The sequence below is a fragment of the Ornithodoros turicata genome, chromosome 2, assembly GCF_037126465.1.
Source record: "Ornithodoros turicata isolate Travis chromosome 2, ASM3712646v1, whole genome shotgun sequence".
NCBI classification, from domain to species: domain Eukaryota; kingdom Metazoa; phylum Arthropoda; class Arachnida; order Ixodida; family Argasidae; genus Ornithodoros; species Ornithodoros turicata.
Window position 1 is genome coordinate 74,674,683 of NC_088202.1, and position 64,680 is coordinate 74,739,362.

General features: G+C 46.8%; 3 protein-coding genes across 3 annotated transcripts; all 3 read left to right on the top strand.

The window, feature by feature from the left end:
* The first annotated feature begins 38,416 nt into the window (after positions 1-38,416).
* On the top strand, positions 38,417-39,244 carry LOC135384772 (uncharacterized). Its single transcript, XM_064613958.1, has one exon. The coding sequence runs from the start codon at positions 38,417-38,419 to the stop codon at positions 39,242-39,244; it is 828 nt and encodes a 275-aa protein (XP_064470028.1).
* On the top strand, positions 39,244-39,975 carry LOC135384773 (uncharacterized). Its single transcript, XM_064613959.1, has one exon. The coding sequence runs from the start codon at positions 39,244-39,246 to the stop codon at positions 39,973-39,975; it is 732 nt and encodes a 243-aa protein (XP_064470029.1).
* A 1,753-nt stretch (positions 39,976-41,728) lies between these two features.
* LOC135384775 (uncharacterized) lies at positions 41,729-42,367 on the top strand. The gene has a single exon (XM_064613960.1). It carries the CDS (start codon positions 41,729-41,731, stop codon positions 42,365-42,367), a length of 639 nt encoding a protein of 212 aa, XP_064470030.1.
* The last annotated feature ends 22,313 nt before the right edge of the window (positions 42,368-64,680 follow it).

A 64,680-nucleotide genomic window follows, 5' to 3' on the forward strand; every position in this document is an offset into this window, starting at 1 on the left:
GTCCCAAACGTCACCACACCAGCGTTGGACAGCTGTTTCGGCCTTATTGGGCCTTCATCAGCAATGCGTAGGTGGGCGACGTTTGAGCGAGTGGCGTCGGAAGGTCACGTGGAACGTGATGTCCTCCCGTCAGGGTGAGAAACTCACCTCTGAAAGCCCAGTGCGAAGCCAGTAAAGTATTCAAGGTCAAATATATATAACTGGTCAACAGTAAAACCGTGCATGCAGAGTGAATACTACTGCGGTGCTACAATTTCGTTTTTTATGGCCGATACCATGTTCCTTTATAGTTACATAGGGAGCAAAATAATTACATAACTAAGATGTGCGGCGAGGTACACTGTATAGAAAGCGCCATAGTTTAGCTAAATGACAATTTAGTTGAACGATCTACCATCGGCCTATGTTCCGTGACAAAGTGTTCCCACCTTCCTGTACACAGCAACTCGATAATCTAGGCTGAAAAGAAAGAGTGAAGAGCAAGAAACCATCGAGGAGGCGAGCCCTGGGACGCAGTAGCCGCTCTTTATTTTGTTTTTCGACCCGTCTGTCATCATCCAACGAAGATAAGACATGCGGTCACGTGCTTCGCAACATTCCGATATCTTTCGCTTGCAGGGATCGTCGGCTAGGCAGACGTGACGGTAGCAAATGTCACGTGGTTTAGTTACGAAGAACTGCGGATGCTAGTAAACAGTCAGTGCGGCAAACCAACGTAGTGCTGGTCCAAATATATTCACTATAAAAATAGTCAAGCACACGTACACCGTCACACACGGCACATGTTGGACTAGTTCAACGAGAACCCGCTTGGTTCGCAGCGAGCGCATAGCGCCGGAGCTCAGGAGCGTGGCTTCAAAACAGGGTCATCGCGCATTCCATGTATTGAATATGGCGGTAAACACACCAGTCTTTCTAGCCCACCATAGTGCTCGTCTGCCTGTTGCTTGAAGGTGCGGGAGGTGAGGGAGAGAGAAAACCGAAACCGTTTGCGCTCTTCTGCTTCTTCTCTGACTCATGAAAACTAAATCCCAAGGTGCAGCGGGGCTTTCGCAACACGGCGCTCTCTGGTGGGCCATCCGTGCAATTTCTGAAATCGTCTATTGGTGGCATGCATTGGAGTCCCGAAAAAAGTTCGGCCCGAATTCTGTTCGTGTAAAATCCGGCTAGGTTTCCAGTCCATGCGGTTCACGCTTAACAAGAATTTGTATTTCCTCCTAACCACTTTCTTTGTCCCCTTTCCTCAAGTACATCAGTATAAATATCTGTACCAAGTGTGTGTGCGCGTGTGTCTGTATCATACCTGATGAAGGACGAACTCCGTCCGAAAGCTTGTTTTAGTAATAGAAATTGTTTGGGTGTTTTAGTCTCTTGAAATACTTATCTAATTCACTTGCGAGTGCTACACTTTTCCCATTTTTGTCTGTTGGTTTCCATTCTGCTCTGCAACACGGCCGTGAGTTCTGACAATCCTACCTGTGTCGCGAGAGGGAGGCTGCAACCTTTCTGGTAGGTGTTGTGTGATTATTTGAATATTAATCGGCACGAGTAACCAGAGAACCAGATCAGCAGCAAATACTACAAGGTGTCATTTGAATTTGTGCAAACATAACAGGCTATGAATTCACACCTTGTCTGCACTGGTCCCACTGAAAATGATTGTGCCAGGCAGCAAGATGTTCCCTGCAGGTATCTTGTTCACCTGTGGCTAACGTTTCCAAGATAAATTGTGTTCACTTGGCCACTCAGCTTTTGCGGTGAGAAGCGTGACGCGAATATCTGTGCCCACTTTGTGTGATGCATCGTAAGTCTTATATTTCTCAAGCAGTTCTAATACTAGAATTCTGAATTTATTGTACTTCTTCTGGTCTGGTGAAGCAGAGGGTACAAGACTACAAATTAGAAGAGTAATCAGTATCTGCGAACATGTATCAGCAGGCTATGTACCATTCAAAAGTGTTGTCTTCAGATTCCCAGAATGACTCAACAGCTGGTTCCACCAGTGGTGAAGATATTGTCATATCATAAACCTGCAAGGAATGTAAAAGTTAAAATTTTAACAAAACAAGCGCTTGTCCCACCTGTGAGCATGAGGGTGTATGGACAATAGGTGTTCATATCATTACTGGAGAAAGGTTGAGAGATGTTGATGGGTATATCATCCGTTTGCATGCTTTTACTTTCGATTTTCACTTTCTTGTCAGTGATGATGGAAGCCTGTGTCGCTGATATAAATGAAGAATACGGTCAGTATCTAGCACACAATTCATCTCATGCTTACATTCTCCTGCGAGAGCTCAAGGCTCCCCAGGGGAAGGGGGATGTTCCGTTTGGTACATTACGTAGCGTAGGCATCACAAAAATCAATCTTAATTTGAAATGAACTACCACTATTCAGGGTGTCCCAAAAAACATGTCATTGAATTATAATAAAAAAACTACGCCACCTAGAATCATGCGGTCAGCAGCATTTGCTCTTATTAGGTTTTTGCAACCTCCTAATGTGAATGTCATGTACTCCAAGTTTAATTATGTAAATATTTACCAACTCAACTCGGAAATTTGCCAAGTAAAGGTCACTTTTTTACCCCACCATTATGTAGAGCGTGCCGAATTAACTGAAATTCATGATAATTCACAGTGATACTCACGAGCTATCCCATCGGAAAAAATAGCCGAATATCATGCTTTTCGGAGCACCGGACCATAGCGCGCGATTACTTTTTGAGCGCAATCGCTGGCAGTGCGACGAAAGGAGGTTCCGAAGCCAGCCCACAGAGTGATAGTACAAAAAGTAACGTTCCTAAAATTGGGAAAGGGAAAGCATTATCCCAGCGAAAGTCGGACGTGATAAGCCGTGCCTGTTTTATCTCTTTCTGTGATGTCGGGGAGGGCTGGGTTTCCAACCTCCTTTCGTCGGACTGACAAAGATTGCGCTGCAAAGTTCATCGCGCGCTATTCTGTGCGACCTCCGTAGAGCATGATGTTCGGCTATTTTTTCCGATGGGATAGCTTTTGAATATCCCTGTCAATTATCATTAATTTGACTAAATTAGAAACGCTCTTCACATTGGTGGGGTAAAAAAGTGACCTTTACTAGGCAAATTTCCGACTTAAGCTCGCAAAAATTTACATAATTAAATTTACGTTACACGACATTCACACGAGGAAGTGGCAAAAACCCAGTAAGAACAAATGCCATTGACCGCATGACTCTAGGTGGTGTAGTTTTTTTATTATAATTCAATACACGTTTTCTGGGACACCCTGTATATGTGCTATCCCTGTGTATCGGTAAATACATACCTCGTGTGCGCTGGTGTTCGCATCGTCAGTCGTCGCTAGGAGAAACAATAGTGTCGGGACTGCGGTCCGCTTGAGACGTTTTCGACCGTCCACTGCTACCATTTCGTACGACTCATCAGAGAAATGAGTTGAGCAAATACGACATGGATCACGAATGACCACGCACCTGCAACCATTTTCGTTTCCGCGCATTATCTGTTGGAATCTTGTGGTACATAACGTCCTTTGTCGAAAAAGCACACTTGGTGTATCCCCGAACATGACAGTAGATACCTGGCAGTCAGGTGAAGTTCTCTTCAATTTCGGCAGGAAATGAACTTTTTGCATACACAAACCACAAGAGACGCAATTTACACTGTGCATGACGCTGTGTGATATGGTTGGGAGGAGAAGAAACAGAGGGCGCTGATAGCGCTGATTGTATTTTGGGATACTGTTTCCTTGGTATTTTGAAGAATTGTCCCAGTAATTCTTGTGATTCTTGAAGTACTGTTTATTGGTAAATAGTTGCCGGTCATTAGTTCATCGTGTATTAGGTATCACGTGACGGGAGTACTCTGCTCATGACTTTTTTAGCTGTTGCGGGGCGCAACCTACCATCCGATTTAATTTTTCTAATTTATACTGATTTATAATTTATATATAATTTATATAATTTATAATAATTGAAATAAGGGTGAGCAGGCAAGCGAGCTGGTAAAGGTTCGACGAAGGCATACCTTGAGCTTGAGGGAACGATAAAATATGAAGAAGTAGACAAGTTTGAGCCTCGTCTTGTCTACTTCTTCATATTTTATAGTTCCCTCAAGCTCAAGTTGGTAGGTAGAGGTAGTCTCATACTATCACATTGTAGTGCATTGAGCAGTGATAGTCACAAAAGAAAGTCAGTGCATGGCTGTAAACAAGGAAATAGTCAAAACAGGTTATAAATCATGCAGTTAGTCCCTCACTGTCACACTGTAGTGAAAAGAGTAATGAAAAGGTAACCTGAGAATTTAGGATTAAATTCCACGGCATAAGGATTAAAATTGGTAGCACGAGGATTAAATTTAACAGAAGAAGGATTAAATCCCACGGTATAAGGATTAAAAGTGGCGGCATAAGGATTAAATACGACGGGAAAACCTGTAGAAAAATTGTTCAGCTAAAGTAAAACACACGGTAGTCAGGTACAAACTTCACAATACAACAGCACCAAGGCAATACAAAGCACTAACATAGTGGTCAGGTATAAAGTTAATAATACTGAGGCACCAAACCAGTACAAAGCACTACATTGAAACTGTCGGTGGCATGGTAAAGAAAAGGTTGGTTACGGCACTTTTAAATTCCCGTGGATCTCGGATACTGATGATGCTTTGTGGAAGCTCGTTCCAACACTTGGCCGTACGGCAAGAAAACGAGTAAAGAAATTCTTAAAATAAAGTAATAATCCTTATAATAATAGTGTAATAATAGTAATCCTTATTCCGCGGAATTTAATCCTCATGCCGCCACTTTTAATCCTTGTTTCGCTGGATTTTATCCTTGTGCTACTAGTTTTAATCCTTATGCCATGGAATTTAATCCTAAATTTTTTGGGTATCTTTGCATTACTCTTTTCACTACAATGCGACAGAGACTACCTCTATAGTAGTGCATAGAGTAGGCAGTCAGACAAAGTCGATTTATAGCCGTAGACAAGAAATAGTTATAACATAACAGGTCATAAATTATGCACGTAGTCCCATACTATCACATAGTAGTGCTTTGAGCAGGGATAGCCACAAAAATGTCAGTGTATGGCTATAAGCGAGGGAATAGTCAAAATAGGTCATAAATCATACAGGTATTCCCACACTGTCGCATTGTAGTAAAAAGAGTAATGCAAAGATAACCAGAGAATTTAGCCCGATTAACCCGATTAAATTTCACGGCATAAGGATTAAAATTGGTAGCAGAAGGATTAAATTTAACAGAAGAAGGATTAAATCCCACGGTATAAGGATTAAAAGTGGTGGCATAAGGATTAAATCCAGCGAAACAAGGATTAAAAGTGGCGACATGAGGATTAAATTCCACGGTATAAGGATTAAAAGTGGCGACATGAGGATTAAATTCCGCAGTATGAGGATTAAATACGGCGGGAAAACCTGTAGTCTCGGAGAAATAAATGCGGCTCCGCTAAACATATCTGTGCTAATCTCTGTGTTATAAAAAAAAATAGTTGGAAGAGGCAGAGACCGGATATCTTTCTTCGCACAGCTAAGGTGGGGAGGTGGGGGAGGGATCCGCATTTCCGGCCGCTAAAGGTCGTCTCTCGCATGGCAGCGCTTCGGCTGCTGATTTGTCCTCCAAGTACACTTTTTCCGGTGTTGCTGGCATGACATTCCTTCGGACGGACAGTCCGGTCGTCCAAGTATCCAGCAAAAAAAAAAGATAATAATAATAATAAATAAAAAAATGCGCGCGAGGCGAGTTGAGAAAACAGCAATCGGAATTCGTACTGCGCGCGTACTGCGGAGCGCCACGTGTTACTTCCCATGATGCAACGCGCGCAGAAACCGGTAGAGCGCCACCTATTGGGGATGCAATAGGAGCGCTCCGACGGGTTTACATGGGTTCTCCAAGCGAACCGTACCGACTCCATCCACCCCTCGGAAGCGGTCCAGGGTGGGCCGCATTTGGGAGCGCTCCGAGGCGTTTACATGAGCGCACCGGGACCGCTAACCCAGTTAGGTATTTGTAAGATGAAAGAAGGAATTCACTGAAAAGGTTAGCCAGCTGTAGGACACGAACCCGCATCTTCTGAGTTACCGGTTCAGGGCTTCAGAACATCAGTTCCCCTCACGTACTTGTAAGAGGTGACGTGCAGGAGATATGAGTCATCAAGGGGGTAGGGGCAACCAAAGGGATGAGTGCGTGTGAAGGACAAGACCTTGCTCTTATGAATGGTAACTGCCACATCGAACACCAAGCTGAAATTTTATCTAAGTCGGACTGCAAAGCCTTTTGAATATGACTCATCACCAGTCTACGACATGCTATCTCGATCCACAAGGCGTACACGGGAGCAACGGTTTCACCTTGACTGTGTCTCCCGAAACGGAATTAACGCCGCAATGGTCTACATCACCGCATCATCCTATATCAACGGCTGTGCTCGCCGCACCTTCAGTGGGCTTGGCGAAAGGCTGCCGAACGTGATGTCGCCTAACATACTGCTGTTTGTCATACAGGTTGGTACAAAGGATTCGTATTACATGAGATCAAATGATCTTATGTTGTTAGTTGTGCCAAGCCCACACACTCTGACTGTCTTATCATTTAAAATTATGAATGTAGTGCGTATCTTATTGTTGTGTGCTGGGGACATGGAGTCATACCCACGCCCTAGTGATATATTGAAACAAATAGGTGAAGACATTCGTGCTATGAAGACAGACAGGGACTCGTCCGACAAAGTACTGAACATTATCCAAGGAGGCTTTCGGTCATTGAACCCAAGCTTAATGACACTGGTAATGTTGCTAAGGCGGTTGACGAATGTAACAGGGAAATATCATCTTTAAGAACGACTGTTAGCTATCTATAGAAGGTAAGATAGATGACCTAGGGAATCGATCTCGCCGAAACAACCTTATTATCTACGGAATGGAAGAAGAAGCAAATGAGTCTTCAGATACTCTAAGGGAAAAAGTCACAGATAAAATTTCCAAAAGTTTGCGTGTGACTCTGTCATCCATTGAACGGATACATCGACTGGGCAGAAGGGGAGGACCTAAGCAACGTCCAATTCTTCTCAAACTCATTAATTACGATGAGAAAGTATGCGTGCTTAGAAATTGTTCGAAGCTAAAAGGCTCAACTATCTCTGTATCAGAAGACTTCTCGAAACAAGTGCGGTTGATTAGGAAGAAACTTTGGGATAGTGCAGTGGAAAACAGGATGAACGGCGATAAGTTAAAACTTCACTTCACCAAGCTGAAGATAAATAATGACTTTTTTGTCTGGGATCCTGTTCTAAATGCAAAAGCTCCGGAGAAGTCAAACACTCGGAAGAGGGGACTGACGTGATGTAATCAGGCTTAGGGTGAACTTTAGGTTATTGAACATAAACGCAAAGAGTATACTAAATAAAGCAACACAGTTGGAAAATGTTCTGTTGACTTACAACCCTGACATTACTGTAGTTAGAGAGACGTGGCTTTCTAACTCAATCTACGACTCTGAGGTTGTACCGCCGGGCTATAATGCAGAGCGCTGTGATCGAGAAACTAGAGGGGGTGGCACTGCTATAATACTAAAAACTATTATTCACTATATAAGGTTACCTGATATAAATGGTGTTGAATGTGTCTGGGTAAAGCTGCTCTCATTTTGTCCCCCTATTATCATAGGAGCAGTCTATCGACCACCGCAAAGTGAACCAAAAATCCTAAATATGTTGCTTCATTATGTTGCTCCTTTAACGATGAAATATCAGTTGATCATGGCAGGTGATTTTAATCTTCCTAATATAGATCGGTGTAATCTTATACCGGGATCTCTAACCTGCCCAAACTCGGTCTTGTTGACTCAGTTTCCATTCCAATTAAACTTATGTCAAAATGTCACGGAATTTACAAGGCTAAAAGGGTTGCACGGTTCGATACTTGATCTTATTTTCTCTTCCGGGACTATATGTGAAGTAAGGTCTGTGATTGCGCTGTTGTTGAAGGAATTTCTGACCACAAAATTGTTGTGTGTGATGTTGAATTGCGTGGTCAAACATATAAATGTGAACTTAGTAGTGTGTATGACTTTAATAATGCACAAGATGTGAGCACTCTAGACTTTTTGGAGTTACACTTACAGAGTTTTACGGACAATTTTAATGACCCTATGTGTTGTGCTGATGATATATGGACTCTTTTTGTCCAAGTAGCGCATAGGTGTCTGTCATTATATGTACCAAAGAAATAAAAAAAAAGTCAAGAGAGAAAATCCGTGGATCACTCGCAACATCCTGCGCCTGAAGAGAAGGGCAAATAAGTTATGGTAAAAGAGTAGATGTTGTCAACAATTTAAAGCCCAATTTCAATATGTAGCTAAGACACTGAATGATGAAATTCGTGCGGCCAGATTTGGTTTTTATAATGCTAGTTTACATAACTTTATTAAGGAAGACCCTGCAAAGTTTTGGAGATCCCTAACTCCATCACGAAAAAAGATTGACAGGCTCCAGGTGGGAGAATCAGTTACCTTTGATGGCAGAGCAATTTGTGAGCACATGAATCACTATTTTTGTTCCCAATTTACGACGGGTGATGGGCTCCGCCCTACTGACACTCATGGCATTCAAACTCCAATTGCTGATATTACTCTATCTGTCCAAGGTACCTGCTAACTGCTATTCAAGGTTAATCGTAAAAAAGCTATGGGAGCGCATGAAGTTCCTAATTAATTTCTGATAAGATACGCGGAATGGTGTAGCGAGTACCTCTACCTCGTATACAAAAAGTCTCTTAAAACCCCAGAACAGATTTTCTCTTCAGGAGGTAAGGAAGATTTGATTGGCTCCCAAATGGGAGAGGATGATCAGTGACGAAACCAAAATAACAAGAAAATGAGCGCGCTGTTCCAGCCCGCCTTTGGTCTCGCATCCGCGCTTATCACAGGCAGCTAATCTATCGCGGAATGATAGAGCACAGTCTTCTCCTCGTCTGGAAAGATAAAAATGTGGAAGCGACGTGCTGGAACGACTGAGAACATTCAGGAAAGGTCCTTTTGCAGCATGTGTCCACCGCGAGCTTCCTCCTATCATTATTTCGAATGGGACGTGTTGTATTAGTCGTACCGGTACAGGCGGTGAGTGTAACATGCTCGAAAAATAAAATGAATGAGAAAGAGCCACACTGGATGACACACTTGAGCGATATTATAAATGTTTCGATAACGTAACCACTGGGCTCATTTAAAGTGTGCCCTTGAGCATTCCTTGTGATGGCTAAAATTATGCTCCTGGTTTATCTCAATAAATATCCTATTTCTCATGAATTTGTTACCTCGGAATGACTGTTTCGGACCATAAAGTATGAAGTCGGGGACAGCAAGCACGTGACACAAGCAGCACGAGTAAAATATGTGCAACGCAGAGATGAAGGCTGAGGAAGGGGTTGCGTCCCCTTGTCTTCTTGTCCCGGGCACCTCCCTTCTTGGGATCCTCAGCTTCCTTGTCGACACGTGCGCTTGGCGTCCTGTGTTGAAATCTACACCTTCCCAAGCAGCACAATGTACTGAAAGTCGAGTGCAATTGGGGTGGACGGGTAGGTGGAAGGCCTTGAACAGGTTCGTGCAACTAAAGAAAATTGATAAGACACATACCGCCCACCGCTATTGCACTCGACTTTCAGTGCCCATTGTGCTGCTTGGGTTTACTTATTTCTACATTCCAGCTCAGCTTCAACCTTCACCAGGAACAGCTAAAACGCATTCATTTCACGTGTGCGAACTTGGAACGGTATCTCGAATGATAAACACAATGACAAAGCGACAACACTGAATGTTCATCTGTGGACAGTAATATCCGACCAAAATACTGAGGTATTCTTTTAGAAAGCGGTCATATTTCTGCGCCTTTTTCACTTTGGTGCCGAACGTAGGCGAGAATGCCGTCTCGGATTGCCTTAGGAGTATACCCAAAAGGAACAAAAGAAGAAAGAAAAAAAAAAAAAGACAGACATAGGCCGCACTATTGCGCCCGGTCACTCCGCGACACTTGAGTTGGTAACCACTTTTGAATGCCGTTGCAAAGCCACCTCTTGTGTATCTCGCGATGTATACGTAAACCCAGCATCATTATCATTATCTATCTGGGGGATATTGGACATATAGTGTTCGCTGAGTGCCTACGTTGTGACGTTGTTGTGACGTGCCTACGTTGTGCCTACGTTGAGGACAATTACTCTGTCCGAAATTGATCTATGCATCCGTGGGTGCAGAACGAACTTCCTACATGTGCGGAATAGAGTATCGCCCCTGCCTAATAAATCCCTCATTCAGCATCATAAAATAAAATTGTTTTTTTTTCTACATGTGTATATGTACACATCAGGTGTAAACATCGGGTTGAATCAGGTGTGGATCGTACGACCCAAGCCGCGGTTACATGAACCCGACAGAAACTGGTCGCACCTCCTCACATCAATCCTCCCTAGAAGATTGGTTGACACGGCCTGATGGGAGAGGATTTATAAAGCCGCGATAAACCAACTCGACCCGCTTTTGTCGAGTTCATGTAAACGCGGGTCCACGTGTACAACCTGTGTCAAACCTGATTCCATACCTAAAGCACACGTGTGCGGTTCCAGTGCCGGTTATGATTCGAAGCAAGCACACGTGAAATTAATACGTTTTCGTTGTTCCCGATCAAGGTTGAAGCTCAGCTGGAGTGTAGAAATAAGTGAATATGTCTATTTTCCAACAAGGGTCACCAACTGCACATGGCGACAAGGAAGTTGAGGACCTTACGAAACGATTTGGCGGGGACTAACACAAGGGGACGCATCCCCTCCTAAGCCTTCATCTCTGAGTTGCGCATATTTTACTCATGCTGAGGGTGTGTTGGAAAAAATTGGGCGGGGGTAGGGAGTGCACGGGTAAAAAGTTAGGGATGTGTCGCCAAACATTTGGGGGTATTGAGGGTGCAGGGGGTTCTGGATAAATCACTGGTCCTCGACTTCTCATACTTTATGGTCCGAAAGAGTCATTATGGGGCAACAGAAATTCATGGGAAATAGCATACCTGTTGGGATTGGCGTCCTCAGGAGCTTCATTATTCTAGCCGTCATAGGGAATGCTCAAGGGCCCACTGTAAATCAAACCACAGATCCCCTTACAATACATTTATTCTCTTGCTCAAGTGCCTCATCCAGTGGCGCTCTTTCTGATTCAGGACCTCTCCTGAATTGAAATGCTTTCAGTCGTTCGAGCACGTCGCTTCCACATTTTTATCTTTGCAGACGAGAAGAAGACTCTGCTCTATCATTCCGCGATAGATTACCAGACTATGATAAGCGCGGACGCGAGACCGAAGGCAGGCTGGAACAGCGGACTCATTTTCTTGTTATTTTGGTTTCATCACTGATCATCCTCTCCCATTTCGAAGCCAATCAAATCGTCCTTACCTCCTGAAGAGAAAAATCTGACCTGGGGCTTTAAGACAGGAGCGGTCCCAAAACAATGGAAAGTGGCAAGGGTCCTACCTATACACAAGACGGGTAGTACGACTGATCCTTGCAATTACCGACCAGTATACCAACATGTGCCAAAGTACTTGAACATATGGTGAGTACTTGAACATATCTTGTACTTGTACTTGAACATATCGTATCATGTGGTTACCTTCCTTGAAGAACACGATTTCTTTACACCTTTCCAATATGGATTTCGGACGGGTGTGTCAACAGTAACACAACTAATCGAGACTACACGATTTCTCCATCATACTTAACGACTGCGGCCAAACAGATGTTATTTTCCTAGATTTGTTCAAGGCTTTCGACTGTGTGTCACACGGAAAATTATTACAGAAGCTTAATTCGGTACTAGGTAATCCTAACTTAATTAAATGGTTTGCCGATTACCTTACTAGCAGGCAACAATTCGTACAGGTTAACTCATCACACTCGCCGTGCACAGCCATTCAGTCTGGGGTTCCTTAGGGCTCAGTTTTGGGACCAATGCTGTTTTTAATTTTCATTAATGACATTTTAAGAAATATTCCTGTCCAATGTCGAATTTTCTTCGACGACTGTATTCTTTATACTCAGGTTCGTTCTGATAAGGACCAACTTTTGCTGAACAACTGCCTGCAGAAAATTGTTACCTCGTGTGATTCCTGGCAAATGATGTTAAATGTCAAAAAATGCGTTTGTATGTGTATAACTAGGACAAAGGAAGTCATTTGTTATGATTATAAGATTAACTCCCATGTCTTGTCGTACGTGAATAGTTTTAAATATCTGAGTGTTACAATCTCGCATGATTTATCTTGGAATTTGCATATATATAGATCACATCGTCCAAAAGGCTTCCGGTAAATTATGGTTTTCACAGCGCAATGTAAAACACGCTACTTGGGAAACCAAACTAACTGCTTGTAATACATATATCAGACCTATCTTAGAATATGCTAACGTAGTATGGGATGTGTCTACCTCCAGGAACGTTTCTCGAATTGAGGCAGTTCAAAAGCGTTCACTGCGATTTGTATTTAGCAGGTGTAGGCAACTCAGCTCTGTTTCAGACCTTTGCGGTAACGCAGGACTAGAAACACTGGATCGCAGACGCAAGGTAGCTAGATTAAAAATTCTATATCACATATGATCAATGGAAAAATCAACATTGACACGGGTAGATACATAGAGTTACCTGCAGGGCGGCCAACACGTAGTATGCACAGCTATTACATCAAGCCATACAGTTGCAGAATTGATGCTTTTAAGTTTTCGTTTTTCCCACGCACTATTACAGAGTGGAATAGCTTACCGGATGATGTGGTCTCATCTGAATCAGTGAATCAATTTGTATCTAAACTTGTTTCTTGAATGCTGAATTCTTTTTGAATGAACTTGAATTCTTCTGTTTCTTAAATTGTACTGCTCCTACTTTGGCCTCTAGACGGAAGCCAGTAGTATTTCTAAATAAATAAAATATCGCATACTTTTTTTTCTTGGACATACATTTACCAACCTCTGAAAGTATTTATTGTTTCCTACAATCAGGACGCTATGTATCCAAGCATTTGAAAGGAAGCAGCTCGTAGACGTGATAATTTTGGGGTGGACGTTTGAAGAGCTGAGGTGATTCTTTACCGAGAGAAGAAGTCGATTGAATCCGTGTTGTTGAATCGCACGTTACACGGGAGAGCAAATGCGAAACGCAAGTATCAGGCATATTCTAATAAAATTCCAGGGTGCTCAAACGTCACGTATTCCTCAGCAATCCACACAGTCCTCTTTCTTGTATCCTTGCTGCTCCTACCTCAGCAGATTCCCATCACGTCATGACGGACAAAATCAGTGAAGAGGGAATTGTGTTTGTTTGCAGGAAGCAGGGGGTCTTAAAAGTGTGGGAGTCAGAGGCCTTTTTCCTCAAGAGGAAGCAAAGCCCGCTGCATGTAAAGTGTTTTGCTTTCTGCTGCCTCCGACTGAATTTGAACAACGACGCATTAGAACGACAAAGAAGATTTAAGAGAAAAAGCAAAACGAAAACTGCGCTCCCATGTTTTGAACAGGAAAGCGTTAAGATCCTTTCCCCACGTACGTAATTCAAATCTTGTTCTTGCAGTTGTGCGACAGCCGCGGGTGAATTCGCTGTGATGCCTTGTAGTAATCTTTTGGGCAAAAAACTTCAGTTTTATTGCTTTCGCTGCCTTTTATAACGAAGTTGATCCTGACGATGACCGGCCTGCTGAAGTAGCATGTGAGGCTCTTTTGCATGTGTTCTCTTGCGTTATATTACTTACTATTACCTTACTTTCTTTTCCCTATTTAATTAAAGCGGTGAAAGGTAACCGACAGCTTTCGGTTACAATTTGTGTATTCATTGTGCGAGGGGTGTTCAAGTCAAACCGGGACTTTCTGTCTCCTGAGTGTACAAATGGCTCGCGCTACTTCTTTTTCGTCATTTTCACACGCGACAGGTCTCCGCGTTAAAGTGCAGCTCCGCTGCTGTTCCGAAAGTATGAAGGCGTTGTGATATTCAGAACCGTGGTCCCAACTTCATTCATAAACGCACATCGCTTTCTAAATTTCCATACTCCTTCGTGAGAAATTTGAGAAAAACTACCGGGCGGCGGTTCCACTTGTGACGTCATACTTGGAACTGCGCGGATTGGATAGCCACACCTAGCCAGCTCTGCCTGGCAACCAGTTTGTGTTTACACTCCGTCATGGCCGCTGTATCGTGCTGAAATAGCTGTCACGAGCTATCGGGGACCACCGCACCGTTTTATCACGTTTCTTATAAGAAATACTTCGTCTTCGAGCACGTACTCGTTCTCTTCTCAATAGCTTTGGTAGTGCTTTCTGCACGCGCAGCAAGTCCGCGCATAGTGCGCTGCCAAAGCTATTGAGAATGCGTACGAGTACGTCACACGTTAGGTGTTAGGTCTTGTTGGTAGCATGAAGCACAGTGCGGGCACAGAATGTCCGCTCACGACGGCTGTCGTTGCACAACGAGGCCATCCTGTAAGGCTTGTTAAAGAAGACCGGCAAAACTATCTTTGACGCTATTAATGACAGCAATTATCACGCAACACACCCCAAACATTCACCTTCGCCCATAGATCTCCGCCATCGCATCGACGATTTGGCGTTAGCCAAGCCACGAGCGCGACTAAGCCAGGACGAAGCCGGGATTGGCCAGGGTTTGCCGACCACAGGACTGCCGTGCCAGGGAAATTTAAAAAATTGTTTTCTTAAAAACTACAAACAAATGGGTGAAAATTTTTCACATGTATGCTCCCTCTGCGGAAACGAACGCACAGCCCAAGCATGGCTCCATTCTGTCGCAGTCGAAAATCGGCGGAGCTGAGCTTTAACCACGTGGTGGTCCAAAGTTTGTCCAAAACCGGAGACACGTGCTAGACAAGATGGTCGACAACGAGGTGAGCGCGCACATCGAACAGCGAATTGTCATGAAGTTTCTCGTGAATGAAGGCGTAAAGTCATCTGAAATTCACAGAAGACTTCACGCTCATTATGGTCACAATACACTTAGCCGCAGCGAAGCGTTTGAGAAGTGCTAACGGTTCCGAGACGGCCGTACGTCAGTGCAGGACGATCCCGGCCGGGGCGACTCAGAGCCCAGTGTCAGAGTTCCAGAGAACATCCAACTTGTGGAGCGGCTGATCCACAAGGACCGACGGATAACATGTCTCGAACTGGCTCGGAAGACGGACCTTTCTGTGGGAGCGTTGAACACTATCATTCATGAACACCTCCACTTTCGGAAAGCCGGGCGTCATCACCAAAGGAGTCCTTCTCCTACAGGACAATGCACGCCCGCATACTGCGCATCTCACGAAACGCACCTTACAGGAACTTGGCTGGGAGTTGCTGCCACATCCCCCTTACAGTCCAGACCTCGCCCCCAGCGATTTCCATCCCTTCGGGTCACTGAAGGTGTTCCTAGGGGGCCGCCACTTCAGCTGCGACGACGAGATCAAGAATGCGGTCCGATCATGGCTGCTACGCGTCGGTACGGATTTCTACGCTGCTGGCATCCAAGCCCTCGTGAAACGCTGGGACAAGTGCATTAGTGCAGCTGGAGATTACGCTGAAAAATAAAACTAATTTCTTGCATGTAAGTCCATTTTACTTTTGCGAAAAATTAAAAGTCCCGGTTTGACTTGAACGCCCCACGTATTTGCAAACTCAACTCGGAAATTTGCCACGTAAAGGTCACTTTTTTACCATACTAATATGAAGAGCGCTCCGAATGTACTCAAATTCATGATAATGGACAGTGATGTTCAGGAGCTATCCCATCGGAAAAAATAGCCGAACATCATGCTCTTCGGAGCAGCCGAGCATAACGCGCGACAATTTTTTGAGCGCAATCGCTGCCAGTCCGACGAAAGGCGGTCGCAAACCCAGCCCACAAAGTGATAGTAGAAAAAGTGACAGTTCCTGAAATTGGGAGTGGGGGCATGATCCCAGCGGAACCTGATGTGATAGGCCATGCATGTGTTATCTCTTTCTACGACGCCGGAGTGGACTGGGCTTCCAACCTCTTTTCGTCGGAATGACAACGATTGCGCTGAAAAATTTGTCTCGCGCTATCCTCTGGGACCTCCCCTCAATATCCCTGTCAATTATCATTAATTTGAGTAAATTTCGCACGCTCTTCACACTGGTGGAGTGAAAAGTGACCTTTTCTTGGCAAATTTCCGAGTTCAGTTCCCAAAAAGTTACATAATTGAACTTACATTGCATGACATTCACATCAGTGGGTAGCAAAAACCTAATGAGAGCAAATGCAGTTGACCGCATGATTCTAGGTGGTGTAGTTTTTATTATTATTATTATTATTATTATTATAATTCAATGACACGTTCTCTGCACTCTAAACATTGAACTTCACCGCATAGCACGCTCTGCGCCAACCATTGCCGCGAACGATAGAGGTATCGCTTCTAATTCGAAGAGAGAGAGGGGGCGTACGCCTTTTTGTGTCAATTTGGATATACGATAATTCGTGGCAATGGTTGGTGTAGAGCGTGCTATGCGGTGAAGTTCAGCTTTTACAGTGTGGGACACCCTGTATATGAATGACCTGCCTAAATGTGTTTCATCTCGCATACGTCTGTTCGCAGATGATTGCGTAGTTTATCGAGAGCTAAGTTGTCAGTCGGATAGTCCAATCTCCAGTCAGATCTTGATAGGATATCATCTTTGTGTAAAACCTTGTCTATTGAACTAACTTTAATAAATGTAAACATATGAAAGTAACCCGAAAAGATAACCAGTCAGAGTTGTACTGCATTGAAATGTCCGCTCTTGAAGGAGTTCTTATAAATATTTAGGGGACATCTTACTAATAATTTGTCTTAGAAATCGTACTCTCGGCTGCGTTAGACGCAATTATCAGCTGGCTCCAGTAGAACTTTGCATACTTTATATAATACATTCGTCCGGCCTAAACTGGAATATGCAGCAGCGGTCTTGTATCCTACAGAGGAGTCACTGAAACAGATTTTAGAAAGTGTTCAAAATAGATTCAGTCGTTTCATTTTTGGTAATTACAACAGCACAGCAAGCGTCAGCGAAATGAAACGCAATTTGAAATTAGCATCATTCGATTTCCGGCGGAGGGTCTCACGAGCACGTCTCGCACTTTCTCTTTTTTTTTTTAATAGAACCGGTCATTTAGAATCATTGCTATTGTAGCCTTCATCGTATTTATCATTACGCATTGATTATCAACTTAAAGTCGCCATTTACAACTGTAACACCTCGTCGTTCCGCTCATTATTCGTAACTCGTACATCGGTAGAATTGAATCATCTTCAGGGCTCTATTATGTTCATTGTTGATACCAACAGGTTCATCGAAGCTGTATATGACCATCTCTTTTACTCACCATTAATAAGCGTTAGTGTTTGATTCAGGTAATAATCTGAATCTTTTGTGATTTGATTTTGCCTTTCTTCTATATTTTCCTGTACCTACTCTCCTCTGTGACGCCTCTGACGCCTTGAGGATAAAATAAATAAAAACGAGTAAATAAATAAATCTGTTCTGCACTAAGAAGCTTCCTTGGCGGAGCCTCGCGTCTGACAGTCTGGCGTATTGTGCTTTCCACTCGCGCCACCTGCATCACCACACCTCACGTGATACCCAACGTCTCATGACGCCACCTTCGCACTTCACTCACCGCACCGCGATATCTGCTTACGCAAGGGCACGACGCACGCACGTTATCCGGTTACAAGCTCAACAATCTCATATACAGGGTGCCCCAGAAAACGTGTCATTGAATTATAATAAAAAAACTACACCACCTAGAGTCATGTGGTCAATGGTATTTGTTCTTACTCGGTTTTTGCCACCTCCTGATGTGAATGTCGTGTAACGCAAGTTAAATTATGTAAATTTTCGCGAGCTTAAGTCGGAAATTTGCCTAGTAAATGTCACTTTTTTACCCCACCAATGTGAAGAGCGTGTCTAATTTAGTCAAATTAATGATAATTGACAGGGATATTCAGGAGCTATCCCATCGGAAAAAATAGCAGAACATCATGCTGTACGGAGGTCGCACAGAATAGCGCACGATGAATTTTTCAGCGCAATCTTTGTCAGTCCGACGAAAGGAGGTTCGAAACTCCGCCCTCCCCGACATCGCAGAAAGAGATAAAACAGGCACGGCTTATCACGTCCGACTTTCGCTGGGATAATGCTTTCCCTCTCCCAGTTTTAGGAACTGTTACTTTTTCTACTATCACTTTGTGGGCTGGCTTCGGAACCTCCTTTCGTCGCACTGAGGGCGATTGCGCTCAAAAAGTCATCGCGCGCTATGGTCGGGTGCTCCGAAAAGCATGGTATTCGGCTATTTTTCCGATGGGATACCTCGTGAATATCACCGTGAATTATCATGAATTTGAGTGAATTCGGCACGCTCTTCATATTGGTGGGGTAAAAAAGTGACCTTTACTTGGCAAATTTCCGAGTTGAGTTCGCAAATATTTACATAATTAAACTTGGAGTACATGATATTCACATTAGGAGGTGGCAAAAACCTAATTAGAACAAATGCTCTTGACCGCATGATTCTAGGTGGCGTAGTTTTTTTATTATAATTCAATGACACGTTTTCTGGGACACCCAGTATGTGGGTGTTTCGCCTGCTTGAGGGAGAACTCAAGAAATGAACAATTATAAAATTTCGACAAGCGAGCACTTCCGTATGACCGATAAAACCGGACGCTCTAGGCAGCTTGTCAATAGTCCTTGAATTACTTTCCACTCCATTTTCACTGCGCGTGACTTTTGTTCGTTTGCTTATTCCTTCTGTACATACGTGAACAGACAGAGAACATACAAAACGACAAGGGAGACACCTCTACGGGCTCCTTGTATGCAAGATTTTTGTTGACTTGCGACGACAAAACGCACATCTTCTTGTAGGTGACACAACGAATCTCTTTCAATGACATGCTGTTCGTTTCAACGACGAACACCGCCGAGCGCCATCGACCTCGCGCTATCGGATATTTCCTGGGCATGTGTGCGATATTCTTCGTCTTCTTTTTCCTCTTCTAGCTGGATGGTGTCTGGAGCTATGTGGTCTCTCTGGTGGGCACCTGCATCTCCATTTCTTTTAAGCTTCAGCGTAATTGCGAAGGCGTGTCCTGAACGTGCGACGCTCTGAGATGAGCGTCACTGTTTCTTTCATTCTCTCATTTTCACATCAACGTGAGAACGGCTTAATAGCGGTTGACGATACCGCTGTCTTTTAAAAATGCGCAGAGGGCTTTCTTTACTTTCACTTGTTGCTGTTTGCAGCGCCAGTAACCAAATAGTTTGCAGAAGCTGTAAGGTCGGGAGTCAAGCTTATCAAGCACTGTCTGAAGTCGTTCTCTGTGAGTTTCGTAAAATGGGCACTGCATGATTATGTCAAGTGTGTCTTCCAGAGTGTTGCATGTGCGGCATAACGAAGTCGATGTGAGTTTCATTCTGTAGAGTGTTGTCTGTGAATAAAGCTGACCTAGGCGGATTCTGTGGCTGGCTGTTTACAGAGGCCTCTCCAGGCTTCTTGGTACACTAGCTGTCAAATTGGGATGGGTGAAAGAGCAGCAAGAACGCATCCCTCCGACAATCAGCAGGTCGGAGGGATGCCTTCCATAGTTCTGTGGATTTTTGGGTCGTCGTTTTCCTTAGATAGCTGTGGTGTCAGCTTTCGAGAAAGGTATGGCGCTGAGCTTGGGTCTTGCTTAGAGTTTCCTTGGCTGTTTTGTCTGCTGCTTCATTCCCTGATATACCACAGTGGGATAGAATCCACTGCAATGTTACACTGTTACCTGACCGTATGGTATCGCTGAGGGTGCTGAGGATTTTGTACACCATATAATTCAAATCACTTCTTTTGATGATGGCTTCTAAGGAGGACTTTTGTGTCTGTGTAGATGAGCCAAGTTTTCGGGTGAGATTTTTTTATGTGGCATAGTGCTTTGAATATACCGTGTAGTTCAGCAGCGGTAGATGAGGTGCCATGTGAGAGCCTGCATCCCTTCCGTATGGTTCCACTGATAAAAGCATATGCAGATCTGTCTTCTGAACAGGAACCATCTGTATAGACGACTGTTCTTGATGCGAAGCTGCCCTGAAGGTATATGCTGGGGACAGTGTTTTCAGCACGGAGGCATTCGTTTCTGATTTATTATTCATTCCGGGAATTTCTGTGTGTACTTCCGAGTGCGGTAGGATCCAAAAGGGCTGTTGAAGAGTGTGAGCCCTTTCCTTAGGCAGATTTCTTTTGACTTTCCGTACTGTCTGTGCAGTATTACTTTCGTAGCGATTTTCCAGTTTTCTGATGAGCTGATGATTGAAGTGCTCGGTTAGTTGGAGTGCGATCTTGATGCATGATGACGGTGCTCGTCATGAAATTTGGGATGACAGAAGACCGAATTGTACACCGGACTGAGGTGTTCGTTGTCACACACTCTTAAAACTGAACTTCACCGCATAGCACGCTCCTAGCCACAGTTGTACGTAACTGGTTACAAGTAACTCGGTACCCAGTAACCAGTTACTTTTTTCGCTAACGAAGTAACGACCTAGTTACTTTTCTAAAAATTGTAACTAATAACGTATTTAGTTACAAAAATCGGTAACGCGTTACTCACGTTACTCGTTCCTTTCCTTCGTTTACGCTCCGCTTCAACATGGAACGACATGGTCAATTACTATGTGGAAATTGCCGAAATCACGTACGCTTCTAACTCGAGGTGACCTGACCTGGATGCTCAGCTCGTGGGAGCCTCTGGTCAACAGTCATTCTTTTGTTGATTCCTAAGGTGACCGGCATGATGAATGCCGCAACACTTCCCGGTCGTGTCATTGACCATGAAAGCATTATTGGTAAAGTACCCTGGATTTGTTTGTGGGTGTTATCTTCCAGCAGCTGCCAATGGATATATTAGAGTAACTAAGCTCCCCGAAACTCGGATCCTGAGATGGCATTGTCATTCTCTGCTGATTCGCCGTGTTGTTGTAAAGTGGGTCCACCCGACGTGGACCACGAAATCCCGAGTTTATTATATGCAGCTCGCGCGTGTCATTGGCCTAGCAGAGTATACCGGGAGGAAACCTTAGTCCCTGTATTTTCGCTCCCACCTCCACACTTGTGGACTCCAGTGAGGATCACTCGTTGGATTATAAGATGGCACAGACGATAACCACGTCAGTGTGGCCTGGGTTGGACGACATGTTCAGTGTGAAGGCGGAAAAAGGTGACGGGAATGTAATATTTTGGTGTTTTCCTTGCCTTCCCAAACTAAAGTGACCTAGTGCATCCCACTCGTCGCATTCGAATTTGGAAAAGTGTGCTCATGTAAGCGTCTTCAATATCTTACCGCTGTAGCAGTTACCGTATCGAGGATTATACGTTAAAGGCACTGTTTTCCAGGCATCAATCGAATACATCGTGGAGCCGGTGCCGTGTTGTGATGAGGTAGCCCGATAACCTGAGAACCCTGGCTGGTTTTGATGGTCTACAACGGGGGGGGGGGGGGGGTGCGGTTATGTTTACTAAAAGAAAAGAAAGGTTAGCCATGCCAAGAGCCAGCTTATACAACGGCTTGTAGACGTTGGTGTAGCATTTATCAGTTTGCATAAACGCACAATATCGCGCTGACGTCGTGTAGCCTCCTAACAGTGGTGCCAAAATATGGGAATAAAAGCAGCTGTTGTCCTTGAATTCAAAGAACAAAAAAAGAAGGAAAGTAAGCCTCGCTACTGATCAGGCGCATCCAACACATGTGTTTGTGGTATCAAACAAAGTGGCTGTATTTGATGCAACCATGCCTTTCCACAGCAATTCTTCAGTCTTGTCACAGAGGCTTTCTCGAGCAAACGCACCAAAAATAACCGATGCCCATTTCGGGTACCAACTATTCTTCAAAGCGAATTCCATGGAAATTGTCGGACAAAATGAAGCACGTGTCAATTTTGACATGGTTGTGGCTCTAATAGCGTGGTAACGTAAAAGTAACTCGTTACTATCGAGTAACAAGAACGCGTTCCTTTCGTTACTTTGGTAACGAGTAACGTATCTAGTTCCTTTTTTTTCGTGGTAGCGAGTAACGGTATTTAATTCCTTTTTTTCGGTAACTTGTACAAGTCTGCTCCTAGCCAATCATCATCTCTAATGATATCGTTATCTGCCCTGATTTGCTGAAAACGGGAGGCGTACGCCTTTTTTGTGACAATTATGAACAGCATAAGAGGCACAGAAAAGGCGTACGCCTCCCGTTTTCTACAAATCAGGGCAGATAACGATGTCATTCGAGATGATGGTTGGCTAAGAGCGTGCTATGCGGTGAAGTTCAGTTTTAAGAGTGCACCCCCGGAAGCCCCCTGGTCTCTGCCTGTACCACCCACCTTCGTAAGTCTTCCGAACCTTCTGGAAAGAAGAGATCAGGTTTCCCCTCAAGTCATCCGAGCCCATTTTTATGCTCTGGTAGAAGAGAAGTTTGACGGTTCCGCAGCAGTATACACGCATGACTCTTCAAGAAATGGCAAGTCTGCGTTGGCCTTTATAGTACCATCCGAAGGCGTAGCACAAGGACGACGCCTTTCGCATCCAACCTCATCTGCATTTGCAGAACTTTATGCAGTTCTATTCTTTGTGCAGCACATAGTTGATTTGAGCCCGCGAGAACGAACAGTGTTCACCGACTCCAAATCTGCACAGCAAGCTATTGAGAACACACGCATTCTAGGCTGGTCCACACCCTTAAAGGGACTCTGACCAGAAACTCTGGGAGCTCTTTCGTACTTGCACTCGATAAAGTGCCCAACAAGGACTCTCCATGCGAAAATTCATACATGAAAACCCCACGGTTTCTCTAAACTCGAATTTTAAACATTCGACTTCATCCGAGTGCAGCACGCCTAGCGTCAAACCAAGAAAACATACGTTTATATAGAATATCCACCCCGGCCCACCATCAAGATGACGTCAACACGAGGGCCACTGCCAACACCGTAATTAGCTCAAACGCGTCACGTGGTCACGCCATACCTGTCGCCATGCCTGTCAATCTCCTTCATGAAATGGCATTTATGTGTTAATGTTTTTGTTACAGAGCCTCAAAAAGAAAAATATACCCTACATTTATCACCTACAATAGGTTCTACGATTTTCTTTTCAATCTGTGCACGGCGTTCCACATGCTTCCGTATCCGATCATCTGTAATGGATGCCGTATGACAACGAGCTTGTGAACTGCGAACTTGTATGACTCCCGGCTCATCCTGCTTTTTTCGTGTCATTGGGTTGGTGTTGGAGTTGTTCGCCATATTCTGAACGTTTCACCTATCATTGCGGTGTACTGTTCTTGATCTGCTGCGAAGCAACGAACCGCAACAGCAGTCACTCGCCTCAGCGAAATTCTGAATCGAAAAATCTGAAGCGAAAAAATCTCAAAGGAGCATCGGGAACTCATTATGCCGTCACATGAACCTTCATCTAAAGAAACCAAGTGTGCTCTCGGGTGGTCCTGACAGAAAAGTAGTTTCAACAAGGTTAGCACATTTATTTTTCAGTTCCAAGTCAACGCACTGAAAACCATGCAAGTGCAGCCGATCATTCTCGTAGCTGTTGTGTAACGCGTATGCTTTCTTACGCATCCCACAGGACCCTCCGCTTTTTCAACCCAGTTATCTTTACGTGATCCTTCTGATGGCTTCTTACTAGGCTATGCCGCTCTGAAGCATTGAGATGACGAAGCGTCGTGGTGGCTGCACCTCTGCTTTCGAAAGAACAGTCATTCCACACTGTGCTTACTGGCTTTGTATCGAGTCTGACAAATCCGACAGACTTGGACTGCCTTTTTTAAGAAAGTTTGAAATGTAAGTATGTGTATATTGGTTTCACATATCCACCACATATTGAGTGTGTGTATCATTGTACTTTATATGCTACAACATATTAGCTAACGTTATTATACAACACCTAGTGTGGCAAACTCGACATCAGTCACACATGCCAACAATTGTTTCTGCCTTTTCTTCAATTGCTTATTTTTATCATATTATGTTTTTGCATGTATCTCAATTTACCAACCAACCAAGTACAATATTTTAGTATAGTAGCCTGATTTTTAACTAGTCAGTTTTACACACGTAACATGAAAAACGGTTAGGAGCATTGCTATTTGCTCCTGCTATTTGCTATTGCTCCTAACCGTTTTTCATGTTACGTGTGTGATTCCCTCTTCGCGGGCTCCTTGACAGTGTTTTATTTTTTTCCCCTTTTCGACGTAGTCAGTTTTACCATGGTTTTGGCGCACTATAGCCCGAGTTGCTTATGCGCCATTAAATTGAATCATCATCATCATCATCATCATCTTCAGCTGCCATTATTCAATTTAAGTGCCAGGTCTCAGTTGGATACAATCATATGGCGAGATATATTTTTTCCCTTCATTCTGGAATTGCTCATTTCAGAAGAATAGTCACTGTGAAGTTTGTTTCCGTTTTCGGAAACATTAAGAGGTCTAAAACCAAACACTTTTCTTTCAGAGCATCCCTTATATACCTGCATTTCAACTCCAATCTGCATTACAAGAATGACATACCACTCAACAGCGATGAACATTTGAAGGTGAAAGAGCAGGAACGAAGATGCGTTAATCTGTGCGAAAGGTGCTTTGTATGTGTCTGAGTTGAGGACATAGGTCTCAAGCTAATTCCTGTCTTCAGAAGAGGTGACAACCATGCTCCTTCTATCTACTAACCAGCTCCACCTTTTAGGGTTTCCTGTAAAGTAATGGAGCACATCATATAGTACTAGCATGTTGTCAACCGTGTTGAGTCTATCAATTTCTTTTTTTAAATTCTAGCATGGTTTTAGAAAAAGGTATTCTAGCAAAACTAACGGCATTTTAAACTGTCTTGGTTTCTGGGTGCACGAAGATGCAGTATTTTTTTATTTTGTAAGGGCTTTTGACACTGTGCTTTATGCTCGCGTGTTGGCCAAGCTAGCCTACTTAAAATTTGATCCTGCTACCATTAACTGGATATGCAGTTTCTCAACTAACCGCAACCGTGGCAACAACTCGTAAGGAGAACCTATCATATCGCCATCATGCAGCTTTTGTTATATTACAATCGCTTCACATTTTAATCTAGTCAAAAGCAATGCCTTTTGGTGATCGGTCTTGTATGATTACATGCCCCTCCGTTATGTAACACCACACTGGGTTCTTCAACCTATGAGAGATAAATAAAGATATTGCCAAGTAAACTGTTTACAAGGCTCGTTATTCCATTTCGCCACACTACCACAAGCAATTGTTAGAGTAGTGGCCCAGGGTATGAAGCTCGCCAGTAATCATCATTCAAACAAAGTTCGTAATGTAGAATCCTTTACTGAGAATAGCGGCTTAACACAACAATTAAAGAACAAAGAGAGTAAACGTTTCGTTGCCTATCCAGATGGCATCATCCCTACAACAGAGAACAATCAAAAACAACATCAAAGTAGTCAAATCGGTGGGCTTTCATCCAACGAGTCTCATGCGCCATTTGGAGGGCACTGTGCCCATCAGGCATTTTGACTGTGCATATCAAGTTGAGTGCATAGAATGTGATGCAACCTACATTGGCGAGATAGACAAAAGACGTGGGACAAGACCAAAAGAGGACATAAGGGACGTTGCCAGGGCTACTAATGCTTAGCTATTTTTTTTTAATTGGGTGTTAGCGCCGCGAAGCAACTGTGGCTATGAGCGACGTACAGATGTGGACAGACGGAGAGAGGATAGCAGGAAGGAGTGAGGGACAGGGAGTTAGTATGCGTCCTGGGCCGACTTCAGGGGGAACTGTGCCGACATTCGTCTGGAAAGTCTTCAGAAAACCCAGGGAAAACCTCAGACAGCACAGCCGGCGGTAGGATTCGAACCCACCACCTCCCAGTCTTCAGCACGACCTTGGTTACCACCAACAAGCCTTAGCCCACTCGGCCATGCCGCTGGTTTAGCTTAACTAACCAGGACCGAATTAGTCTACCATTGCTGGCCTAAGGGACATATATTTAATTTGGATGATGCAGTAACCTTTGCACATGAGTAGCGATGGTGCCCTAGAAAGTTTTTAGAGTCCTGATTTATCACGCGTGATGCTTCAGCCTGTAATACAAACCATGGTCCCCTATCGGGTGCGTATGACGCCCTCTTAGATAGGCTGATGTGCTCGTCTTTGGCCTGTGTTGTACTGATGATGCCACCCGGATAGGCGGCAAAATGTTTACGCTCTGTTTTTTATCGTTGTGTTGAGCGGTGGTTGCAGCAAAGGACGTTACATTATGAGGTCGTCACCCGGCTTTTGGAATATATTTTCAAATAAAGTTGTTGTTTTACAAAGCTCAATACATTGCAGAAATCATTCTTATTGACTATTGTTTAGGCAATACCATTCTTGCAGTCACATGAAGCACTGAAGGGCCAACTTAAAAAATAAAGGCAATCTGATTTATGTTCTTGCCGACATGGCACAGCGTATGCACGAGGTAGCTCCATTTCAGAAGCCTGAGATATCATCAGATATGGTGCACAGCATTACGTATTTGCTTTTGCTAGGGCAACTAAGAAGGGTGGATAGAAAGGCAGTTACAACCGGTTTCCACAAAAGACATTCAGATTCATTAGCAATTTCCTGCAAGAGAGCTAAGGCTTTTCTAGATTACTAGAACATGGGTACTTGGTTATAAAGAACAAGAATTCATCCACCAGAGGTCAGCGTTTCACACACTCTGCTTTCCATCAAAACTATTAAAACGTGGGGCCCCCAAACCTGCGCAAAATTTCTGGAGAGTCTTCACTGGACACTGTTGTTGTCCCTCTCACCAGGTGCTCTCTATGAACCTGACTCACAGTTCTGGATGCACTGCCTGAGCTAACTTCAGCATGCTTTCCTAACACGAATGGTAACTGCTATGAGGAGTGTTGTACTTACTGAAAGCGATATGACATGCTGTGCCTTGACAGGTAATGTTGATATCCTTCTTAAGACAGAGAGATGTTCCTTGCTCCCTTTATTCCAAACCGCACTATCAGACGCAAGCCCACTTGCCACCAAGCCAAGTTGTGCCTCACAGTCAGGGCAATCAAGGGAATGTATCACTGAGGCTCAGAAAAGCTGTTTTCCATCGGGATCTGATCCAGGACTGAGCCGTGAGTAGCCCCGTGAAAGCACCAGGGTTTCTCCGAATTTTATATGTGCCAGCTTTTATTTTCCTCCCTCTTCTTTTTTTTATGTAGTAGCTGATTACTTTAGCCTTGTACTGCTTTGGAGATTGAAGATGTGGAGATATGTAAGAGGTGGAACTAGGCTTTAGGCACAATGAGGCAAAGTGTGACTACATATCTTCTGAGAATGTTTATGTATCATTCACACAAAGAGAGAATAGGTGTTACAATAGATATTACATCTTTTTCCGGTTTTGATATTTATTTATTTATTTATGAATATACCTCAGAGGCTCTTGCAGGCATTACATGAGGGGGGACATCAACATGGGTCACTTAACAAATACAGAAGTTACAAGGAACATACATATTTGGAAGACAGACTCTGTTTCTCATTTGTTCATCAGTCTTGCTCAAGAAATTGTTCACTGTAGCAACAGTACACAATGTCACGAAAGGAGTGCTCATGTATCGTTCCGCAAGACTCATTAAAAAGGACTAGTGTTGTGTTTCAACACAACATATTGAACTCATGAACCATGCATTATCCTGAGAGCTATAAATCATCATTAAATACAGATGCTGATTTATTTTAAATGCGATAGACGACCTGTGCGAAGAGGTACCTCCAGTTAGGATATTGGGTAATTGAAGCCTGTGGCAGTTTCTGTGGGGAAGGCTTGCCGGACCCTCTTCACTGCACAGGCTGGGATGACCGTGCTCTTGTTTTTCCCAAGCTTGTGCTATACTCACCTTGCAAACTGGCGATACACAGTGTATCTGTATCGCCTACACAGATGTGCATAGATATAGATGTGCATAAAATATAGTTTAGGCAAATAGGTAACCGGTTACAGTACAGTGTGTGTGTGCAGTGTCATTTCCACATGTACCTGAGAGCAACTGCAGTTTACCAGCCCACACCCTGTATATTACTACACATGCTGTGTACGTTTTGAGACCAACATTGCTTTACTTTTCACTGAATCGACAATCAAGAACACTCAATATCGCTAAAAACCTACGCTAAAACCCCATGCACAGGGCAATGCATAAAAAGGTGACTCAGGACACAGCACACTGACAATTACACAATTGCCTATATTGCTTTTCTCCAGTTCAGGGTTCTGTATTGTATAGTCTTTTTACGTGCTGCGCCCTGTACTGGACTTTTATGCGACTATTTTAGCGACTTTAATGCTGGACCAAACCAGATTTGGGCGCCCAAATTTTAACATCGTTCGACAAGGACACATGTGACTTACTTGTGAATATAGTCGCTCATAGGTGCGCGCTGCCCACGGAGTTCAAATATGCCACCCTCAGGACAGTCATATTGAAGCATAGATGTTGGAAATCTTCGTGGGTTGTAATGCACTCATACTGCAGTCCTTCGGCAGTGTTTTCGAGCTACTTGCAGCACAAGCATTCGATCTCCTTCGGCATTATGACACACCAGCCGCACCGGCACCATAAACAGCAAGTGCGCATTAAATATCAGGAACGAAATTTCAGAGAACGTTTACATGTTCGATCACAGTGCGCGATAAAAAGGTCATCGCTTACTTGTCTGTCGAAGACAGGCGACTGATGCTCTTTGCTTCAGCTGTGACCGATGTTCGTAGAGCTCTAACTTCGCCTCGCATTCGCGGCATCGGCGACGTTTCGAAAGCAAGCCTACCAAGCTGTTCAGCACATAGAATTTCCTTCTCGATCGCAGAAAGGTCAGAAAAAAGTTCCGGGCTCGAAGTCTCCGCATTTCTTGCTTCGACGTCCATATTGAAGATCGCTTTCCGGACGGATGCCGCCGCTACCGCCGCTCTCACAAACTCACTAACAACAGAACTTCTGGTCCGGGCGCCCACTTAAACATGGACCTCGTGCTTTCGTCACGCACACGGAAATTGGAGGATGTCCACTACAAAGAGGCTAGATTTCGGTGCCGATTGCGCGAGTTGAGGAGGAAAAGCGAAGCCGCTTTTCAGCTCCCCGTTTGGCAAACTTTGCCGCCGCGCACAGCCAAAATATTTCGCGTGTGGCTTGGAGGCATATTATACCTTCGTAATAGATGCAAACGAAAGGTTTGTCGAACTTCTGGTCAGAGTCCCTTTAATGACAGACGTGTTAATGGCTCACAAGCATGTGTGCGAAACAGGGAACAGGGTAGTTCTCCAGTGGGTTCCAACCCATTGTGGTGTGAGTGGGGAATGGACAGACTGACAGCGCCGTAGAACAACAACAACAACAAATAAGTGACGATGATGTAGTGGGATGTTTCGCCGCTGAGGCGACCGTAGAAACATCTCTGTCATCAACGCGACGAACGAGTGTTGCACAGCTGTGAGGAGACCGCCGTTCAATTCTTCGACGTCTAGTGGCATCCCTGGCTTCCCGCAAACTGGCAACTGACATTCTCTCCCCATCTGTGCTTGCAAGAGTTGATCCAACGCTCGCTTTCCGGATGCCACGAAACACCTCTCGTCAAGGCGCTGCATTAAATCATCGGATACGGCCCGGGCTTTTTCAGCTCAGTGGCGTTACCGCTTGCGACAAGTTGACTCTTCTAGATGCCGCCTCTGCTGTGATTTGGAACATCGCCCGCTCTACCAATCTTCCTATCCACGCTTTCAGTGTCTCTAAACCAGCTGGGCTCTTGCCCTCTCGCTCTGTCAAAATTGCTTGGTGCGTGGACAAATCCAGGGGAGGGGGGGATATGTTTAATGCAAAGAAAAAAAGGGAAGGGAAAGGTTAGTCATGATGTAGGCTTGCTATTCCCAAAATCTAATAAACAAACAAAAGAAGATAAAAGCAGCAGAGACACAGAAAATTATGGAAAATACAGAAAAAACAGCTCCTTCACTAATCGTTGTGCAGACAGTCATATAGGACGTATCAGAGAATGCCCAGGAGTTTCGATTCCCGGAGGAATCGCGTCAGCGCAGACGTGACTTCAGCGTGCTGAGTAGGGCCAAGGAGCACCGCGAGAGGGGGGGGGGGGGGGGCTCGGTAGCCTAGAGGAGCGTGACGGCGCCGGAGACTCGACCGGTGATCTTGGTACCGCTGGCAGGCAAGGAGTATGTGTGGCACGTCAGCTTCTACCTGACACGTGGGGCAAAGAGGTGATGAATGCTGACTCATCTTAAAGAGGAGGAATGGAGTTCGTGCCAGATTCAGCCGCAGCCGATGAAGCAACGATTCCTCGATGCGCGGGATGCGGCTAGGCACAGCCCACCAACGCCTAACAGCACATAAAAGCACTTCTAGAGTTTTTGAACACTGTAGGATTTCGGTCCTCACTGTGAAGGGACTCATTATTATATTTCACCACATAACCGCCAGCAATGTGGTAGGGTATCGCCCCTGGAGATGAACTGGTCATCAGTTGTTGTTTGTCCCCCTGACGGATAAGCGCCGGATCTCGAACACCTCACGTCGGTACTCAAGTACAGATCGGAGCCATTATATGTGTATCGAAAGTTTTTGTGATGTTACGGTCCTGTCACGTTTACCCAGTCCAGTAAAATGTCGTAAACGGTAACTTCATTTGTGACACGTCATTCCCTAACTTCCTCGTGTCATAATCACCGGCAATTGTCAAGTACCTGGGTATCTTATTTGTACCGTGCCTCTTATTTGGGGTAGCCTTGTAGTTCCTACAGGCACACACGCTTCTGTATTATTTGTGCTATCTCTACTTTCTCAACACTCTTGTAAACTTTGTGTGACTATTTTATTCGGTCGACTCGACGGTCGAATCTCCCTAATTAAGCGAATGCCAAAGACAACAGTTACAACACGAAGCAATCTTCTCACTGTAATAGTCTTACGAACGGCCCTCTAAAAAATTAATTCGAAGGCTGCGTTTCGTTCGAAGTTTTGTATCCCATTTTACAGGACGTGCGAGTTGTAAGACATTTCACACGCTTTTAAATTGAAATTTCAATATTTCCAACTGAACAAACTGCTCACTGCGGTAGTCGTAATTTTAATATCGCCTCGCGGGAAAGTTTCTTCGGAATATAAAACGTGAAAATGAGCTCTGTCTAAGGATGACCCAACATTATGGAAACGCTTATATCCCACACAGCTGCGCATATTGAAGTCTGCAAGCGCAGCATTTTTTGTTTCGCGCAATGTGTTTTGAACCCTGTGCATAAGTTGTGAGTTCAAAATGACAATGGCCGGATTTGGGACGTAGAACTCGTTATTATATTACAGTCGAGTTCTAAGCAATTCACAAGAAGTCACCGGGATCTGTCATAGTGGAGAATAACGTGGTGAATCATAGTTAAAAGGAAGGCTCACAACGTTCCAGGATCCTTTGCAGCCAGGAACATTGCATTGGAATGGGACAAAATCCTCGATGGAATGGGACAAAAATGGCAAGGAGAGTACAGCAAAGAAGAAGAAGAAGAAGAAAAACTACAGGACGGTTACGATTATGTCAAGCGAATTTCAGCGGTAGCTGTTGTGTGCGGGTGTTGACACTTTCATTGCTGATATATGCACAACTGCTTTAGGGCGACGAGTACTGCCATGTGATCTGTGAAGTGAGTGGTGATGTGTAGAGATGGGATTAGAGGGACAGAAATATTACTAAAATCGGGACAACGGATCCGGACAATCGGACTCTCCGGGACAACGTACCCATCTCTGCGTATGTCAAAACCGCTTTTGTTAGCTTTAGATTATTTTAATTTGTTTTGCATCACCGAAACCGAACCCGAAACAACCGAAATTGTGATACAGCCACACCGATTTCCCGAGACCTTCCCGTTAACCTGCCGCTGTACAAAAAAAAAAAAAAAAATCCTACTCCCTCAGGAGTATCCTTATCACTTTAGAACATTTATGCACTCTGTGGAGGACGCTGCACTAGCACCCGCAGCAGTAGTTTCCCCAGAAAATGATCTCTGAGAGGGGGAGGGGGTACCGAGCTTCGAAGAGGGTGTCCATATTTATAGACACATGTTTATGAGTATGTGCACTGGTAGCCGAGCTGTATTGGGCAATCCGAGAAATTTTAGGGGGGTGTCGCAAAAAAAATCGCGTGTTTTCGCAGCCCCGTGAGAAGTGACAACGATAGCTGTATCCAGTATACCCAGACCCCCCTGCACCCTCCCTAACCCCCAAAATCTGGACTTACCACCCCCTAAAATTTTGTGAGATTATGCAATATTCCGTTGGAGAGCATAAAAGGTACATGGGAGTATCCTGCATGTTGTGTCGTCAGCCCCCCCCCCCATCCCCCTTTCCTGCGGAGTCTGACACACCCCCAGGGACGAAATTCTGGGTAATCCACTGGCTGTATCAATCGCCCACGTGCAATAAGAGCTAAATGTGGCTCACGGTTCTGTTGGCTATGGGGTAGCGTTCCACTCCTAGAGTGGAAAAGATCCCACTTCATCGCTAGAATGTAATTGTTGTTGTTGTTGTTTCTGTTCTGCAAGCACACGAGACAACTTTCGCAAGCTCACAATTGCCCAGCCCTCGTCAGCGGCCGTCCAATGGCCATAGTGCAAGTAAAAAGAAAGTACAAACCATTGGTGGTGGTGGTGGTGAAAGGGCTCGCCGTTGTCGGCCTCACAGAGGTGGGCAACGTCACGACTGACGCCCTGGGGGAATGTGCGTCCTGGGCCGACTTCTAAGGGAACCATTGCTTTGTAGTGTCTCAATCGCCGCCGCCTCCAATCGTCGGGCTACACGATAGCGCGTGTTGTTGCCAACCGCTGAGCCGCACGTGAGCGCGTGGAGAATGGAGAATTATGTTCTACATTATCGTCCATTGCCTGCTTGCCTCTCATTCACGGCTTCTAAAGCTTCCTGAAAATATTGCATGGGAGATGTAATGCAGGTACAATAATGCAGGTTCAAACTGATGTTCAAGTTGATATATTTGCCACCGTGCTTTGTCAGTGTATGGCACGATACACATCCTACTTGTATTGTGTACATGTTTAGTATTATTACCGAATTTACAAAGCTAATAATTCAAAATATTGTTGTTACCATACTTTTTTTAAATTCCTGTTCCCCCACATGGTAGCCACGGCATCCCATGAGTGCGGTATGTTCACGCGGTGGGTCGTCATCAGCGATACCTTGATTATTTAAGAGGACATCATGGTGACCAAGAGGGCTGCAGAGGGAGAATTGGTACATATTCATAGTGGTTGAATGCAGCTTCGCGACGGAGACAATAATTGTTACAATGAAAAGTAGACTGCTACAGGCGTGCTGTCTACTTTTCGTTCTAACAAGTATTGTCTCCGTCGCTATGCTGCATTCAACCAATATGGACATCAAGATGTAAATATTTCCAACGCGAACGTCGAACTCATTCTCGTCGTTCAGCCTCCTCTCCCAACGGCGGCGAACTCAGGCGGAGGTTCTGGCAGGGAACGGCTCTTTGGCGCTCGCCCCGCGAAGCGTACTATGTGGACAGCCTGCTGCTATGATGATGAGGGAAATCTACGCAAATTTTCGAATGTGGCCGTGAGCACACCCCTGACCATTTTCGACCTCCCACTCTGTAAAGGCGGAGGCGGGGCAATCGCGAGCTTGCGAAGCTAAGTTGTGGCAAGGAACGCGCCCTTGGACTCCCTATCTCCAGACGCCGTACGCACCGTCCGTGGCCGCCCTATAGCGTCAGCGTGTGATACGATCTGCTGGAAGCTCCCATATACGCAATTGTCCAGGGAAAATGACGGGCGCACAAACCACGTGATCTCCAGGAGCCACTCACAGCGGTCAAGATCAGCAGCGCGAGAAAAACGCTAGGGTGAAGTGCGCATGTGCAGGGCGACCTCTTGTCTAAATATCCTTTCCCTTCTCTCCTCGGGGTTTTCGTATATCTTTTCTCGTCCCCTCTCCCCCCAGTGTCAGCTTCGTCTGTTTTTCTTCCGCGCTTGCTGTAGAATAACGTACTTGTTCCAAAGCAGAGAAACAAAGAGCGATGGCGATTGATAAAGCAAGTTTATTTGTCCTCGCGAACTGTTGAGAAAAAGTTACAGTACATATTGCCACGAATCATCATCGCGAAACTTCAAGGGCAGGCACGAAACGGTACATCTCATCCCGGCGCATGCTGAAGAAGAAGCAAGAAGCTTCCAGACACATCGCCTGCTCTCTGGCAAACGCACGTTCTGTTTCTAGACTTTTCGGCGCGACGCTTAAATGCTTGTGCGCTCCAAGCTGGAGCATTCATTCTTTGGACTCAGTTGTGTTCAGAGAGCTATCACTCTGGTGTTTTGCTACCAAGTAGTCTAATAAACCGTTCGCTGTTTATTCGACGACTCGCCGACCCATTTCGCTTCGTGACATTTCTGGTGGAGGTGCGGGGCATTCCTTGTCCAACGGCCTGGAAGACCAACTGCGACAAAGCAGACGACAGCTTGGTCTGCCTCCAGAATTCGGTTCATTAGAACCTCCTAAACGCAAGAAGAAGATGACTGCGGAAACCAGTACCCAAGTGGCGCAACCCAGAGGCGGAGAGTTTTCATTTTCCCGGAGGGGGCAAGGGCGCACCGCGAAGTCAGTACTCTGGCGGGGGGGGGGGGGGATATGTTTATTAAGAAAAAAAAAGAAAGGAAAGGTAAGCCAGATGGCTTGTTATTCCAAAAAAAAGTGAAAGGGAGAAGTCAAAAAAGCAAAGAAAATGAGAAAACAGAAAAAGGAAAGAAAAGGAAAAGAAAAATGAAGAACACAAAACTAAAGCTGAAGAATCACGCACTCTGGCGGGATCCTATGGTGTATGCGGAACTGGTATAGAAATAAGAGGAAGGAAGAACAGAAAAAACAACACAAAAGAAAAAACAGAGAGAACGTAAACAGTGAAGATGTGCACAACTGAAGGCATTACGCCTTTGAAAACTGAGTGCGAAAGGAGCAAAATGCATTGCATCCTCGGTGTTTGACCCGAAATGCGCGCAATATAATGAATATGGTCAATGAAATGGAGCAGCGGGAGTTGTCAGTCTCTTAGCGGGACTTCCCGGGGGAGGCGGCGCCCCCCTAGTTCCTGCTCCGGGGGGGCAAGGGCCCCCGCGCCCCCCCGTAGTCGGCGCCTATGGCGCAACCTGTTGCCACGCCCATAGCCCCTGCACAGCCGCCGAAGACATTCAGCGGGGAGTATTACGACGACGTGGACGATTGGGTCTACCAGTATGAGCGGATCGCCAAATTCAACAACTGGAGTGACGACCAGAAGCTCGTCAACGTCTATTTCTCCCTGGAAGGCACCGCGAAGACATGGTTCGAGAACCGGGAGACTTCGCTCACGTCCTGGGACGTCTTCAAAAGCAAACTCCGCGAGGCGTTCGCTTTTCAACAACGAGCTGAACGCGCTGAACATCTGCTCCAGAGACGGATCCAGCTGCCAAACGAAAGCGTTACAGGCTTCGTCGAAGATGTGTTGTGGCTCTTCCGGCGAGCTGACCCCAAAGCATCCGAGGAGAAGAAGGTTCAGCGACTCATGAGGGGCGTAAAAGAAGAAATTTTTCGCGCCCTGTCTTGGGATCCACCCGCCACGACCGACGCTTTTCTGGACGAAGCCGTCCGCATTGAGAGGACCCTGCTCTCTCGCGCTACCGTCAACGAACGACACCAGGGCTACGAGGCTTTCTCCACGATCGCTGGCCTCGACGTCGGATCGCTCAGACAGCTGATTCGAGAGGTGGTACGCGAAGAAGTACGAGCTCTCCTCTGTCCTAAGAAGGCTCAAGACCCTTTGTCTTCGATCGGTGCGATCATCAAGGACGAGGTTCAGCAGGCAATCCAGACATCGTCAACCGCCAACCCCGACGCCGAAGTACCGAGACCAACCTACGCCGCCGCTGTGAGACAGGTGCCACCTACTCGTCCGTCGTACTACGGAAACCGTTGGACGCCTCCTCGGCCTGTCCAACCTACTCCGAGCGTCCCGCCACACTCTCAGCCGTTTCGCAAAACGGACGTTTGGCGGACTCCCGACTTCAGACCGCTCTGCTACCACTGCGGAGAGGCCAACCACGTCTATCGCCGATGTCCCTACCGACGACTTGGCCTTCCCGGTTTTTCACCCGACGCCCCCCGCGCCCAGCGCTGTAGTCGCCCCGCCGCAATTGAAGACTATCTACGGCAGCAGAATGCTTCTGCTGGCTCGCGACGCGACCTGTCCCCGAGCGTCCCCCACCGCAGCAAGTCGCCAGGAAGAGCACGTTCACCGTCACCGGCAAGACGACCTGTGTGGCGCAGCCCTAACCGGGAAAACTGAAGACTGCAGCTCCGGGAGGTGAAGCTGCGGACCGACGACAAGTTACAATTCCTCCAACTCGACGAACAGCAACGCAGCACCAACACGACGCTCAAAAAATTACCAATAACCTGAAAATACTCATCGACGGCCATGAGATGATTGCGTTAATCGATACCGGAGCAGACGACTCTGTTATAAATGGTAGGTTGGCTAAGAAGCTTCGCAAGGTGCAAACGAAGTGGGATGAGCCTAACATCGGCACTGCTGGTGGACATGTCGTAACACCGACTGGCCGATGCACGGCAGTCATACAAGTGCGTGACATCCAGTACGTCGTCAGCTTTGCCGTCTTGCCGAACTGCCCACGGGATGTAATACTCGGAATGGACTTTCTAGTCGAAAACGAAGCAATCATCGACTTCACAAATGGAGTTATCTCTTTTAAAACGCCGGAAACAGCAGAAGACAAGTGGTGGGCACGAATAACTCCGGAGAAACGCGCAAACACGGACGTAACCGCCGTGACGACTCAGCACGTCAACCTGCCTCCCTTGTCGTCAGTCCTTGTGACCGCTACGTGCGAGAGAGCACCGACTGGCTGTTTGTTGGCTGAAGGCAACACGCAACTTCTCCTCGAACGAGGAATTGGGATAGCAAGAGGAATTGTGCCCGTAAGAAACGGAACATTCGAACTCCTTGTCACAAGTTTTCGCCCGGAGCCACAATACCTGGCGAACGGCACGAAGATAGCCGTCATCGTAGACCAATACTCCACCACGCATGTTTGCCTGATGGACACTGCTCGCATCGCGGTCACCACGGAACACGAGGCCGAACATTTCGACGTAAACCCTCAACTCAATACAACTCAAAAGCAAACCTTTCTCCAGATGCTCAACGATTTCAGTGACTGCTTCGCTGCATCGTCGAAAGTAAGACAAACGCCCATTGCGAAGCACCGCATCATCGTCGACGAAAAGGCCCGTCCAATTCACCGCATGCCGTACCGGGTCTCCTGCAAAGAGCGAGAAACGATCCGAACGCAAATAGAAGAGATGCTAAGAGATGACATTATCCAGCCGTCGACCAGTCCGTGGGCATCGCCGGTGGTACTAGTGAAGAAGAAGGACGGAACACTCAGGTTCTGCGTCGACTACCGGAAACTCAATGAGATAACGAAGAAGGACGTCTACCCGTTACCGCGCATCGACGACACGCTTGATCGCCTTCAAAACGCAAAATTTTTCTCTTCCATGGACCTCAAGACGGGGTACTGGCAAATTGAAGTCGACGAACGGGACCGTGAGAAGACTGCCTTCGTCACGCCGGATGGACTTTACGAATTCAAGGTTATGCCTTTCGGCCTTTGCACAGCACCAGCGACGTTCCAGCGTGTTATGGATACAGTTCTCGCCGGGTTGAAGTGGCAAACCTGCCTGGTGTACCTCGACGATGTTGTCGTCTTCGCAAGAACATTCGAAGAACATGTTGAACGGCTAAAGCAAGTCCTTGAGGCTATCAGAACTGCAGGGCTGACGTTGAAGCCTCAGAAGTGTCGATTCAGCTACGAGGAACTCAGATTTCTCGGCCATCTCGTGAGCAGCGACGGAGTACGCCCCGACCCCGAGAAGACGGCGGCTATCGCAAATTACCGTGTTCGTTCTAACGTGAAAGACGTTCGAAGCTTTCTTGGCCTTAGCGCCTACTACCGAGGGTTCATTCCAAACTTTTCAAGAATTGCGTCACCCCTGAATGCCCTTGTAGCGCAGCCATCAAAAGATGACGACGAGCGCTCAGCTAAGGCGAGCGCGAGGAGCGACAATAAACCTTCAGTTGTTTCCAAACCTTCGCAGGCTGCGGTAGTCCTTCTTCTCCCTCCGCGTTGCCTGCCTCATTTGGTGACCCGCGTTGAACATACGCAGCCTTTGCCTGAGTCGATGGCATCACCCTCAGGCAATCATTCCTCCAGCGCAAATGATCCGCCTATTTCGACGACCACTACGCTGCGGTTGCCCCCTTTTTGGCGCCAGAACCCGCGGTCTTGGTTCAGACAGGTCGAGGCCCAATTTCAGCTTCGACATATCCAGTCCCAACAGTCAAAGTATTTTCACGTTCTGGCTGGTCTTCCTCCAGAAGTTGTGGCAGAACTGGACGATGTTCTCGCCGCAGTTCAGCTCGATCAGGCATACGACGTTCTGAAGACCACCATCTTGGACAGAATGGAAGTGTCCGCACGCGCTAAACCCCAGCAGCTACTGTCTGACGAAGACTTGGGCGACCGAAAGCCATCGCAGATGCTCCATCGCATGAAACAACTCCTCGGAGATTCCGCTACCGAAGCGCAGCAACCCATCTTGAGAGAGCTGTTCTTTCAGAGACTTCCGCAAGCGATGCGTGTGGTTTTAGCAGGGTCGGAAGATTTATCCCTCGACCGACTAGCCACGTTGGCTGACCGGATTGCAGATTACTCAGAGCCCCCTAAGCCGTCCATCATGGCCGCAGCCACCTCGGAGCAGTCCCCGCGCTTGGACCGCATTGAGCTCCAGCTTCAACAGCTCACTGATGCCTTGCAGTCTCTCACGGCTGCCGGTCCTCGGCGCCGTAGCCGTTCCGCTCCCCGATCCCGCCGCCGCTCATCACCGACTCCTTCTCAAGAACCCCAGGCCACTAACCGGCTTTGCTGGTACCATCATCGTTTTCGGCACAGAGCTCAACGTTGCGTCCCACCCTGCGCTTGGCAGGAAAACCAACGGGCCGATCACTGATGGCGGCAGGCGATCCTGGCCCTACTCCCAGCCGCCTCTTCACTATACGCGACCGCATCGCGGGCTATCGTCTTCTGGTCGACACTGGCGCTGAGTTCAGCGTAATTCCAGCGTCTGCGGCTGATCGTCGCCGTTCCCACTCCGGCTCAAACCTTCAAGCCGCAAACGGCACAGCGATCAAGACGTATGGGCTACGCTCTTTAACGCTCGACCTTGGACTGAGGCGAACTTTCCGCTGGGTGTTCGTTATTGCCGACGTCACGCAACCCATACTAGGCGCCGACTTCTTGGCATTCTTCAACCTTGCCGTTAATGTCCGCCATCGCCGCTTATGTGACAGCACCACTAGGCTTCAGGTGACAGGTGCCTCGTCTCCGCAAGCTCCGACCGGTATCCGCGCGCTTCGTCCTCCTTCGCCATACGCCGCGCTCCTGGACGAGTTCCCGGACATTACGAAGCCCTGTAACCTGAAGGCCCAAGTCAAACACAACGTGACACACCACATCGCTACCACCGGCCCTCCCGTCTCTTTTCGCTACCGCCGGCTCTACGGTACTCGTCTTGCCATAGCCAAACGAGAGTTTGAGCATATGTTGGATCTGGGCATCATCCGCCCGCCCTCCAGTAGTTGGGCATCACCATTACACATGGTACCGAAGAAAGACCCAGGTGACTGGAGGCCGTGCGGGGATTATAGAGCCCTCGACACCAAGACAATACCGGACAGGTAGCCGCTGCCCCATATTCACGATTTTACGGCTGATCTTGCACGCTGCACAGTATTTACCACCCTGGATTTGGTTAAGGCTTATCACCAGATCCCTGTGCACCCGCCCGATATCCCGAAGACCGCCGTTATTACACCCTTTGGGCTATATGAATTCGTGAGAATGCCATTCGGCCTGCGCAATGCAGCGCAAAGCTTCCAACGGTTCATCAATGACGTGCTACGGGGATTGCCATTCGTCTATGCATACATAGACGATCCCCTTATTGCAAGCGCCTCCCAGCAAGAACACGTCGCTCATCTCCGCCAAGTGTTCACACGCCTTCAAGAGCATGGCCTGGTGATCAACATAAAGAAGTGTAGTTTCGGACAAAGCGAAGCCCAGTTCCTTGGCCATCACATCGACCAGCACGGCATACGCCCGCTGGAGTCGAAAGTTCAAGCCATCCGCGATTTCCCGCGCCCGCAAACAGTCCGACAGCTCCGCCAGTTCTTGGGCTTGCTCAATTTCCACCGTCGTTTCATTCCCCGCTGCGCATTCGTCCTACATCCCCTCACCGACCTCCTAAGGGCACCGAAACCATCCACTTCCCCGTTACCCTGGTCTCCGGAAGCAGAGAGTTCCTTTCAGGCGGCTAAACAAGCTTTGGTGAGCGCAACTTTGCTCGTTCATCCAATTCCATCTGCCCCAACACGCCTGATGACGGACGCTTCGACCACAGCCGTTGGTGCTGTTCTGCAACAGTTTGCTGACGGCGAGTGGCGGCCGCTCGGTTTCTTCTCCCGCCGCCTCAAGCCCGCTGAGGCACGCTACAGCACGTTCGGCCGCGAACTTCTTGCCGTCTACGCTGCTGTGAAGCACTACCGTTATCTACTGGCTGGATGTGATTTCCATGTACTCACTGATCACAAGCCACTGACGTTCGCATTCATCGGAAACCATTCCGGCTACTCCGAGCGCAAAACCCGCCAGCTGGCGTTCATATCTGAGTACTCTACGGACGTTCGCCACATTCCAGGTGTCGACAATTCGGCAGCTGATGCCCTTTCGCGCATCCACGCCATCCCGTTTCTGCCCTCTCCTGTGAATGCCGCCCAGCTTTTGAAAGCCCAAGCACAGGACGCAGAAGTAAAGGACCACCTAGCCGGCGCATCGTCTCTGCAGCTCAAGCCCGTCTACCTACCCGGCTTGGAAGACCCCCCTCTTGTGTGATGTATCCACGCCCCGACCTCGACCATTCGTCCCCGAGCCTTTGCGACGCAAGATATTCGCCGAATACCACGACATTGCTCATCCCGGCGTGCGCGCGACGCATAAGGCCATCGCCGATCGTTACGTCTGGCCGGGAATCAACAGGGACATCCGCAGGTGGACCCAGTCTTGCATCGCTTGTCAGCGGTCGAAAGTACAGCGCCACACAAGGACGCCTATTCGGCCGTTCCCGACCCCTGCCGGCCGCTTCCACCATCTTCACCTCGATTTAGTCGGCCCACTGCCCATCTCTCATAGCTGCCGATACCTTCTCACGGCAGTCGATCGATTCACGCGCTGGCCAGAGGTCGTCCCCATCCCCGACATAACCGCTGACACCGTCGGTCGCGCCTTCCTTCTTGCCTGGGTCGCTCGTTTCGGCTGCCCTGCAATCGTCACTACCGACAAGGGCAGGCAATTCACCTCACGCAGCTTCTCATCCCTCCTTGCTGCTATTGGTGCACAGCACATCACCACCACCGCTTACCACCCTGCGGCAAATGGGATGGTTGAGCGGCTCCACAGGCAACTGAAAGCCGCCATCTGCGCCCGCCCCGACCCCACCAGCTGGGTCGACCACCTCCCTTGGGTCCTCCTTGGCCTCAGGTCCTCCCTCAAGCAGGACCTTAAGTGCAGCTCGGCTGAATTAGTCTTCGGCTGCCCATTACGGTTACCTGGCGATTTCTTGGAGCACCCTTCCAGGCACCCTCCCGCAGGTGACGACTTCGCCAGACAACTCAGGGATCACTTCCGCACCATCCAACTGGCTCCGCCTCGGCAACTTTTGTACAGAAAGATATTCGTGCACCCCGACCTGAACAAGTCTTCCCACGTGTTCATCCGTGCGGACCACGTGAAGCCCCCGCTTACTCCAGTATACACAGGCCCGTATCAAGTCCTCTCCCGCGACGATAAGACGGTCACGGTCGACATCAACGGCCATCGTACAACGGTTTCCCAGGACCGGCTCAAACCCGCATATGTCGAAGCTATCACCTATCCGGCGCAGCTTCCCGTTCTGCCCACACGACACAAGGGCCGTCCGCCTAACCGTCCTCGACAAAACGCTGTCTTCTGGCGCTCTCCACTGGTCACGCACCAGTGTCTAGGGGGGGAGCCCTGTAGCGCAGCCATCAAAAGATGACGACGAGCGCTCAGCTAAGGCGAGCGCGAGGAGCGACAATAAACCTTCAGTTGTTTCCAAACCTTCGCAGGCTGCGGTAGTCCTTCTTCTCCCTCCGCGTTGCCTGCCTCACCCTCACGAAGGACGGATCCACGTTTATCTGGAGTGAAGCCCAGCAACAGGCGTTTGATGAATTGAAGACGCGTCTACAGACAGCACCCGTGCTTGCCCACTTCGATCCAAACGCCGAAACAGAAATACCCACCGACGCAAGCAACGATGGTCTAGGAGCCGTGCTCGTTCAACTTCACGACGGCGTCGAACGTGTCATCGCTTACGCAAGCAGAACGCTAACCAAGGCAGAGAAGAACTATTCGACGACCGAAAAAGAGTGCCTTGCACTCATATGGGCCATCACAAAATTGCGCCCCTACCTGTACGGACGGCCGTTCAAGGTGGTAACAGACCACCATTCTCTGTGCTGGCTGGCTGGCTGGTTTAAGGGACCCCTCAAGACGCCTAGCGAGATGGAGCCTCCGATTACAGGAGTATGACGTAACCGTCACTTACACGTCAGGAAGAAAACACAACGACGCCGACTGCCTGTCCCGAGCACCACTCCAGCGACAGGACAACAGCCTCGACGACGACGACGCCTTCCTCGGTCTAATGAGCGCGACTACCATGTCTACTAAGCAGTATAACGACCCCGAATTGAAGACACTTGTCGACTATCTGCAGGGCCGCGCCGACAATGTTCCTCCCATCTTCAGAAGATCACTCCCAAGTTTTTCCCTACGTAATGGTGTCCTCTACAAAGAAAACCACGCACCACAAGGCGCTACGTGGCTTCTCGTTGTGCCTGGGGACATGCGCATCGAGATTCTTGAATCCTGCCACGACGAACCGTCATCAGGTCATTTGGGATACAGCCGGACACTGGCCCGTATTAGGGAAAAGTACTACTGGCCAAAACTGGCCAAGACAGTACACCACTACGTAAGGACGTGCCGGGAATGCCAACGACGAAAAACGCCGATGGTACGACCTTCTGAGTACCTTCAGCCAATCGCACCGCCGTCGGCGCCGTTCGAGCAGATTGGGATGGATCTACTCGGGCCCTTCCCACGTTCGTCTTCCGGAAATCGTTGGGTAATCGTCGCCACCGACTACCTGACATGCTATGCTGAGACTAAGGCACTTCCACAGGGCACAGCAACAGAAGTGGCGAAGTTCTTCATCGAGAACATCGTACTACGGCACGGAGCTCCGACCGCCTTAATCACCGATAGGGGAACGGCATTCACAAACAGGCTAACACAAGAAATCCTTCGACTCAGCCACACCGCTCACCGGAGGACAACGGCGTACCATCCGCAGACGAACGGGCTCACCGAACGCCTAAACAAAACTCTTGCCGACATGATTTCGATGTACGTCGACGTCGAGCACAAGACATGGGACGAAATACTGCCTTACGTCACGTTCGCCTATAATACGGCTGTGCAGGAAACAACGGGATTCACACCGTTCCGCCTTGCACACGGCCATGACGCATCGACTATGCTGGACGCGATGCTGCCCCACGAACCCAGTGATGTGGAAAACGACGCTCTGGACTTCACACAGCGAGCAGAAGAAGCCCGCCAGCTGGCGAGACTACGGATTGGTCAACAACAACGCGTCGATGAAAGAAGATACAATTTGCGCCGACGAGACGTACGCTTCAGTCCAGGTGACTTGGTATGGGTTTGGACGCCGATTCGACGACATGGCCTGAGCGAGAAGCTACTGAAGCGGTACTTCGCTCCCTACAAAGTACTTCGACGCATTGGAGACCTGGATTACGAAGTGGTACCTGAGGGCAGTGTTCCCTCTCGACGACCCCCGAGGACTGAAATAGTTCACGTAGTTCGACTCAAGCCGTACTACAGCAGGTAGCGCTGAAGACTGGCTGGAAGGAAACAACATGAAAAAAAAAAGGAGAAGAAACGGCATCGAGACGATGCCCCGTCTACGGAGGGGGCAATGCCACGAATAATCATCGCGAAACTTCCAGGGCAGGCACGAAACGGTACATCTCATCCCGGCGCATGCTGAAGAAGAAGCAAGAAGCTTCCAGACACATCGCCTGCTCTCTGGCAAACGCACGTGCTGTTTCTAGACTTTTCGGCGCGACGCTTAAATGCTTGTGCGCTCCAAGCTGGAGCATTCATTCTTTGGACTCAGTTGTGTTCAGAGAGCTATCACTCTTGTGTTTTGCTACCAAGTAGTCTAATAAACCGTTCGCTGTTTATTCGACGACTCGCCGACCCATTTCGCTTCGTGACAATATCTTCTCACATCTTGTAACAGGCTTCACTGGAGCTTTAGGTGCTTCGACACCGAAGAGCAGTTCAAAAGCCAATCGCAGTTTGCACACCCAGTATGTGAAGGTGTACAGTTTTCGAAAACAGCTGGGCCAGGTGTGTCGTTGTTGCCGATGGCTGCGGGAGCACTAAAAAATAAAATAAAAACAATTTATTGACGATGCGTAACTCTGAACTAAAATCACTGTTATGAATAGGCAATCGATGTTGATTTCGTACTTGAACACCAAAGCACACTTGTCACAAACGTTCGTAGATCACAGTGAATGAACGGCTGCGACATGCATGAGGGGAAACTATAGCATAACCACACATATAATTTAATTAGCGGCATATCCGAAACACACAAGTCACGGCAACGCACTGCACTATGAAACGCCTCTAACGTACAGAGTGACTCGTAAATAGGCGCGTTTACATGAAGGCGACATAAGTCGACTGGGCGAGATAGGTGGATCTCCCCTCTCCATATAAACCCGCCTACATCGACCTAAAGGGGACGTCGAAGCAGCAGAAATAAGTCGCTACGTTGGGGTAGATCGGACGACTGGAGTCGTCTCGCCTTTGCCATGTAAACCATTGGAGTGCAGCTGTAGCCAGTGTTGCCACACGTAAAAAAAAATTATCTGTAGATCCGAGTTCGAAAAATCTGTAGATCGAGCTAAAATTCTGTAGCCACTCAAAACAGTTTCTTGAACGCTCTGCCTTCAAATCTGGAGGAAGTCACTGAAAAGGTTAGCCAGCTGTAGGACTCGAACCCACATCTTCTGGATTACCGGTCCAGGGCTCTACCAATTGAGCTAAGCTAACACGCCTTCTCAGCGACTTCCAGGGTGCGTCATCTGAAGGGACAAACCAGTCACTCTCTCTTACTCATCCTCCTTTCACTCTTACATTTTTGCTCACTCATACACACATTGACACGACAGGGATCGACGAAAGCGGCAATTGTTGAACAAGAGAGAACTGATGTTCTGAGGCTGGAACAACATAGAAGGGACAATCACATACAAGCGCCTGCCTGCGTGTCTAAATTAATGGAAGAGCAAGGACTTATTTTGTTCCACTGCTGAAGACCACAGCCGGAACTTATTGCTGCGGCGCACTGGCGTTACGCGTTGGAACTTCCAGTTTCGGTTTGCCATGTCGCGTTTTTTATGATTGTAGCAGACTTAGGTGTCTGCTGCAACCACAAAATAAATAAATAAATAAATAAAAGTGTCACTGCACGTAGACCTTAATACTTTGACGTGTGTATGCGCATCAGCTATGCCGCTCCAATGCATGAATAACGCATCTCGTGTAGTAGGAACATTTCTCTCGCTCGTTCCAACATCACAGTGAGCGAGGATCACAATGAATCACAAAAACAATAAAGCTCGATATATTATTTCCACAGACATAATGAAAGCGTACATGCGTGATGTAAACTATAAATGTTGTGGTTTCACTTCAAAGCCAGTCAAGTCTACGAGGCAAACTAGTAACGCGCACACAACACTCAAGAAAACTGATTTTGCGTTGAGGCTCGCCAATGGTTCAGTCGCCGTAGACGTCCTTCTCCGGCGAGCCCCGCCAGCTTTGTGATCGACGGATCAAATCCTTGTCAACGGCGAAGGCGAAGACCCAACAGCATGCGTTTCGTGTGAATGAGGTCCGTTATGGTAGTTGTTGAGATATGGTTGATTCCTCCAAGTACCCGTACCATACAATAAGGGTCGAGCCCCCCCCCCCCTTTTACAGCCGCCAAATGTTTTGTGACACTCGCACCCTTTGTTTCCTACCCACCTCTAGAGGGGTTATTATTGAAAGTGTAGCTCAGACGTGTGGCAGCAGCGCTGCCTGCACCACTACTCTGAGACATGCAATGAAACGCATCCATACACAAACAACTTTAATTTTAAGATTATGAATGGAGTTTCACTAGGCATTGGAAGCTGTCATGATGGCTTTGTATTCATAATGTTACGTTACGAACATCATGCAAAAAGCATGAAACAGCGAAAGCAAACGAAAACGAAGTTAAACTGCGCGAGAGCTTGCGGCTCGTGATGCCGCGATAGGCCGTCCACCGGCGCTTAGTCGGCACGGTGCAAGGTCCTTCGTTTCACGGGAAGGCACGTGACTCGAAGCAGAAGAGCTTCTCAGAGCCCCACAAACATCGTTCCGCAAGGCGCGCAGCGAGCGTCAGCGCATCCATGTAAACAATCTTACGTCACCGGGTGCCATTTCCGCGACCAAGCGTTCCCATGCATTGGATAGGCCGGTAAGCACACCAGTCCTTCTAGCTCACCATAGTTGAGATGCCGTTTCTTTTCTTCGTTTTCATCAAATTAACGCCGGAAAATATTCTAAAAAATAGACGGTAAAGCACTCATTCCCGCGTTCTGCTGATGTTTTTCATCGTTGTCGTTTTGTGAACTGATGCGAAACACTGTGTTGAGTGATCCATTCGTTGGAGCATAACATCATGAGATTTCAAAAAATCTCTGTAGATCTGTAGATTTTTCAAAAAGTAGGTAGATCTCATGATAAATCTGTAGGTGTGGCAACACTGGCTGTAGCTTCCACAGTTTCGCCACGAAAACCACCGCCCGCTTGACCACGTGATCATCCGTAACGAATCACGACAAAGTAGCCGGAAAACGGCGCCGAAAAGCGCGCGCTGGCTGATCGAACTGCGCATGTGCACTACGTGCCCTCTCCACACCCTCTTGTTGCTAGACGAGTGAGAGACCAGGACAGCTGTTCGCTGGATGCTCGTCAGAGGGCAACTGAACGAGCGCCGATTTATTTCTCGCGCGCCTTGGCAGGCTGCGCGCTGACGATGATAATGGCGCTACAACTGCTCCCTCCCTAAGGCGATGCAGGATTGCGTCGACTGATGACGAGGTGCGTCGTCCAGGAGACTCGACGGTTGGAATTACAGGTAGCGGCCGGGGCAGGGAGAGAAGGAAGGGGGTCGTCGACGAATGAGACAGCTGGAATGGTACTGGCAGGTGGGGTGCTGTCGAGCCATGCTGGTTTTAAACGCTCGATGTTGACGTTGTCCTGCCGTCCGTTGATGAGTACAGTGAAGAATGAGGACGACCGGTGCAGTACGGGGTGAGGGCCGGTGTAGGGTGTTTGCAGAGACTTCCGGAGAGCGGACGAAAACATGCGTGCACCGGGACAGTTTAGGGTGTTGATAGGCGGGTCTCCGTGCAAGCTGCCGAGTAGACGCGGGACGCAGAGAAGCCATGGCACCCCGGAGGCGGGATACAAAGTCCGCCGGAGAAAGGGTAATGTTCGGGGCTGGCGCGACAAGGTCACCGGGAAGGCGGAGGGCCGAACCGTACAGCATGTCGGCTGAGGTTGCCCCGAAGTCCGGCTTGAAGGCGGTGCGGATGCCAAGGAGGATGACAGGTATTGCCTCAGGCCAAGGGGTCTCTGGGGTGGCCCGCAACGCAACCTTGATTTAATGATGTAAGCGCTCCACAAGGCCATTAGATAAGGGATGATAGGCTGTGGTACGGCGGGTGCCGAGGGCATTCATGAAATTTGTGAACAGCGCCGATTCAAATTGGGGGCCTCGATCCGTGGTAATCAGCGAGGGAACTCCAAATCGGGATACCCATTCACGGATGAGGGCTGAGGCGACGGTAGGGGCTGTCGCATCAGGTAGTGGGATTGCTTCTGGCCAGCGTGTGAATCGATCGATGATGGTTAGGAGGTATCTAAAGCCTTGAGACAGCGGGAGGGGACCAACAAGGTCGATATGGATGTGATCGAAACGCTGGTCAGGTGGTGTGAAAGTCGAAGGTGGAATACGGGTGTGGCGCTGAACTTTGTTGCGTAGGCAGGGGAGGCAGGACTGGACCCAGTGCTTAATATCCGCATGCATCCGGGGCCAGACGTATCGCTGAGTGATGGCCTTCTGAGTTGCTCGGAGGCCTGAGTGTCATAACGAGTGAAAGCTGTCGAAGTCGGGTCGACGAAACTGTGCGGGAAGGATGGGACGAGGATGGCCTTGCGACGTGTCGCAGGCTATAGTTGAAGAGGCGCCGGGCAGAAGGACATCCTCAATCGACAAGGCGGCAGACTTGCTGGCGCGGAAGGAGGCGAGCTCATTGTCTCCGGCTTGCGCTCTGGTTAAGGCATCAAAGGATAATGACGGTGGTGTCAGTGGCTCGGCGGTCTGGATGTGGGTGACGGCGCGGCTGAGAGCGTCCGCGACGGGGTTGTTAGCTCCGCTCACGTGCTGAATATCCGTAGTGAATTCGGAGATAAAGGAAAGATGTCGAATCTCTCTTGGTGCGTATGAACTTCCAGCAGATGACAATGCGTAGGTGAGCGGTTTGTGGTCTGTGTAGATGGTGAAAGAACGACCCTCAAGAAAATGCCTGAAGTGCTTCACGGTGAGGTAAGCAGCGCGAAGCTCACGACCAAACGTGCTGTACCGTCTTTCTGCGGGTTCCAGCTTACGCGAGAAGAATGCCAAAGGCTGCCACGAAGAAGACACCCGCTGCTGGAGCACCGCGCCGACGGCAGTATCGGAGGTATCTACCATGACGCATGTTGGGGCATCGTGCCGTGGGTGAATGAGTAGGGATGCTGCAGCGATGTCAAGGCGTATCGTTTCGAATGCGCTTGTGGCTTCAGGTGTCCAGAGTAAGGTCGACGAACGCTGCTTGCGCGATGATAGGAGGTCGTCAAGTGGTTGGAGAGTAGCCGCGATGGAAGGGACGAAACGGCGGTAAAAATTTACCATCCCGAGGAATTGGCGCAGCTTGGTGATGGAGTCAGGTCGGGGAAAATTGCGGATAGCGGCGACTTTGGATGGTAGGGGAAGAACGCCGTCTTTGGTTATCCGGTGTCCAAGGAAGTCGAGTTTCGTAACACCAAATTCGCTCTTCGCGGTGTTGATTACGATGCCATGCTGTTGGTGATGCTGCGTGAACAGCGCACGGAGGTGTTGGGCGTGTTCCTCAGGCGAGCGGCTACTTCTTCACGGCTACTTCTTCGAGCGGCTACTTCACACTTGGTACTGAAGGTGCAGCAACTTCCATGACCGCATCGGCTAAACTAGCCAGCTCGTCGATAGATAGCGTGGAGGCGGTGGCAAGGACTATCTGAACGTTGCGAGGAAGGCGTTGAAGGAACAACTCGCGGAGGAAGTTTTGAGTCGTGGCGTAAGTTCCTTCGCCGAGTAACTGCCTCATGCGGCGCAGAACTTGGGAGGGGCGTCGGTCGCCAAGCTCCTCCGAAGAGAGAAGCTGCTGGAGCCGTGCGCGGTCAGAGGGGGCCGTTCGTTTAAGTAAAGCGTTCTTCAGTGAATCGTACGGGTTGTCGGCGGGGGGACTTGTGATTATGTCAAATACTTCTTCCGCCGCCGATGGAGAAAGGGGCGCGATGACATGATAGAATTTGGTGCGTTGGGACGAGATGCCGGCAAGATGGAACTGCGCGTCGGCTTGGATGAACCATGTCGAGGGGTTCCGGTCCCAATATGGAGGGAGCTTAAAGAGACGGTCTCGTTCAGATCGAGCGATTCCGAAACTTAGCTGAAATTATATTCAAGAGTGCTACAGAAACACAGTCGCGAAGTTTCAACCAGAACAACGAAGTGGTTTTCGAGAAATTTGAAGAAATATGCCGTGACAGCAGACGACGGAAGTTGCAGCTGGATTCAACTCCCTCTCATGCAACGTCACATGTGACGTGGTTATGGTATTTATGGTGGCAGGTCGCCCATTGGGCGACCGAAGCACAATGCTCAATCACAGTCGGAGGTGTATGCGCTTTGCGCTTGGAAGTTTTCACGCGCGACGTCGTAATGTCTGACAGCATATTTAGCGATAGTGACGGGTCCCTGTCACTAAGCGGTGAAGATGAACTCATCGGCGCCGACCGATTGACTAACGGGGACGTCGATATGAACCTTTAGCTGCTGACCCTTTGCCACAACAACGTGGTTAGCCAGTGGAGTAGTGGACGATCCGGAATCGATTGACGGGTAACACTCATGCATAAAAACGCACTTTTTTGCGTATATATGTTCCGCCTGATCGTGACACCGTTCTAAATTGTACAAACATTGCAGGTGTGTGTAGCCACTGTTCGCCAATACCAGGATGTGTTGTGCGCACAATCCGGAACCTGTTTCGATCCGTCACGTACACATGGTGTTGTATTCTCCTGAAAGGTGTTGTAAGGTTTGATTTTGTTGCGCAGTTTTTTATTTGCATATAAAAATGTGTGTTTCATGGTACGTTACGCAAAATTTCAGACTTGGGCATTTCGTCATATGTATCACAACTTGGATAGTCTTCTGAAGGAAGCTGCTCTCTCCATCCATTCCCGCAAGCGGCAGGAGGTTGTCAACGTGATAAGTGAAGGCTTTCCATTCATGTCATTACACCTGGAGCAAATGACAAAATCAAGGATAAGCTGATCTACGTCAACGTCTTCAATTACCCCTGGCCTATGAAAAAAAAAAAAAAAGCCCTTTTCAGGACCATCCAACATATCTGCATCAAAGACCATGCTTCTGCATCGAATAAGCCCTTATCATCATTGATGATTATAATATTTCATATCAAAAATACCTAGACGTGCATTACGAATGTGCAAGATGGAACAGCCTTATTTTTGCTAATAGGAAGGGAGTTGCCTCAGGACAGAAGCCGCCGATATTTCGAACAGAGACTGTTCTTCTTCTGGGCACCGTCCTCATCATTGGCATGGTATTTAAAGGGTTAGGTGTGACGTGTTTAAAGGTTCATGCGAATTGTGGGTCACCAGCCCGGAGGGAAGAAAGGTCCGTACGGGTTTTTACGGCGGGAGTGAATGGCTGCTTTGTTAGAGTGTGGAGGGGATTATGTGAACGTAGTGATCTAGGCTACAGACCGGTTGCAGAAAAATGGAAGGTTCACGAACACGTGGACGAAACGGGACAACAGGCAAGAATTCGCAAGCATAGCGAAAGATAAGGAGGTTAGTGGTTACGTGGGGAAAAATTCCAGAACGAGCAATTTTTTTAAAATATATATTTGTAATACAAAGTTGTGGCATGCAATAAAGAGAGCAGAAAGCAGTGGCCATGCAGAACATAACAGATGATAATGGAGGTAGATGGGAAAAGCATATTTTATTTGTGAAGTGTTTCTAGGGTGCCTTGTGATTTGTTGATACCGGACGGGTGAAGAGCGTTGAACTTGTATATGAGATAAGACTCCCTATCACGTCTGTCACGCGTGGATCTAAACCCGGTTTCTAGAATATATAGTTTAATGTTGTCAAAATTGTGACCAGGAACGTTAAAGTGTTCGGCGACTGCTTTGGGGAGTTTGTTGGACGTGTCGGTTCTGTGTCCGGTAAGGCGGTTGTTCATTTGTTGGCCGGTTTCACCAATGTATTGCATAGAGCAGTCGCCGCATTCAATGCAGTATATAACATTGGAGCTTGTGCATGTGAATGCGTGGTTAACGGGGTGGGTGTAATTGCTCGCAGTGCTTTTGATGGAGTTAGCGTGTTGAACGTGCTTGCATGTTTTGCAGCGCGGGAGGTTGCAGGGTCGTGTTCCCGTGTACGGGGCGCTCGTTTTGCTGATTTTGGCATTGACCAAGGAGTCTGCCAGGTTTCTTGCGCGTCGGTATGTCACCTGTATGGGATTTGTGAATATGTTGTTAAGTCGGTCACTGCTTTGGAGGAGGGGCTGGTGCTTCTGTAGAATGGCTCTGTCTCTGTTCGAAATATCGGCGGCTTCTGTCCTGAGGCAACTCCTACATCTTCCTACATCTCTACCGGTTCGCTGGATTTCTACCCATCCTTATTTTTGCTAATGTTATGGCAGTGTGTTCATGAGCCCATACTGGCTCAGATTTTGATTGTGTCAGGGGTTGCACACTAAGATGTCCAGCACGGTGAATATAGAATATTTGGAAATGTTTAAAAACTTTCAAAAATGCCTAGACGTCCATGACGAATTTGTAAGATGGAACAGCGGTTTGCAACTTGTCGACATGTCGTCAGTCTTATTTTTGCTCATGTTACACCGGTGTGTTCATGAGCCCATACTGGCTCAGATTTTGATTCGATATCAGGGGTTGCACACTAACATGTCCAGCACGTTGAATATGAATGTGGAAATGTTTAAAAAATTTCAAAAATATCAAAAATACCTAGACGCGCACGACAAATTTTTAAGATGGAACAGCGGTTTGCAACTTGTCGACATGTCGTCAGTCTTATTTTCGCTCATGCTACACCGGTGTGTTCATGAGCCCATACTGGCTCAGATTTTGATTCGATATCAGTGGTTGCACACTAACATGTCCAGCACGTTGAATATGAAAGATGTGGAAACGTTTAAAAAATATCAAAAATACCTAGACGTGCACGACAAATTTGTAAGATGGAACAGCGGTTTGCAACTTGTCGACATGTCGTCAGTCTCATTTTTGCTCATGTTACCCCGGTGTGTTCATGAGCCCATATACTGGCTCAAATTTTGATTCGATATCAGGGGTTGCACACTAACATGTTCAGCACGTTGAATATGAATGTGGAAATGTTTAAAACAATTCAAAAATATCAAAAATACCTAGACGTGCACGACAAATTTGTAAGGTGGAACAGCGGTTTGCAACTTGTCGACATGTCGTCAGTCTTATTTTTGCTCATGCTACACCGGTGTGTTCATGAGCCCATATACTGGCTCACATTTCGATTCAATATCAGGGGTTGCACACTAACATGTCCAGCACGTTGAATATGAAAGATGTGGAAATGTTTAAAAAATATCAAAAATACCTAGATGTGCACGATAAATTTGTAAGATGGAACAGCGGTTTGCAACTTGTCGACATGTCGTCAGTCTTATTTTTGCCCATGCTACACCGGTGTGTTCATGAGCCCATACTGGCTCAGATTTTGATTCGATATCAGTGGTTGCACACTAACATGTCCAGCATGTTGAATATGAAAGATGTGGAAACGTTTAAAAAATATCAAAAATACCTAGACGTGCACGACAAATTTGTAAGATGGAACAGCGGTTTGCAACTTGTCGACATGTCGTCGGTCTTATTTTTGCTCATACTACACCGGTGTGTTCATGAGCCCATACTGGCTCACATTTCGATTCGATATCAGGGGTTGCACACTAACATGTCCAGCACTTTGAATATGAAACATGTGTAAATGTTTAAAAAATATCAAAAGCACCTAGATGTGCATGACAAATGTGCAAGATGGAACAGCGGTTTGCAACATGTTTACATGTCGTCTGGCTTATTGTTGCGCATGTTACACCGGTGTGTTCATGAGCCCATACTGGCTCACATTTTGATTCGATATCAGGGGTTGCAAACTAACATGTCCAGCACGTTGGATATGAAAGATGTGGAAATGTTTAAAAAATATCAAAAATACCTAGATGTACATGACAAATGTGCAAGATGGAACAGCGGTTTGCAACATGTCGACATGTCGTCAATCTTATTTTTGCTCGTGTTACACCGGTGTGTTCATGAGCCCATACTGGCTCACATTTTGATTCGATATCAGGGGTTGCAGACTAACATGTCCAGCACGTTGAATATAAACGTTGCGGAAGTTGAGTGTTTATGTAGTCATCTTTTATTATCCCTTATTGTAATGTACGTCCACAGCACTGACCAATTGTGTTAAAATTGGGTTGTTGGTATCGGGTAGTCATAATGATGTTCAAGCAGCAAGCTCTGAGCAACCTGTCGTCCTGTCCTGTCAACAAGGTTGTCTTGTCTTTTGCTGCTTGGACATCATATAATCACAACACTGATTTGTGGATATAACTTACATATTTATATTATGCAATACTTTTCTCACATCAGCAATGTGCAGGGAAAAATTAAATAGAGCTGTGAAGCCTGCGAATTTGAGTTGTTATATTTGTGACCCATTAATAGGTGTTGATTCTGGCACAGGAAGGAGTGCCACTCTCATCAGTTAGTGTCAGCTACTGAAGGGGTACAAGACAACATTATTGAGCATAGTTTGGCGATATACTGCTCCGGTAGGGATAATACCTTAGAGAGGCTATATGCAAAACAAACTGATGTAGCCTGCTGGATCAAGCACTTCCTTCTCGCAATACTACCGAGGTACGCGGGACTGCCGTTTCTTGCGGTGCCGACAATTTCTGTACACATCACTTTTGGCTATTATCAACAAAGTAATACCTACATTTCAATACTGCGCGTATCCAGTTCTTCGGACACCGTTGCCGCTAATAGTTGACTGCGTGACGGTCGACATCTTTTAGTTTATTGAGCTGCGTCCAGCGCCGTCCCAGACATATCGTGCTCGCAGAACGTCTCTTACCTCATATGCATCGTGAACGAAACGTGCGGAGTACACGCACGCGTGTGACAATCAGACCTTTTGTTGAAGATGCTTCGAGTATGTGACTCCCAACAGGTGCTTTTCTATACCCACTTTCGTCACATTGTCGTCGACAAAAGTGTTGTTATACACCCGGGTTACGTTTCCACCACTTCCATACGGAATATTCTTTTCTCAGGTAAGACGAACTATGCTCAAAATACCGAACGATACGAGACAAGTTAGTAAATAAGCGTCAACTGCCTTTATTAGGTGGAGTCATCCACGTAAACTCCCGCTCGAAATGAAAATGCGAGACGTATTGACATTGTTGTTCGGCCACATTTTACAATACGCGTCTTTCGTTTGACCAGACCACATGCAGCAAATTTATTGCCGGCGCCGTGATCCTCGAGCACCTCCAGAAGATGTGGGTTCGAGTCCTACAGCTGGCTAACCTTTTAAGTGACTTTCATATTTCATCATTTTTGGAAGTCGTCTGCTCTCACCGCTGCAGAAAGGCGTGAGAGCAGACGATTTGTTCATCCAATAAGCGGTCTGCCATCGTAGCGGATATCGATGTTGCCAACAGAAATCGCAATGTGCTGGTGCTGTTCTTATGAACTTAATTCGTTTATTTAATAACCGTGACGATTCTGGACGAGCGAATTCACAGTATTACGTTTTCAGCAATGAGGAATCGAATGGTACGCTTTGTGGATGGGCCAGGGTGTACGAGACCGTCCCTTTAACGGTGATGGAAGAGACCGGCATCACAGGGGTTGTCGAAGATGTCGTCGCTGGTGGCTGCCCATTCATGGGAGCGTCGCCGGAATGCATAATGGCGATGATGGTGGAATGGAACGTCCGGGTCATCAGTTGTTGCTAGACGAGGGAGAGACCAGGACAGCTGTTCGCTGGATGCTCGTCAGAAGGCAACTGAACGAGCGCCCATATTTTTGAACGATTATTTTTAATGGTTTCAAACGGGATACACCCCTCAGAGAAATAAACACGTAACTATCCACTGTTATAAATACATCTCCCAGAATATACGCTTAAAAATAAACGCACAAAAATAATCGCCTAAATATCCCCGTTTAAATATAAGCACTAAGGAATCCGCGGTTAATAATATATCGCTAAAAATAAATCGTTTTAGAATCCCCCCAAATCCACCTTACAGTTGCTAGAGTCATGTGGTAAGGCCCAAATCAAGGTGAACTGCAAGCAAGGGGCTTCACCTAACCTCACAGGACCAAACTAGCCTAAACTATCCCGAACCAACCGAAACCAAACTAAACTAATCTAACATAACATGATATAACGCGGCGTAAATTGCAAGCAGTCCTCCTCCGTGCTAGATGGTGAGGGGATTTTGAAACAGTTTATTTTTAATGGTGGATTATTAAACGGTGATCTCTAAGTGGGGATAGTAAGCGGTTTATTTTAGGACATATATTTTTAACCGTGTATTTTCTAAGCTGATTATTCTTGAATGTTTTATTCTTAAACGTTTATTCTTAATGGTGGATTTCGCCCCCCCCCCCTCTGGGTTGGGTCGACAGAATTGCAAGACGGTCTAAGGCGCATCGCTTCCTGCCATGTAAACCGTTCCAAGTCGATCTTTGCGATCACTCGACTGTTGCTTTCAGTCGACGTATGCGCCCATGTAAACGCGCCTAATGTTGTACATAATACACTTCACACGATAAACCTGCGTTACTTCCTTCGGTAGCAAGAAGTAACCAAACTTGTCTTACCGTTGACCTGCGGGACATCGGAAGAAATGCGACTTCCTCACGATTTCTGGGTCCTTTGCAGTTGCAGGGATTCCCTATCATGGTCGTCTTTCCGCTGTTGTGATGATCAGCTGGATGCGCCATTCCGTTTTCACACTAGCTGTTCGCCACAATCTAAATCTGAAGCTACCCGCTAGCGTCTGCGAGCACAACGGTTGTAGGTTGTAGTCCGAGAGAACGCGCGTGGCCGGACAGACATGATGTGTCCTCCGTCGTTTTTCTTTCTCCTCCGTTCGACCGACCGTTCGGATCCTCGCGCTTCAATCAAATGACTCTCGCCCAATCAGCGCGAAGGAAGACTGACGCAAGTTCTCGGAGACCAATGAGCATGCAAATATTTACACATATATCACGCAGCCAATTAGGGATACTTAGATCAGCTGCGCCAGTGGCGACGATATTTTGGAAGCGGCGCGTTTCGCTTTAGAACCGGCGGCTGGTGATACACTGTCTGACGACACTTGCATTCCGCACGACTGCCGCTTCTTTTAATTTTTGAAGTGCTGTCTGATTTGCTGGTGCGCCGAATAAGACGTCAGGAACCACGCCGATCTTGACAAAAAATTCCTTCATTCAGCTATCGCTGTAATAACAAGGGGGAGTGTACGCTGAGGGGGGGGGGGGATCCCTGACCCACAGTCGACGTTTGTGGCCCTAATCAAACATCCCTTGCTCTATTAATGTCACCAATAGTGACCGGCACAGCTGAGCAACGCTACCCAAGGGGTCTTCGGGGATGACGCCGGATCAGATTATTCGCAATTATGTAGTGACGTAAAAACCACGGAAGGGTAACGGACGTATTTTCGTTACCGTTTCCATTTTCGGCACTGCAATATTTCCGTTTCTGTTATCTGTTTCTGATACCGGCCTTTCAATTTCGGTTCCGTTACGTTTCTGTTAGGGTTTCCGGTAATGGGGGGAACGGCTGTTAGAGAGCTGCGAAAGGACAGTTCGTTTAGCTGTGTCAGCACCCCGTTATGCCAAAGTACTGCTTCGGTGTCTTGCGTACGCTTAATTTCCTATCGTGGGATGCGCGCATCTTGCAGGTTTCGAAAAAAAAATTCTCTAGAAAAAAAAATGTCTTCATCATGTATAGAGTGTCGTGCACAAACTCCGACTACAGCAACTCAAGATGGGCGTGACCAGACCTCCATCCAATGTTGCATTCATAGGCAGACGCTCTCAGTAGTAAACAATACTGCCATATAGCCACGGTGAAATAAAAATAATAATAAATAAATAAGTAAATAAAAATAGTATATAAAAACACAGAAAGATCGTTGGCTTGCCTCCTCGTGCTATGTAGCGGAGTCTGTTGTGTAGGTCGCATGTGTTGACGTCATGAGTTATGAGGACTCGGACGAGTAAGCGACGGATGAACCCTCGAGGTCCAATATTGAGCTTTTTTTTTTTTGTTTCCGGTAATGGAGGACCGTGGCATGCGTTTCCGTTATCGTTGCCATCTCCAATTTCGGTAATATACCGTTTCTGTTTCTGTTACCATTACCGTTACCGTTTTCTGGTAGAAACAGCGTTCTGAAAAGGCTTCGAATCTACTTCGGTGCGTGCATGTGAAACAGCAGGACGTGACGAAGTGTTCTATGCATGTAGATCAGCAGTGTAAGATGACGTAGCACAGTGGTGCCGATGACAGTGCGAAGAGCTTGTCTGTGTGCGTTACAGTTGTGGGCAGCGTCACGGCTATTGCTGGAAGACATGATGATGAGAGGAAATCAGTCGATTGGGACCGATAGATTGTTCACTGATTCTCTATGTTCGAGACTAAGCTGGTCCAAGCTATCATAGATCACGTTATACCGGTTACGTTCACTGAAGGCAAGTACTAGAATAGCACTATGAAACTGACTAACAAATACAAGCAAAACACATCGTGCATGTCCACAAGGGAAGTTGGGCTGTCACCGAAGCAATTGGCACAGGAGGAAGCGCAATATTTACGACCAATTCCGGTGGCCGTTTGTCTTGGCCCTTTGTTTGAGGGGCTTCATGCGATTGCCTTAATTTCTCTTAGGGGCAAGAGTCCCTATTACAACTGGAAGGAATCGATGAGAGGGAATCAAGAAGAGGGCAGTTGTGGAGTGGCTCTTGATAAACTATTAAACAGTCCTAGAACAAAGCGACGGCGGAATAGGAACGTATTGCAGATGCTTCTAGCTTTAATGGGACTCGTTTCTGCGACGTGCGTGGACCTAGCGAACAGGTCCTTCAGCATTAGGTTTAATAAGCACAAATCAGACGTAGAAAGAAAATAATAATAATAAATTGAGGAATGAATAGAAAACAATCTGCCTATTTTTGTTACGTGAAACCGGGGTTCACTTTCACCACCCTTTCCGTTGAACCCATTCCAGAGCGGAAAAAGTAGGGGTTTCTGTTTATCGAAGCGAAATTCTCAGTCGATTGACATTGGCTGAAAGTGAACGAGATTTTTGCCGTGTTCACTACACAAAAGAGCGAAATTTCTGTCACGTAAAACGAACTTGACAATAGTTGAAAGAAAGAGTATCAGATCATTGAAGTGTGAGAGGTGACGATTCCGACTTGCGGTTGTTGGCCTGATCCATGTGGACAGCGTGACCACTGTAACCAGGATGAGATCAGATGCACAGGAGTTAGAGTGAGAGCATATCTATGGAACGCGACTCGCGATTTCCTAACCCGCAAATATAAAGAAACTTTATTACAATGATCTTATGGTATGTACAATGAAACCAGTGAATAACGGCGATATATACAGTGAAACAATGAAGAACAGTGCTAGACACAATGAAAACCAGTGAAACTATGAAAAATGTACAATTAACAGTGAAGAAAAACTGTACAGTGCTAAAATCGCGGACAGACGCTATTAAAGGGACTCTGACCAGCAGTTGGACAAATCTGTCGTTTGCATTGACAGAATGGCGTAAATGCAGGCTAGCTGGTGGATAAATTCCGTGATAGGCAAGCCTGAGCGATGGGCAAGACACGTAAACAAACACCAACACGAAGGCTCAAAACCAGAAAGACGTTTAATTGATAACAACGAACTTCATGAACATGTAGACGGTGCGAGGGAAGACAGAGAGAGGGGAATAGGGAATTGAGGACAAAATGGGTTGAGGGAGGTCAAAGGAGGCACTTGAAGGCCGGGTGGATACATACAGACGGCACACTAATACAATGAAGAAATGGCTAGGAAGCAAGCGAGCTGGTGAAGATGATGCATAATGTAAAAACCCCGAGACTAGGGAACACGAAGGGACAGACACAACACGAAGTCTCAAACACAGCTGAAAATTTTACTTCACAAACAAGAAATATATACAAACAGAAGGGAGGGGAACACCAGTTTAGAACAAAATAGGAGGTCATTTCGGGGGAACGAGCAGTCTGTTCAAGGCCGGACCGAGCATTACGGAAGGTTTGCTGACACAGTTCCCACAAGAAGTTATGAAAAGGGTCTCTCTCAAAAGCCTTCTGTGACAGTCCACTTCGGATGCCTTTACAATTGTTTCATCCCATAGAGGGAAGCAATCTGAGCATTCTTCCAAATGTTTTGCAATTTCAGAGTTTGAAGCTTTATTTTTTACTTCTAATGAATGCTCTCTCAAACAACCATTTAAGCAACGTTTTGTCTGGCCAATATACAGAAACCCCAAGGTAAGGGGATCTGGTAAACAACGTTTGAAGAACAGGGGACACATTTATTCCGGTGATTCTTGCAAAAAACTTCAGGTTTGGCGAAAGACGTGAGGCGCTCAAGACGGAAGATGTTCTTGAAAACGATGTTGATTTGAAACTTCTTCGCAACGGCTAACAAGTTGTGAGACAATTTGTGAAAGAAAGGTAAAACTACCCGTTTTGGGACAGAGGGCTTAGTTTCAGGTGAACCAGGAAGCAAAGTGTTTAACAAAACATTTAAAGCACTAAGTAACATGTGATGGGGGTAACCAGCATCATTCAAACGGAGAAGCTGACTTTCCACAGAGGGAATGATATGATGACAACAAGATTTTTTTATGGCATTTGATAGGATACCTGTGATCAAACCCCGTTTTACAGTCTTAGAATGACAACTTGAAGCGGGCAATATGGGTTTAGCTTAAGATTTGCCGTAAGGCCAACAAAGAGCGGGTTGTAACAAGAGCCTGACAAGAAACTGAAGCACGCCAGCAGTGTGGAACTCACTGGTAAATACAAGCTCTGGGGCCGCGGACACAACTACATTTTTACACTGATCAATAACACTCTCATTGGTGGAAATGAAAACCAGATCATCTACAAACCTTTTTTACAATGACGTCATTTGGAGACAGAGAGGATATAAAGGATAATACAGCGCTGTCAATTACACTCAGGTAAATCTCGGAAAGAACAGGCGCGATGCTCGAGCCAATACAGATACCAGTTTTTTTGGGTGTAAAAAATCCACGCTTAAAACTCCACCCTTCGAAAATCCATTTTCTGAAATAAACCGTTTAAAAATACACGTCCTCAAAATAAACGCTGTTAAAATAAATCATGGTTAGGCTTAGGAAGGTAATGCTCCGTATCATATTAGTGATAGCCGTATGGGCGACACGATGTTCTTTTCGGCGAAACATGCTATTATGATGTTTCTTATTCATGTTTGTATTGCTATCAATTACATAACAACTTAGGATTTCGAAATATCCAGCTTAAAAGTGATGACGACGATGCGCGTATGAATACAGAACACGCACACTTGATCATACCTGGGTAGTAATAGCATTACTGTAATGAAATTACAGTAATGATTTACTTTTTCTGGTAATTTGTAATGTAACGCATTACTTTTGACATTAGGTAATTTGTAATGTAATTTAATTACATTTGGGCTGTAATTTTAATGACATTACTCATTACTTTTTACAAAAGAATCGAGTATGTGTTCTGTGTTGGCACTTGGCAGAAAGAGAGTTGGGGGAATGGCGAGTGAAAATAATTCCAACGGCACCATGAACGGTGACGCACTCAATCGGCACGTGGAACGTCAATTCCCTTTGACGAGCCAGTTGCCTTAGGCAGGTCACCCACAAACAAACGTTGTTAGGTCAACGGTTTGTAGCCCTGGAGAATCATTGTTTGTGGGCCCCATCCTCCTGACAATCTTCCTGTTATCGTGATACATTGTGTCTCCTTCGTCTCTACATTGTGGAACGATACGTCATACGAGGCACACTAGCATGACATGTAGAAGAGACAAATAGAAGAGTACAAGCTAACTGTTGATACATTGTAAGCATAATTTTTTTTCCTCGAATTTCGGGAAAGGCAAGTTTCGTCAATTTGTGTGTCCCTTGTGCCTCCCTTAAACTCGGGAACATGTATGCCAATAATGGTAAAGTAATGACTTTGTAATGTCATTACTTTTTCGTAGTAATTGTAATGTAATTTTATTACGTTTCTATTGCAATAATGAGTAATGTAATTTAATTAAATTTTAACTGGAGTAATGTACTTCAATTAAATTTTAACTGGAGTAATGTAATTTAATTACATTTTAGAAGTAATTTACCCAGGTATGCTCTTGACCCTTGAGCCAGCTGAGCTCTGTGGACGGATTGCGCGGCGACGGTCATTCGCACTGCTAAAAGAAAGGCCAAGAAAGCGCGCACGCACACGAAAAAGAAAAAACGCAAAATCAGAAAACACACCAAAGAATGGCCAAACTCTCCTGATTGTCGGCTCTATATTAGACTATATTACACCGATGTCGCGCGTTAGTTGCACTGTTAAAACAGAACTTCACCGAATAATACGCTCCCGGGCATCCGTCATTCCGAATGATATCAGCCCCCCACCCCGCTACTAAGTTGGCAAAACTTGTCACGGATCACATACAGACAGACAACCTACTTCCGGTGTACTGAAATCCTCGTTCACAGTTATAGCCCTGACTAGCCCCAAGCGCGAGGAGGGTACTATTTCCCGCGGCGGACGTAGAGCCGTCGGCTGTCCACCAATCAGGGATGATGGATGTTAAAAGATTTATTTCGAAGCGTTTATTCTTCAAAGTTTATTTTTCGGAGTTTATTTCGACAGCGTGGATTTTCTCATGATTTATATTGAAGAGTTTATTTTGGAAATTTGATATTTGAGAGATTTATTTTTGAACGTTTTATTTTTACATGATTTATTTCGGCGTCATCCCCTTTTGGGTGTATAAAACGCCATCTATGCTAGTTACATTAGAATCCAAATACAAATTCAGCAATTCAAAAAAAATCACTTGTTGCATCTATTACGAAAGTATAATATGCCTCCAAGCCACACCTTCCTGCGATCGAGAAGGAAATTCCGTTGTGTGCTGAACAGTTCGGGAGCCTTGCTTTCGAAACGTCGCCGATGCCGCGAATGCAAGCCGAAGTCGAAGCTCCACAACATCGGGCACAGATGAAGGACACACCATCAGTCGCCTGTCTTCGACAGACTGGTAAGTGCTGAGCATTTTAGCGCACATTATGATCGAACATGTAAAAGCTCTCTACAAATTGCGTGTCCTCATATTTAATGCGCACGTGGTGGGGTGGCGGTGGTGGTGGTGTAACTGCTTGCCGTAGACGGCCTCGCAAGGCGGGCAACGTGACGACTATCGCAGGTCCGTAAAAAAAAAAAAAGAAAAAAAGAAAGAAAAGGGGAAAGACAGGACTGTAGTTTCGGATTTGCAGTGAAGTCCAATCAGGGGTTGAGCGATGAGAAGCGTTGAGCGATGAGCGGTAGAACACCAGAAAATGAAAATGAAAATAAAAATCACTCTGAGGATGCTTGACTAAGGTGTGTGTTGAAGAATACTCGGCGAAAGGGCCACATGTGATGCGTTCTTAGAGACGGTATATCAGCTTGGTATCCCTCATGAAGGAAGCCAGTTTTGACGCGTGGTAACGTCTCTCTGCCGGCGTTGAGCCGCCAAAGGTGACGTCATGTACTTGCGAGCCGTTGCGGATGATGTGATCTAGATGCTTAGACCTTCCCTGACTGTAGGCAGGGCATTGTAGAAGGATGTGTTCAATTGGGTCGAGGGATGTCGGACAGAAAGGGCATGTTGGATCGTGCGTAGTCTTCAGGCGGTGGAGTACGACGTTCGAATACATAGAGTTTGTACGTATGCGGTGTAGGAGTGTGGCTGTAAGCCTGGAGAAACTTTGAGACTGGAGTGAAGGGCGTGCGTTGGACAGAGTGAGCCTGATGCTCGCACTAACTGTAGGTATTAAACTCTTGGCTGTTTCGTTAGTGGTTCGATGTGGTGATGATGGAAACGTGGGAGCCGGAAGAGAATGGGCTTCGTTTGCTAGGTGGTCAGCTTCCTCATTGCCGGGAATTCTGATGTGGGAAGGAATCCATTGCAGAACTACGTCTTTACTATCCCGTCTCAGGTCCGAGAGGGCTTTGCGGATGCAGCGGATCATATAGATGAGTGGTCTAAGTCTTTGATCTGGTCTAATGCGCTTGATGAGTCAGTAAGTATAACTGCCTTTGCACAGTCGATGTACTTCAGTGCTGCTGCTGCGTGTAGGATTGCGCATAATTCGGCCGTAGTGGACGAGGGTGACTTACAATGAAGTTTAGCTTTCCAACAGTTGCCGGTTTTGGGAATGAGGTAGGAGCTGGTTGTTGACTGTTTGAGACTGTCAATTGACCCGTCAGTGTATATCTGAAGGTGATTACCAAACTTTTCGTCTATGAGACCAATAACAATAGACCGCATTACAGTAGGCGCAGTGCTTCTTTTGCTGCGGATGCCTGGTATCTCGGTGAATAACTTTGAGATGTACTCCCTCCATGGGGGTGG

Bases quoted from the DNA above. Each gene is read 5' to 3' on its own strand.
- LOC135384775 (XM_064613960.1), top strand. From the start codon at position 41,729: ATGGTTGAGCGGCTCCACAGGCAACTGAAAGCCGCCATCTGCGCCCGC.
- LOC135384772 (XM_064613958.1), top strand. From the start codon at position 38,417: ATGGCATCACCCTCAGGCAATCATTCCTCCAGCGCAAATGATCCGCCT.
- LOC135384773 (XM_064613959.1), top strand. From the start codon at position 39,244: ATGGCGGCAGGCGATCCTGGCCCTACTCCCAGCCGCCTCTTCACTATA.